A 69,730-nucleotide genomic window follows, 5' to 3' on the forward strand; every position below is an offset into this window, starting at 1 on the left:
AACTAGTCAGGTTGAATGCTTGAATATCCGTCGTTAGAAAAGAAAAAAAAAATGTTATTAAAGAAGTTGTTCGAGATCATCAAGTGATTCTAAAATATATTAGCACTCTCCCCCACATTGCACAATATCAGATTGGGTATTGGTTTTCTTAATGAATGGGTATTGGTTTTCTTAATGAATGATACGATATTGATACAACAATGGCACAGATCGAATGGGAAATGCCTTAGATGTTATTTGGTGCAAGATTGATCTTGTTCTATGACATGGATCCTCATGGGTCTAATTTAGTGGGGACTCCTTACAAAGTAAAGGGTCAAGGCCGAAGGGATTCCATGCAATAATCGAATGAATCGAACGAAACAAACCAAATGGAACCAAACCCAACCAAATCCTCTAGTGTGTATCAAGCATGTAATCGTTGTGGTTAATAACTAATCCATGAATTATGATTGTAGAAAAAGTCTAAATTACAGGTTGGATTGATGCAACAGATAAGTAAACTATGGAACAGAAAGCAATGAAGCAATAATGGGAGTTTCTTTAGGCTATAATGGATTGACTTAGAGTAAAGGAAAACAACTTTTTTAGTAAAGGAGGGGTGGCATCACTCATTATCATAACAGTGCTCATACATAGTGATGATTTTGAAACAGCCCATTGTCTTGGGTGGGGTTCATATGCCAACTTTACCTAATTCCCTTAATTATTATAATAACTTTTTTTCCCATAATCGTATGGATCGGGTCATACCGGGGTTGAATGGGAACCATTCAACTTTCACTGAAAGCAGTGAATAGCACTAAACACCCTGTGTGAGTGGCCCAAGGTGTGCCTAGTAGGAGTCGAACTTAGGACGTTTAAGTTTACGGCTCGTACCAAGTTTGTTGCTCACCAACTGCGCTACCCCCTTGTGTTAATTATTATAATAACTTATAACCTTAGTATACATCAAAATTTGACCATGTGCTAATTAAACTCCCTAATAAATATAGAAATAACTCCAACTAATAATTTTATTTAGTCTCTAATACATCATATATAGGGAAACTTGATAATTAAAATTGGGCTTAGGCTTTGTGGGGATAAATTAAAAGGCCTTGGGGATATTGATGTTGAAGTTAATTCTATATTTGTGGTGGCTCACCCTTCTAGTTTGTACGCCTATATTTTTTTAGATGCAGGATCCTGTTCTAGAATATGGATCCTCTTAGGCCTAACACTGCCTACAATGTGACCACTCATTTAACTTGATGAAATGGAAAGATGTCAGCCATCGAGCATTATTGTTAATGGGTTTGGTCGCTGTCAACTGTAATGTGGTAGACTATGGTGGGCTGGAACGATGGTGAAGATTTTTCAAGTTTTAGCCTAAATGTGCATGTCACTATGGTGGAGTCTTGGTGTTCATCCTTTACCAATTAGCCTGTGTGTGTGTGTGGGGTTAATCAAGGTGTTTGGATAGTTTACACTACTTCGATTAATTCTCAGGGAGACTAGCATAGTAACCCACTACACGGTTTCACTTAAATAGTAAATGCACAGATAAAGAATTGAATCTGAAACCATGCGCCTATCCATGTAATTCCCAATTCTCCCTAGCCATCTGGGTAGGCCAAGAAGAGAGAACACTAAAGATATATTTTTTTTTTCCAATAGAAAGCTGAGTTCAATCCAATGACAGGTAGAAGTCATTCCCATCAGTGAAGTGAAGTAGAGATCATTTGCATCATGGATCCCATTATCTATGAACTGTGCATAATTTACAGCATTTAATTAATTTTGTTTTAAATTTATTTATGATTCACTGAACACAGTCAAGATCCATCTCAGTTGGATTTTTTTAATTTCACATGTAGCTAAGAGGAAGGCAAAACCTATCCCCAATATGCATAAAATCAATCTACCAATGATTGATGTATGGCATAAAACCAAGTCAAAGTTAGGATCAAGTTAACCCTTCACCTCTTAATGGGATTTGGGATTCTTAGTAATGGTAACTCCCAATAAGGACAAACATTTTCTTTAATAACTCTCTAATCTATTGCTCTTTTGACTCCTAATTCGTATTATTATTGTTGTCCGAGTTTCTAACTCAGGCATCGGAAGTTCCCTTAACAGTTTGCTCTCGATCCTCTTTCTTACCCAGTTCTTGATTTTTGGTGTGCATGTCACCCGCTGGGTGTGACAATTCAGATTCAAGTGGTGACATATACAAATCTAATGAATAGAGATAACTCATTGTAAGATGGAATTACTAAAAAATCGAACACATTTTATATTCTGGTTCAGTAAATTAGAGGGACTGAATTAAGCATTGTAATAAATAAATAAATAAACAGTGGGAATGGGAGAGAGGGTTAGGATTGAATTGCTATTTTGGAGAGAGAGAGAGAGATAGCGTTGCTTAGTAAAAAAAATTAAGGAAAAATGACTATACGGGAATGTAGGGGTTGTGTTACTGTTAGAATTTCAAATGTAACTGCAAGCGTACGGATCAATATAGTTACGGGTCGAACATAGGGAGAACAGCTACTTTATTTTTTGCTTCTTTTAATAATGCGAAAGTGAATTAATTAATGGTTGTAATCTAATTCTAACTACCGTCCTAAACATATGTATCTAAAATAATGTCTTAACCATTCGTCATCTATGAATTTAAATACACAATCCAAGCAATTAAAAATAAATAAATAAATAAGTGAAAACAAACAACCCACGAAATTAAAAAGCAATGAAAGAAAAAAAAAATGCTGAAATTTAAAATAAAAACAATAAAATGATGATTCTATGGCTAGGACAGACAAAGCCACACATACACTAGTCATGAATCTTGGGGAAAAGGGAAAACAATAATGTAATGACTGAAATTAAAATCCTAAATTCAAAAAGAAATGATAGTCAGAAGAGGAAATGAGAGGGGGGAGAGAAGACTATTAAAGAAGCCTACCTACCTGAATCAGTGCTTGAACTTGAAAGCTTGGGAATTTGAGATACTGTCAACCCTAAAACTAGATCTGGAATTAACCAAATCTGAAATTTTTAGGCCTGGAGAAAACAAATCTTGAAAAAAAAAAACTGAACTTGAAAAAAAGAGATGTTCCACGGCCCGTGATCTTGTCACCTAGATCTAAGCCTAAAACTATAACTTTAAAAATTACAACTCAATTGTAGAAATCATAAACATAAAAGGCTGAATAAAAATAAAAGAGTGCTTGCATTAATTGAAATAAAAAGCTATTACAAAAGTGATTAAAACAAAATAAAGAAGAACTAAAACTAAAGAGAGTGAGAGAGGGAGAGAGAGAAGAGAACTAAGCATAAATTAGAAAATAAGCTAAGGGGAATAATAATTCTAGGAGAGGGGAGGAATGGGCTTTTATAAGGCTTTGGTCTTGCCTCCTTCATTCTATAAGTCTTCTTTAAGAAAAGAAAGAAAATTAAATTAAATTAAATCTTAGTAAAAATCCTCATTCTCTGAGATATTGTGTGAGGAAAGTAGAATCTGTTTCTAAAATTAGCAAATTCTATTCCTTCCCTGTAATATTAACCAATATCTTGCAATCTTGACTAAATTAGAAAGGAATCTCTACATGGCATCTTCAAGATTTTGTGAGGTGGCAAGGAGAAAGAATAATCTTCAGGATTTTGTAGGAGAGAGGATGTGGTACCAATGAGTGGGTCCCACATTTGGACAAGTTAGTTCAAACTTAGACTAGTTCTTGATTCATTTTAAGCATTTTCTCTTGTAGACTTGGAAACTAAAAAAAAAAAAAAAAAATAAGAAAAATAGATGTACTACTATCCAAAGTGGGGCAAAGTGTACATTTATATCCCTAAGATTTCACACATAATTGTGCTCATTAGTTACCTCTCATGAAATGTGGAAATACTCCCCTACTGATGCCTCCCGTTGTGCTCCCATTGGCCCTTGTGTTGATACAAGAGTTACACTCCCGATCAAGAACTCTTCTCCATTTTTTCATTTTGAATTGATATATTTTAACAAATAAGTAAATAAACACTCAATGGATATTGGTGTTAAAAATAGTAAACAAGACTCGAGATAAATTGGAAGAAGTTCCCTAGATAGGGTATAATGAAATGATGTATGTATTATGTATGTAATTAGGTAATTTTCTTTTGTTTCTGTCGATCACGTACAAAATTACTGATGAATTAATTAAGAAAGAAAAACACCAAAAAGCAGATAAAGAAAGTTTGGCGAGTGGGGACACACACCTCACATTATTAAATCTAAGTTGACTTTATAAAGCATTATTATATTCTGGCCTTATGTCTCAGATTCCCTGTTCTTTTTGGTTCTATAAAAACCAACCTCCACCCACCACCCACCACCCAGCGTTATAAAATGATGATCAAATTGCAGAACCGAGCAAACCTTTGATTTGATTTGATTAATTTCATGGAGCATAGGGCTTTGCTTCGATTTCTTATACTCTTTCTGGGCTTCTCCTATGTTGTTTCCTCCTTACCAATTCCTCAATCTTCAGGTAAGATCAATATATTACTAATTCCATGGATTTCTGTTGCTACCTGTAGAGTTTCTTCTCTCTGTTCTATTGATATTCCTTTTCCATCTTCATATGACTAAATATCTAGAATGATTTATATATGGTTTCACAGCTTTCCTCAAGTCAGGTTATGAAGAGTACACACCAATCCAAGAATTTATGGAGCAGGTATTCCCCCCACACACCCCCCCCCCCAAAAAAAAAAAAAGAAAAGAAAAAAACCCCACCCTTGTCCTTCCTTTTTCTCTTGATCTTTGTGTCCGTACAGATGTGGATGGTTTTGTAGTAAAGTTGTTTATAATATGATGCAGGGTTTAATGGATGAGAGGAACTATGGTGGAAAAGGGTTAGAGTTGGATGAGGCAATTATAAGAGGTAGAATGGATATTGAAACCAATGACTACCCAGGAACTGGAGCAAACAACAACCATGATCCTAGGTCTCCTGGAAGAAGTTGAATTTGAATTTTTTTATACATGGGTCAACATAAGCAAGCAGAGATGTAATCTTAGTTGCTAGTATAGGGTTTGGCTTGTTAGAGTGCTCTCTCTCTCTCTCTCTCTCTCTCTCTTCTCTTCTCTGTAACATAAACTCTGATCCTTTTGTATATTAAACATGGTTTCTTATTCTTCCCAGTCTAAATCTTCCCACCCACATGGTTTTACTACAGATAAATAATCAGTAGGATGTGGGTTTTGTAGTTTCATGAGTTGCTGATAATTTCACAGTGCATTTACACTGAACTTGATATGAAACCTAATTCTGGGGATTAGGGAAGAGTGGAAGGAGAATCACTTCTTACAGTAGTGAGACCCAGTCCAGATGCACTTGGAAAGGGTTGGGCTAGGGTCTGGACTGGACTGGGTTAAAATATTATATAGTACGGTCTAGCCAATGGGTCAAACAACTCAAACTAGGTCAACCTTTTGTCATGTAACCAACAAACCTTGGGTCTTGATCACCCAGATCCTCTCAAGCACAGTGCGGTGCAGTGAACATTTTACGATTAGGAATCTCTTGGGGTGCGTGTTTGAATGTCCCCAACTAGATGCTTGATCTCACCTCACCCCATCCCATGCTGGAGAGGATCAGGATCCCACTCTTGATTTTCTGGATAAATTCATATTTTTAGAAATTACTTGGACTCTTAAGGGAAACAAAAAATTTCTAGGTTGCTTGGAAGTAAAATGGTGAGAAAAAAATGAAGTTCTGATTTTTCTTTCCTATTAACTATTTTCTTACTTTACTAAAAGGACCCAGTTTTATGCACAATAGTGCTTTTCAACCGTTGAATAAGGATGGGGTTAAAAGTGTAATAATACATACCCCTTTAGGATGTATGAGATTGGGTTCTTAATATAATTCTGAATTATTTTCTCCCAAAGATGCAATCCTTCTTCCAAGGGATCAAAGAACATTCTCTAGCTCATGCATCAGACACAGCCCCCTTGAAATGACCACTCTATCCCCTACAAAATGAAAAATCCAGCCCTTATGCCCCTATGTGCACTCTCATTGACCCCACTTTGGTGCATGCCCATGCAGCCTGGTAGTTATCTTATATATAGTCTTCACCTAACATTTATATATAGTTCTCTTAAGGTTGTCTATCACTCTATTAGGTGGGTACTATCTTTAGACTTGACCTTATTTTCCAACCACTTAACCAATGGGAATTGGGAACTGACCGAAAATACAATTTAAAAAAAAAAAAAAAGAATAAGAAGCTTAAATCTTGGTAAATCACATATAAAACCCCATATTATTAAATTAAACTTCATTGGTTTAAGACTTAAAGGGTCACTTTATTGCTAATTAAGCAATCCTGTTGGATGTAAACCGTACACCTAAAAAAGAATATTAAAATCAATGAGGAAGATCTGATTCTTGGCCAATCACATATCGATGAATTGATATAGGTAAAAAGTAAAACAGTAAAATGGTGTTTTCTTAAGGGTATTTCTGTCTGATCCAGGTCGATCCAATCTTATTTCTCGAACCATGCTTGTGGGTGGTTGTTGCAAGCTTAGCCGGGTTGGTTTTCCACCATTATGTCAAGGACTCAAGGGTTGATTTGGCCATTCCAATAGTGAGATCCAGTGGACCCACTGCTGGTTTAACCAGATTAAAATTTTACTGCCAATTGACCCTACCACCTAATGGGAATCTAACCCTTAGATTTGGTTCCTATTTGGAGGAGATATTCTCCCTCTTAGATAGGTGATTCAGCCAAAGTTTGTCCTACATCAGTGCCATTGATCTGCTGATATCATGGTTCCCAAATTTTTGGGACTCTTCCTAATTCTGAATCATTACACAGTTCACAATCTGACTATTGGATCATCCTCAAATTTTGGGATTATATGATACTGTAAAAAGGCCCTACTGAACCTGAATTTCATCTACATCAGTTGGTTAATCTTTCTGAAAAAAGAAAGAACAGGTATATTAAAGATTAACATATTTACATCAACACTAATAGTGTTCCTTTGTCTCTGAGTTCTAACCATCTGTGCCAACCTATGAGCTATGGAAATATAATGTCTCTCCTAATATAGAACAACTAAAAAATAAAGGGTATCAATGATAAGAGTATAAAACACCAATCCCTAACACTTTTTCAATCTAATGCAATCAAATAAATTATTCAAATGAATTTTCAACAAATTGTGAAACATCCTTTCATCAATCACCTATAAAGTAAAAGAAATGCAAAAATGCAAGGAACATTGGAACATGATAGGTACAAGGAACAACTTTTATGGTACCTGCATCACAGCTGGTAAGAGTAAAAGCCAGGGTGCTAGTTGAAATGAGCCTCCAGTCAAATCAAGATATAAACATACAAGGAGTTGGGTTCCACATCAATAATCATCATATCCGTGATTATTATCATAACCATACCCATCCTCCTCATTTCCATAATAGTCATCACCATAAGCCGAAACATCATTGTCCACCGCATCTGACTCAAGTTCTTTCTCACCTGATTCTCTGCCAATTTTCTGCTGATAGACATAGACATCACTGTCTGGATCCGATCCAACGCGTTTTTTCTTGGTGACCTCCGGAGCCGCCTACCATGGATCCATGTTAACTCAAATGAGATATAAAATATAATCAAAATATAAAATAGAAACTCAAACAGAAAATTGTGCCTGTGATATACGGAATCTCCACCAAATCCCAGCAGCAGAAGCAAAGCAGAACTTCTGATGAAACAAACAATTGGCAAACTAGTTACAAATACCATTCGCTAGCTTCCAGAACTCCTTCCCCTCACTGCCTTTCTTCTGGGAATATGATACAGATTCCTTCATGCATGACATCAATATGTTCCATGTGTCTCAGCACACTTCTTCCTAATACAGGCCAATGGCTCTGTGGGTAACCACTTGGATTGCTAGAATCCAAGGTGACACTCCAGAAGCAGTATCCATATTATTTTAAGCGTCCTAGCAGTGCTGATACCGCAGTTTGCAGGCTTGCACAAATTATTTAACAGTCCAAAATAAGCTTTTGTAATGATCATCCGGTATCAAAGGGAAGTACCATATCCAAGTTGGGTCCATCCTGGAAGGCAATTTGTTGAACACTTCCTCTTTCTAAATGTCCCATGTGTCCACATGTATAAAGACAGAAACTCATTCCGACACTGTGTATTATGGGTATAAGTTTAGCTCAACATGTTCCTACTCGGACATTTCATTTTTATCCTAAATTTCCCATTGAAATTTAAATGGATTCAAATTAGTGTGGGTGAAAGCTACGACAATGAAGTGTTCCGGCCTAAAGTGCAAACTCTGATTAGAGAATAATCTTAGATGGAAAAGAAAATAAAAAAGGCTCTAATTCCAGAGTTCTGGCATTACCCGTAGAGAACCTACTATGTGAAAAATCTTTCCACGAATATGGCAGATTTCATTCCATTATGGAGGATATGTGGTTTGACTGGTCATCTGCTTTTCATGTTCTTTCTCGTTTTATTCCATTTTTGTCCAGACATTTAAACCATGACTCTTTTCCTACAGGAGAGGGGGCTTTCCTTGTGGTGGCTGATGTGGCCCAATGATGGGTGTTACTCATCAACAGAGTTGCAGGAAGTCCCTGATGCAGAAGTATTATCATGGCTGGACCGACATGAGCCGACCTAGAAACATAGACCTAGATAAACCAGAACCCAACCAGGCTTTTGGTCTGATAATGGTTTGTAGGGGATTTAATTAGTTATTTGGGGTTAATTCTGTAATTTGACTTATGAATAGCTAGCTAATGTAGGAAATTGTAAAATTACCAATCATTCTCATGTTTGGGAATTCTTCATCTGAGTGGGCCCATAGAGACCCAAAAGCAAGGTTTCATGACCCGGAGTTGCATTAGTCCCTTAAGGGTTACTTTATCTTTTAAAGCTAATTAAATGGCCTTGTTCTCACATGTACAGAAATAGAGTATATGCTAATCTAACCAAGACAAGTATATATGTTTTTATGCAGACAGATACATACATATGAATGTACACATGCATGCATGCATGTATATGACATGTTAGAGAGAGAGATAGTGGGGCACTATAAAACTAAAAGGTGAAGATGAACATACAGAATCAGCAAACAACTTCTCCAGCGCGTCATAGTTGATTTTTGAACTTAGTCTCTGTCAAAGAACAAATTGATCTCAGTAAAGGAGATCAGTGTTCAGCATGCAGAAACAAGATATAAAGCATTCAAAATCATTAACAATAGAAAAGGCAAACAACTGGCAGAATATTGGAGTATGAGCCATGTGAATGCCACAACCCTCCTCACTATAAATCATTTCTATAAAAGAAATCTACATCACATTTAGAACTGACTTTTCTCCAGCATACCTTCTTACTTAGCATTTCACGGTTGGCTTCAGCAGCAGTTTGAGTTGGAGTTCCATTCTTGGCATTTGCTGCATGTTTTTGTTTCCTCACCTGCAAGAAGCAATTAAAACAAAAATATGTGAAGGGTGAGACAGCATAAAGTATAATAAGCCCAAAAAAAAAGGTGATGGTAGATCAAACAGGTGGCAGAGCAGGACAGAAATTTAAGATCTGTCAGAAAAAACCCAGAAATATGCAATGGAAAAATGTCAACATTATCCATTTAATAATAACAGATGTTGAAAAATTGACATACAGGCAAAACATCCTGGCAGCAGGGGTGGAACCAGAATTTTCTTTTCTCTTCTTTCCAAAAGGGGGGGGGGGGGGGGGGGGGGGAGGATAGTAGTCATCCAACCATGTTGCCATACACCACATGAAATCTTCCAACTAATTCCTATCAAAAATAATTTTTTCAAGTTAAAGACATGCATCCCTTACAGAACTGCACAACTACCAGCCCATTCATGCAGATAACTAATGGTTTAGAATATCACTCGATGCTTGTAAAATCAAATGTCCACTTCTTATCAGGTGACAACATTTTAAAACAAATTTTGGGATTCACTATAACTGAAATACAAACTACAGCAGTATAATCATACAGCAATAATACATAAGCCTGATCAACTACCTTTCTTGATTTTGCCACAGCTGCAGTAGTCGCAGCAGCAAGTTCCTGTGCATTGAAGAAGTCTTCTGAACAATTCTGTAAAACAGCGGATCAAAGAACAGGCTTTACTTTATCCCTTATGGATAGTCAGGGGTAAATATACAACAGAAAAGAAGAGCAATGATAGGACGGCAGGGCCCCCAATTGCGTTTCACCACATTTTATGGTTTTCCAAAGAACTTCTCATTACACAATGCCCATATAATTGGGGTTCCTTTAGGTGGCTGATCCTGTGTTCCCCATTACACTTGTCTAAAAGAAATTGACTGAGAAAACAGTTACCATCCAACATTTGGTAGATTTTGAAATCTCGGTACCTACACAACTCATCAGTTGGTAGCTCACATTTATGACATAGAGCCACTATCTTACAACCACCCTTCTTGCCATTGGATAACTACAACGGTGGTTACTCACCCAATAACATTGGATGTTAAGAGACTTGGAGATAGGATCATCATCATTAAACTGGTGCTTGGGGATGAGATTGTTAGCATAGTTTGCGCTTACGCACCCCAAGTAGGGCTTGATGACAGGGTTAAAGTACAATTCTGGGAACACATGGATGAAATGATGCAGAGTCTCGGTCCGAGGGAGAAAGTTATTATTGGTGGGGATCTTAATGGCCATGTGGGTAAGGAGCGTAGAGGATACGAAGAGGTGCATGGAAGATACGGAGTCGGGGAGAGGAACATAGAGGGGACCTCAGTGTTGGACTTTGCAATGGCATATGACCTCTGCATTACAAATACTTTCTTCGAGAAAAAAGAAGCACACTTAGTTACTTATAAGAGTGGATTGCACACAAGCCAGATTGATTTCTTTATGACTAAAAGACCCGACATAATGCTTTGTAAAGATTGTAAGGTTATTCCGGGAGAGTGTTACCGCAAGTTGACAAAATCGAAGTTAAGAGAGGCCATGCGAAGGATGAATATAGTGCGAACGACGGGTCCCGATGAAATTCCAATCAAAGTTTGGAAGAGCTTGGGAGGACGTGGGGTGGCTTGGTTGACTAAGCTGTTCAACATGATCTTGAGTACAAAGTCTATGCCGAATGAGTGGAGGAGAAGCATTGTGGTTCCGATTTATAAGAACAAAGGGGACGTCCAAAACTGTAATAACTATAGGGGCACAAAGCTTATGAGCCACACCATGAAGCTATGGGAAAAGGTTATTGAAACCCACCTAAGAAAGAAAACCAAAGAATCGGAGAACCAATTCGGTTTCATGCCAGGGAGATCAACAACAGAAGCCATTTACCTTCTAAGGAGGTTTATGGAAGTCTTTAGAGCCCACACAAAGGATCTACATATGGTCTTTATTGATCTAGAGAAAGCATATGATAGAGTCCCGAGAGAACTAATTTGGCATATCCTTCAGAAGAGGGGTCAAACTAACTATGTGGATATAATTAAGGACATGTACGAGGGAGCGGTGACGAGTGTGAAAATGAGAGACGGGCAATGTAACGAATTCCCGATCACTATTGGGTTACATCAAGGACTCTAAGCCCCTATCTGTTTGCACTCATTATGGATGACCTAACCAGGCACATCCAAGACTCAGTCCCGTGGTGTATGCTATTTGTGGATGATATTGTGCTGATAGATGAAACTATGAATGAAATTAATACTAAACTGGAGCTATAGAGATCAAACTTTGAATCAAGAGGTTTTAGGTTAAGTAGAACGAAAACAGAATATATGATGTGCCCCTTCAGTCAATTTAGAAGAGGGGAGTGGTGAAGCTTGGGGAACAGGAACTACCTCGGAGGGACTGTTTTAAATACTTGGGGTCTATCATTGACAAACAGAGGGACATAGATGATGATATTGCTCATAGGATTAAAGTGGGGTGGATGAAGTGGAGAAGCGTGTTGGGAGTATTATATGACAAAAGAATACCCATTAAACTCAAGGGAAAATTTTACCGGACAGTTATACGACCGACTATGATGTATGGAGCAGAATGTTGAGCAGCTAAGAAGAGTAATGTGAACAAACTGAGCATAGCTGAAATGAGAATGTTGAGAGGTATGTGTGGGAAGACCAGGATAGATAAGGTAAGGAATGAGAATATTAGATATGATGTGAGGGTTGCACCGATCCAGGACAAATTCCGCGAGAGCCGATTGAGGTGGTATGGCCATGTCCAACGGAGACTAATGGAGGCTCCAATACGGAAGAGTGACCAGATTTATTGGGAAGGCACTAGAAAAAAGTAAGGGTAGACCTAAGATGACTATTAACGAGGTAGTACGAAAAGATACGAAAAGATATGCAACTTGTAGGGCTCAATTCTAGTATGACTTCGGAAAGAGTTTTGTGGAGGACAAGGACCCGTGTTGCTGACCCCCTTTAAGGGATGTGTCCCTGATGTGTATCTATATTCTACGTTACCCTCTAAACTTATTCCCCATATTTTTCTCCTTTTAACCTATCTTCTATGAATAATTTAGCTTCATTACTTTCTACTATTTTACAACATTGGATCCATGTAGCCGACCCCATTCAGTTGGGATAAGGTTATGTTTGTTGTTGTAGAGAGAGAGAAACAACAAACTCAGCCTTATCCCAACTTAATGGGTCAGCTACAAGGATACATGCAAAACAAAGTAGGGGAAACTGAGGTCCAAATACAAAAGGAGAAATGAAGAAAATAAGAAAAGGAAAAGATAAAGATCATGGCATAGAGATGAAAGATGGACAATGAAAGTAAGAGGAAAGAGGCACAAATGACCCAAAATGGTGCCTACGTGGATCAAACCTCGCCAAGGCAACCAAGGCCAAAAATCCAACATAGATGAGTTGTTCACAACCAAGGCGAGGGCTGAGTTGTAAAAAAAACTAGGTGACTGCAGGCCTTGGGACCTAGGCAAGGCCTTAACTACGTGGGACACAGCATTTTAGTTGGGCTTCGACCCATATATATTGTAGTCGTAATTTACGTCAAGGACTAGATTCTTATCAGTCATAGACTCATCCATCTATTTACAATCTATTCATTTCCCCTTTTCTCAATACAATATTTGTTATTTGTCAAGACCGGGGAGAGGGGCAATAAAAGAAGAATGAATCATATACCTCAAGATACTCGCTGTTCATTTTTTCCCAGATGATCTTTTTATAGCGTTTCTCCTCCTCATTGTGAAGGTAACCACCAACCTATGCAGCATTAAAAAAAATAAGGGTATAAACCCACCAAATTAAACAGAAACAGAAGGGTTGGGGAGGAGACATAATATGAAAAACATGCATGGAAGTACAGAGACAATGAAAAAATGGATATAAAAACACAAGAGCATCCATGGATGCAACTTTTAGATCAGAAACCTTCTCATTGAGGAAAGCTACACCTAGGATTTGGAATAATTAAATGAGCAGAGCTAGCTTCATTATGCTGTTGATATTTTCAGGGGAAAAAAGGACAACAATAAAATGACTACATCTCACAGGATGACTAGACCAATGAATCCTAAGGACGGAAAAAACGTATCTAGGATACCCCTGAATACCTTTTTCACTATTTGATTTGATCAGGTAAGCTACCCACGATGTAATCACTCCTTGGATAAAAAAAATTTACTAAGAGGAAATATGGGAGATTGTGGGAATTGAACACTAAAAACAATATCCCAAGGCCATTGTGATTATTGAAGATTGTATTGATAATTGGATTTTTCCGCCAAAGATAAACATAGACATGCAGCAAATAGCCATACCTCAATATCATCAATATCAGATAAGCTTTCGGATTCATCACCTACTACATTATCCATATTCTCATTTCCATGTGATTGACAAGAACCACCCTGATCAACAAAGTGATACTCAGCAGCAGCCCCTGAAACAAGACATCTTCCCGAATAAGTTTTCGGCATCCATACAATATAACAATGAAAGATTAGAAATTATGTCATGACATATTTTTTTTACTTAGGAAAAGACTTGCACACTCACCATAGTCGATCCTGTCATTTTCAATCATATCTGATATTCTTCTCTTACAGGTTCCTCTCCTTTCTCAAACTGATAAAATGGAAAATAAGAAAATGGCAAATACAATAAAAAAACAACCAGATAAACAAAAGGAAAGCATAATAGCAAGTAACAAAACCAGTGATGTATCTTTAAGAACCTTAAATCAATGAGTACATACATTTTATCCATGCTCCTCTTACATGCAGGATGATGTGTGGCATGAAGCAGGGAAGTTCTTCAGGAAAGGAAAGCTCCCTAAGGAGATAACCCCTATCAACATTACATTTGGTTCTTAAAGGTGAACGCACAAATCCAATCCGTGAGTTTCAGCCTATTTCAGTTTGTAGCATTTTCTATTAGGCTTATTCTACGGTTATCGCAAACCAGTTGAAGGTGGTAATCCCAGCCTTGTCAATGAAGAACAGGACGATTTTATCAAGGACAGAAGAATCCAAGAACATATGTTGTTGCACCATTACCTTCTCCTCCATTAGATCACCTGGATCAGGGGATTGTGGTGATGGCTATCTAAGAAGATGACCATGTGAACAAAGCCCTGAGGGGGTTAGATTATCATGCATTTTGTGGGTCGGATGCAGCATTGCCTCCTGAATCCAGTGTTTTCAGTGATGATCAATGTGAAAGCCAAAAGGGTATTTTGAAGGTAAAAATGGCTTATAAAACGGAAACCCAATGTCATTTGTCCTCAATCTCGTGAACTAAACTCGAACACATGGTGGGCACCGGGCATATTGGATTAATTGAAGACATGGCACATGAAAATAAAGTAACTTTTCCATACCTACATGGGTTGATGACAACTGACTTGACTAATTAGCTATCTAGATCAGCTGAAAGCCAAATCAGCAATAAACTACCAAACCCAGATCTTGCATTGCCAAATAATTACCTTGGGAGTAAAAGGTGTTGGCCACAAGCTTGCCTAACGGGAAGAATAGCTTTCTTGAAGATCAGGAAGATTTGGCACTTACATTTAATAATCTGCAGCTAAAAAGTTTGCTCCTGGTGAAATGAATGCTATTCATCCGGTGAATAAGAGGAAACAGGAGCACATATTCTATTGAATTGTATTATTGGTGGAAAGTGTGGGACTATTACTAGGGTATGTCTAGGGTTTGCTGAACATGGCCGAGGGAAGTGAAGCACGAATGTATGTACTCCGGTGTGGATCAAGTCCTCGTGTGAGAATCATACCCGTATCGTGTTTGATCCACAGTTGGATTCCATTGAAAATAAAAACTAATTAAAAAAAGAGAGAGATTAAGTGAAGTCTTAAGTGTCGATCAAATACGGTAAGAGAATGATTCTTATACGAGTACCTGATTCGGACTCGTATGTACTCATCGATTGTAGAATGCCAAATCGTCTTGTCCATGTGGCAAAAAAGGTAGTGGACCTATGAGAATGGGTTCCAAGTTCCACCAATCAGTGTGTAGAAAAAATGGATAATTTTGCTGTTGTGCCTAACATGTGTCATTCTCTCCCCTCTCCCTTCGGAAAGAACTCCCTTGTCATTTTGTGTTCAACCTTTGTGATTGATATATGCTTGTAACTTATCGAAAGTTGGGCATGATGCCAACTTTCTCCCCATAAATAATATAGGAATAATTGTGAAAGAGAAAAAATGCAATCCGCTTGCATTACCCCACGCTCAAACACAGCAGGGCACCGAAATGACCTTGCTTACCCCTGCCCTACCATGTGCTAAAAATGCTCTTACACTCCCTCTATTGGTTAACAAGTTGGCGTGTGCATGCACCAAGCATATTTTTTTTTTTTTCTTTTCTCAACTTGTAAATAGGCCAAAGTTGTTTTAGATGGACCACGTGATAAGCTTATCAGAGTGACTTATCAATTTTATACATGTGGTGGGATGATATGGCTAAAATTTTTATTCCTATTAGGATCACTATCTAGCTAGATAGTCACATGGCCATTGTGCCTTGCATGCCAATGCAGGAATCAACAACTAGGGATGGCTCACAAGCATCCAATTAGAGGGAAAAGATAGTCTTCTTCACCACCCCTATATCTGAAGGCACACGGTCAGTTAGGAATCATTTTCTAATAAATAATAAACAAACTCTCACTGTTTTTTTTTTTTTGGTGTAAAAAGTGGAGATTCAATTTGAATCATTAGCCTTTGAAGGACCTAGTCTTTTATTTCCTTCAACAGTTGGATAAGGAGAAAAGATGTGTAATTACATTTCTACCCCTAACTCTCATCCAACGACTGAAAATCACAATATAAAACCTTTTGCCTTTCTTTAACATTCATTTTGAAAACATTTTTTTACTCTGTATTAAATAATTTTTGAAAACTAAACAAAAAATGGTAATTAGAATCAGACACAAAGAAACATACATAAATCACATGGAGTAACTGGAGGTATCAGATATTATTATCATTTTTTTAGCAAGGAGCTATCATTATTCTATTGACATTTTTGTGAGAGTCATGTAAATGGCATTAAATCTACTCATTAAGGCTGTACCATAACCAATGTAAAGTTAAACTTTCCATTATCTTTTCAGTTTTTTTCTTTAATCTTTACATCTTATTACTAACTTTCTGAAAAGCTTCAAGGTAGCTCAACAACAAAACAACCCAACGTTCATTTTGTGCAGAGATTCAGACAAGCAAGTGGCCATTTATTTGTCTGCCTTATGCCAATGCCTACAAGAAGCCAAATCCCAACACTATTTATTTTGGAACATCTTAGATTCTTAATCCATCGAAAGGAGATTACAAAGTTACCCTATTATTAGAGATTTTGAGTCGTTTAATCTACTCTATGGTCCACCCAAGTCATAGCTGATTCCGAATCAAATTCACATATGAGAACAATCTTGTATATCTCTGGTCCGTAGATTTAAAATCCATTCTCTCTTCACTTAATGGATTTAAAATTTACGGATCAAGAACATACGAGATTGCCACATCTAGGGTTGGCATTTGGCAATGGGTTGAATCGGGTTTGACCCATTTGTTAATCCATTGGTGGTGTTTGATGTAGCCATATATGGAGGAAATTCTTGAACAGATCGGCCAGCCCAAACTAAAAAATGGTTTGGGTTTGGACCGGTTTTTGGCTTATCCATGAGAACCAGAGTTATTCCTTCCTACCCACCTCCCTGCTCTAAGGTGGTCCAAATCTAACGGTCAAAATAAGTAAAATGACAAAGCATATCTAGCTGGCATGTAAGACGTGGTCAGCGCACAATTTATTGATCCAATACGTTAACGGACGGTTACTTTCTTATACACGTAGGATACAGGGGTACTTTCGTAAATAACCAACTCTTTATATTTTTCAATCCTGGACCCAAACTCTCACAGTAGTCAGCACCAGGCACGCTGCTCAGTGAAGCGAACGAACCCACACGAAGATGCTCTTAGCCCTTGGCTTAGCTCAATCCGTCCAGAATTAGCTCGTCCACCGAGGCTTCGCCACATGGTACGACAGCATAACTTACGTGTCAATCATGACGTGGCACTTCGCTCCCCCGACCTTTTTAAGCTTCATGTCCCTCTCCCAGAGCTGAGATTTTCATTTTAAAGCATCAGTCAAACAGTAAAGTCGAGTTTGAATTTGAGTTTTGAGTTGCAGTTTCAAAAAAAGAAATCCTGTTCTTTCGGAGTTTGAGACTCGGGAATTCGTTTCAAAACCAGAAAGATTGGTTCTTCGGCTTGCAAAAATGGCAGATAATTGCAGTCGGAAGCTCATCGTTGAAGTCTGCAATGCGAGAAATCTAATGCCCAAGGACGGGCAAGGAACCGCCAGTGCTTATGTGATCGTTGATTTCGATGGCCAGAGGCGACGGACGAAGACGAAGTTCAGAGATCTGAATCCACAGTGGGATGAGAAGCTCGAGTTTCTAGTTAATGATCCGGAGTCCATGGCCGCTGAAATCCTTGAGCTTAACATCTACAACGATAAGAAGACGGTGAGGCGGAGTAATTTCCTCGGTAAAGTCAAGATCTCCGGTAGTGGTTTTGTGAAATTGGGATCTGAAACGTTAGTTTATTACCCTCTGGAGAAAAGGAGCGTCTTTTCGCAGATCAAAGGAGAAATGGGCTTGAAGGTGTATTATGTCGACGAAGATGTTCCAGCTTCCGACAAGGCCGCGGAGGAGAAATCAGAAGCTCCAGCAGCGGCTGATGCGGCACCATCGGCGGAGAAAGAAGAGGAAAAGAAGGAAGAGAAGAAAGATGAAGAGAAAAAGGAGGAGGAAAAACCAGCGGCGGCAACAGAAGAAAAACCATCGGAGGATGCAAAACCTGCGGAGACTCCAGCAGCGGCGACGCCTCCGCCTCCGCCTCAGGCTGTGGAAAATCTTCCCCTCGCTCAGACTGATAATCAAAAGCAGCAGAAGGAGAAAACGCTAGCGAGGAAGCGGCAGGATTCCGGCGTAAACGACTTGGATATCCGTCCACTCAGCAAAGATCGCAGCCGTAGCTCCTATGATCTAGTCGATCGAATGCCTTTTCTCTACGTACGCGTACTCAAGGCCAAACGCACAGATGCGGAGGCTGGTTCCTCCATACACGCCAAACTTGTGATCGGGACCCATGTCATCCATACGAAGAGAGTGACTAATAAGGACTGGGATCAAGTCTTCGCTTTCGACAAAGAAGGCCTCAACTCTGCGGCCTTGGAGGTATCAGTCTGGGTAGAGAAGAAAGACGCAGAGACGAATACTTCTACGGATACTTCTCTAGGTACGGTTTCTTTTGATCTACAGGAAGTACCGAACAGAGTACCACCAGACAGTCCTCTCGCTCCACAGTGGTATACTCTCGAAGGTCCGCCGGAAGACACTACCGGAACTGACATAATGTTGGCGGTTTGGATCGGAACTCAGGAGGATGAAGCTTTTCAGGAAGCGTGGCAATCGGATTCCGGTGGGTTGATACCGGAAACCCGAGCCAAGGTGTATCTCTCCCCGAAGCTGTGGTACCTAAGGCTAACGGTCATCCAAACCCAAGATTTGCAGCTAGCTTCGGCTACCGAGCCTAAGGCTCGTGGCCCCGAACTTTACGTGAGGGCTCAGCTCGGCGCCCAACTTTTCAAGACGAGTAGGAGCTCCATTAGCTCCATCAGCTCATCCAGCTCGGCTAACCCAACTTGGAACGAAGATCTTATTTTCATCGCAGCAGAGCCATTTGAGCCGTTTTTGGTGATAACAGTGGAAGATGTATCGAGTGGACAGTCGGTGGGCCATGCCAAGGTACACGTGCCCAGTATCGATCGGCGGACGGATGATCAAACGGAGTTACGTTCTCGATGGTTTAATCTGGTGGGTGATGAGAGTAGACCGTACACCGGGCGCATACACGTTAGAGTCTGTTTAGAAGGTGGTTATCACGTGCTAGACGAAGCCGCGCACGTGACGAGTGATGTCCGAGCCGCAGCCAAACAGCTATCCAAGCCGCCGATCGGTTTACTTGAGGTGGGAATCCGTGGGGCCACCAATTTATTGCCTGTTAAAACGAAGGACGGGACTCGTGGGACCACCGATGCTTATGTGGTTGCCAAGTATGGGCCCAAGTGGTTCCGCACCCGTACGATCCTTGATAGGTTCAATCCACGGTGGAATGAGCAGTACACGTGGGACGTCTACGATCCATGCACCGTTCTCACCATTGGAGTATTCGACAACGGACGGTACAAACATGACGAAGCAGGGAAGCATGGGAGGGATGCTCGTATTGGGAAGCTGCGCATAAGGCTATCTAACCTTGATACCAATCGTGCGTACCTGAATTCATATTCACTAGTGGTTCTACAACCCGGTGGGGCCAAGAAGATGGGAGAGATTGAGCTGGCCGTACGGTTCTCGTGTTCATCATGGGTGAGCCTCCTTCAGGCATACACTAGTCCGATGCTCCCGCGGATGCATTACGTAAGGCCTCTGGGTCCCGGCCGACAAGACATCTTACGGCACACAGCGATGAGGATAGTGACGGCACGTCTCGCACGGTCTGAACCGCCCATGGGTCAAGAAGTGGTCCAGTACATGTTAGACTCGGATATCCATGTGTGGAGTATGAGGCGGAGTAAGGCCAATTGGTTCCGGGTCGTGGGATGCCTGACCCGAGCCGCAGCCCTAGCGCGATGGTTGGATGGGATCAGGACTTGGGTGTACCCATCGACGACCATACTAGTCCACGTATTACTCGTGGCAATCGTGTTATGCCCTCACCTTATACTTCCTACCATATTCATGTATGCCTTCTTCATCGTGACCTTGCGGTTTCGGAGCCGGCAGAGAACTCCATCTAGCATGGATCCGAGACTATCTTATGTTGATGCAGTGGGTCTTGATGAGCTTGATGAGGAATTTGATGGATTCCCAACCACACGATCAGCCGATCAGATACGCACAAGGTATGAGCGGTTACGAGCATTAGCTGGGCGTGCGCAGTCGTTGCTAGGGGACTTAGCAGCTCAAGGTGAGCGTGTGGATGCCTTGCTCAATTGGAGGGACCCACGTGCAACGGGGATATTTGTGGTATTTTGCCTCTTCGCTTCATTGGTATTTTATATGGTGCCATTCAAGGCGTTCGTGTTGGTGTCGGGATTCTATTACTTACGCCACCCAAGGTTTCGCGACGACATGCCATCCGTACCAGTCAATTTTTTCCGGCGACTCCCATCACTCTCCGATCAAATCCTCTAAGAATTTTCCGGCGACTCTAATGCACTTTCCATGCAGGTAATAGAGGATAAGTGCCTTCTGAATGCTTAAATTAAATTGAAATTAATTCAATTATTACTGTATTTTTTTTGGCCTTTTGGAAGAATAAGTTATTAAAGTGGGGGAGGGTAACCGTTAGTGTTCGTGGGCCATTGATGAATTTAATCTTCTTTAAATGCATTTGGCATTCTGGGGTTGGGGTTTGTCGAAGTTTGAATATTGTTCGGACCCCACCCCCCCAAAAAAAAAAAGTTGAGTTATAGGCAGGTGACCGTTATAATAGCTTTCATTTAATAGAGAATCGGCTTGTGTAAAAGGTGCTGGATTTCTGGGTGCGTGTTTTTTAGTAATTCGAGAATAATTTTATTACGTGATTAGACGAATACAAATTAAGTAGGGTAGGAGCCTCCTAGAGAGGGTACATTGGTCAACATTTTGGTCAACTTCTAAAAAAAAAAGAAAAAAAGAAAAAGAAAAAAGAGGTTAACTTCTATTCTACTGATTGTGTAGATCTCTTTTTAGGTCAACCCAATCAATATTCAATATAGAGCATGGAAGGAGGACCTTTGTTTGTCTAGCATTCTCTTGCGTGCACATACATAGCTCCTATTTTGAAGGGGTAAGAGCAGTTTTTTCACAATCTTCTAAAAATAGGGGTTGTGTGTATGTGTGGATGTGAAAATACTGGACAGAGTTCTTTCTCCCATAAATCATTTAGGAAAAAAGAATACTAATAAGTATTGATCCCTATGCCCTCTTATAGGTGTTGTGAAATGACTCACTGCCCCCTTGTGTGCTCTCTGATGGATACATCCTTCATTGGAGGGTGTAGACACAAATTAGTGTTCTCTTGCCCAATTAGTGTGGTTTGAGTAGGAATTCTTAGTGAAATCACTAGAGAGAAATGGATAATTTTTTTACTAAGTTTGAAATAAAAAAATCTACATTGTTCTCTATCTCAGAATGTGATATTTATTGTTTGTATGTAGAGCTTTTTGCATAGAGGCGGTATATAGAAAATCTTAAAAATCCTGAATCCGCGCACGATTACAATTTTACCCCTTGTACATGTAATAGATCTGAAATCCGACCTAAACATATGTCACCCAATAATAACCTAACTTGAAACAAGCCACTTAACTTGGATTCTACAAGCCATCTTGAAGAACATTGTTAATGTTGATTCTGCAAGCTTTGCATTGTCTCTATATAACAACCACACCCAAGTTCATTTCAAATGATGTGATGTCATACCACTTCTCCTATCAACCATGTAAATCCATTTGGTCCCAATAATGGTAATATATAAACTTCATTTCATTCTCTTCTATTTCCAACGTGGCACCAAAGTTTTTTACATATAAATACATTGATTAAAAAACAACTTTGGAGAGGTGATGTGTTCAAACTTTGTGGGAGACGTAGCAACCAAAACTTTTCTTCAAAATGGAAAAGAGAGGCATTTTAAAACTTCATTTATTTAAACACATTTAAAACCAATAGAAAATAAACCCCAAACCCCCGAAGACAAGACATAATGAATCTTTCTTCCAAAGATCCCTTCCTTACAATATTAACCCCACTCTACTTTGTTTCATAAGTAAACATTTTCTACTACTTTGCTTCTAAAAAAAGGAAAATTTACAGTGCCACCCCTTAGAGAATGCCACTATTAGAGAGACCCCCTTGCATAATTCTAAATTATGCTCACACCCTCTACCGTCAGTCTCTATCAAGCAAGCATTTGAAACGATGATTTTACCTTTTTAACTAAAAACATGATCAAATCATATTTTACCCAAGTCCCTCAATACCCCTAACCTTCACTCACCTTCATTACAAGGATATAGTATATATCTAAAGACATGGGACGATGGGAAAGGAGCTCCTATCTAAATAATGCTCATAAAGGAAGCCAAATCCCCTACACAAATGAGCAATAACTACTTGGTGCTTCGAAAACCTACTTCACAAACACAAAGATAGTTGAATTGCATTAATAGATATAATAAGCCAACATAGCCAGGACAAAAGATAAAATGTGATGGGATTTCTCTCCATAGAGCCCAGGGACCAATGAGTGATCCTAGAGCTGGGGTGACCTAAGGAAGTGTGCTCGGGTCCTCCCAGCCTTGAGATCACTCTCTGGTCCCTAGAGTCTATGGAGAGGAGCCAGATCCTATAAAATGACTCAAAAGAAGACCTATTCATCTAAGCACAATAGATTCAAATCCATTCAATGCAATAAATCAACTTTAACCTGTACTGCATTCATTTACATAGCTTTTCTGGGTCACTCAAAAGAACTCTTAATCTCAATAATGAGAGTGTTGGGAGTTTAGTCCCACATCTTATTATTATCAAATGAATTAAGATAATAAAATTCATTATTTACAAGAAAGAGAGAAGAAAAATATGCTGTCATAAGCCAATTCAGTGTTATCCACTCCCAATTCTTCAAAAAAATTGTCAGATTTATTTATAAGAATGCCATGCTTGGTGGTCCTCCTAATCTTGTCTGAAAAATTTCATCTACATTGCCTTCTCTTGAAATTTCTCATTGAAAGCATCTTAGTTAGCAAAGCTTTCAATCTTCTGGAACCAGGTCCAGGCTTTAGAACACCAAATCTCTCACTCTTCCAACCTGAACATGTATTGTGTCTTCCCACTTTTTCTGAACACCAACCCCCAAATGTGAATTGTCCATGGTGTCGCCTGAGAAGCTCTCGATCGATCTTGTCTAGCACAGGATCATTTTGCTTGAACTTTCTCGAAAATACAGCATTGCTAAAAATCATTCTTCTGTAATCTTTCAATCCAAGGGATCTTGGATGCTGTTTTGGTGGTATATCCCATTTAATGTAATGAAGATCATGATTCACTGTTGTGTTCATGTAATCCTCAGAGTTGCATATCACTGTCTGGAAATATCCCTCTGGTGATGAGACAAAATTTGTGTAGTATAGAAGGAGAGTTCTTGGTAGGTTCTCCCAACCCACTACACAGTACTCAGCGAAGGATCTAGATAAAACTGTCCAAGCAGAACCTAGAAGAAGGACAAACAAGGAATGAGAAAGCTCATTAATTTTATCCATGTTAATGCTTCCCAGTTGGATATATGAATGTGGTATTCCTTGGATTGCATTATTTTCATAAACAATGTAATGATCTTTGATGGTATTGTTCTCTACCAAGCATTTTGATTTTTTTATCTTAATAGACATTAGTCACACAATGAACTCCAAATGATAGGGTTTATATACTTTTCTGATACTCTTTTTTTTTTTTTTTTTTGGGTGTATGGTCATGATCACATCTGAAAAAAGTTGCAGGTACCCTTTTGTGTATGTGTGTGTGTGTGTGTGGCTATAATGAAGCATAAAATTGAAGAAAATAGTGAAAGGATTAAGGACAAAATGAAGAACCTGTATATAGCTTGAAAGCAGTTGGGAGAGCCCTCTGTTTTATAACCCACCAGATCTCTGATTTGTTGAGGCTATAGAGACCAGGGTCAATGATGATAGGTTTCCCCCTCTTATTCCTACAAAGTTTAAAGCAAGTTAATTAACTTTTTCCACTAACTTCACAAACTAAACAAGCAAAAAAGCATTGGCAGGGTATGGATTTGAATTACTGTAAAGAGAAACAACAAAAACAGATAAAAATTGCAGAAAAGTTTCTCACATTTTCCAACCCAAATGGCTGCTGTGTTGTATGAAATTTAGATCTTTAGGAAGGTCAGAGAAGGCATAGATCAGATCTGTGAAAAGGGTCACAAATTATGCAATCAGAACGAAACCCAGAACAAGAAAAAAAAGGGGAGAAATAAAACAGGGGCACTCACCTTACCATCTTGAGTGATTAAGGGATAATCAGAGGCACTGAGGTTAATAAACCAATCCCAATTGCAGGTCCTCAGAAGCATTGCCATGGCATGGAGAGTGGTGGCAAGCATAGTGGGTCCTCTATAGGTGACCATATTCGATTTCTGCACCACCCAAACATTACCCACTTGTGCAAAAACTGGATCCTTGGCGACGAATTGGGTTAGCTCCAGATGCTCTGTCACCGTCGCATCGTGGTCCATGTGGAGGAGGTAGTAATTCCCTGGGTGGTAGAGTGCTTGCAGAGCCCGTTTTAGCTTTGGAAGATCTCCTTTTGAAGCAGAGATCAGGTAGGCAAATCTTACAGGGTAAGAATTTTCGGATTTGGGAAGATGAATTGTGGTTACTGGCCGGAAGCTGGTAGCTGTTCTGGTTAGTATTGTGGGTATGAAGAGGAGTGTGAAGAGGACTAATGTTAGGAGGAAGGAGATCATGAATTCTTTGATGCCCATTGAAGACAGGTTGCAGAGATTGCAGAGAGCATCTGTTTAGAAGAAGAAGAAGAAGAAGAAGAAGAAAGGCGGTTGATGGTAGTTAACTTGTTAATTTTGGAAGGATTAAAAGCAGAAGGAAGAGTGTAGATGAAATCATAGAAGATGGTTCCTTCCTTGGAAGCGAGGCCTCCAGGTGTCACTCAAGGAGGCATTCAATATTGAAAGGGATTCCTACCAAAAAATATATATATATATATTGAAAGGGATTCTTTAACCAAAAAATATATATATATATTGAAAGGGATTATGGGCAATTGGGCATTGAAAGTGACCCTTTATACTTGCAAACAAGTAAGAATTACGAAAATGGAACTCATCTTCCCCAAGAAAAAGGACTGGAGCACCAAAAGAGGTTTCGAAGGAATCAGCTTGTTAGACCAAAATGCCTTCCATACCCTCAAACCCATTTTTCTAATCAAGTATGCTAGCACTTATTATGTCTATCTCTCTCTTCTTTTTTTTTAAAATGACCCTCATGTCCTTTCTGAATGATACTCCATCATGTGTTCCTATTGGTGCTATCCGCTAGCATACTTGATATCGATGGCATATCTATCCCTCAAGGGGAAACGTCCGTAAGGTGTGCTGGCACATCTGTATCTATCTCCTTTTTCTTCACATAAAATGATTTCGTTGCCTTTCAATGTAGGATATTATTTTAGTATACTTTGTCGTTGTGCTCCTCTATGTCATCTATTTAGATAATTATATCTCTCAATTCAATCACTAAAATAAGAGGGGAATGAGTTTGTAACTCAATGGACGTTGTAAAAGGTCCTGTGTTCGAACCTCCATTTGTCAATTGTCCCCTGTTTATGGGTCCCCAGCATAGTTAGTAAATTCACGTATAGTACACAACTCTTCTCTTTTATTTTCTTATACCTTTAACTTCATTTCAAGCTTATCTTAAATTTATTAATCAAGAACCTTATGTGTCCACCCTCTTGTTCCTATCCATTAACTTATTAGGTCTACTTAATATAATTTTGTCACCCAATTTAAAATCTTACATTAATTACGAATATACAGTTAGTTATTATGATTGAATTATTGAATATCTAAATGGACCTATACGCGATCTGATTCCAGTTTTAGAATACGGATCCGCATCAGTAGGGATTGCTGTGGATTTTTTTGTTTAATAAGATAATATCAATGATGATATTTTAATTTGTTAGATGATTATCCACATGCTATTATTAGTATTATCTTGACAAATATATGATATTATTTACTATGATAGAAAGTGACTGATGGGTCACCTATCAACATTGGCTATGATAAACATGATTAAACTTAATAAATATTAAATGTAAAAAAAAAAAAAATGATCCCCAATTGAAAAGCTAGATTGAATTTAGATGTTCATGAGAGCATGGGATATTAGAATTTAGTCGTAAACAATAAGTTTTAGTTCATTCTTAATACCAAAATAAATCTGTATTTTGGCTCCCGGATTTTTACAAAACAATCATGCACAGAATTTCTAAAAAGTATTATTTTTGTATGACCTATTTAATTGTTGTACATATTATTTCTTGTATTATTACCATTCTCAAACTTACTAACAATGATCCCTGGGGCGTGAGATTGTCATGTAACTTGGAAGGTTTCCATATAACCAGATGATATCAAAACTACAAAATCTTCTCTTTATCGTTAAAGTAAGAGAGTTATTATGCTTGGAGACAAAGCCCATTTTTGTCATTTTACTTTTAGGGTGGGCCTATATATTATCTTGCTTAAACGTATAAGAGGAAAGCCCACATTCATGTTTACTCTTTACTTTATGAGGTGAGGTGGGGGGTCTCATTGGACCAGAAATGGATGGCACTTCACAACGACTGGTTGATATGGAGCTGCCTTTTCATCCTTGTAAATGGAATAACGGATATCTACAAAGGAAAACATCATCATGTGCATTAAGAGTACAAACAACTGGAACATAAAAAATGGGGTAGAAATAGGGTTCGTGAGCAAGTAGAATAGAGGAACACGCCATTGAGATGCGACAAAATTTCATTGTACGTTAGAAGGCAACGAAGTTATTTCACATGAGGAGGAGAAAGATAGATAAAGAGGTGCTGAGCTGACCCTACCAGCGCAGAGCTTGGTTTTGGGAGAGAGATAAACCCAATCTCGAACAACAAAATCTTCAAAGTGTTTCCTAAACTAAATTGGATTTTAGGCCTTTTATACACACATTTACCTATAATTCTTAACAATTGACTTATATAAATATATCTGCATAAGGCCTGTCTGAGATGACCAAGTAAGCTCACAATTAAGTTTGGGTCAGCCAATAGAGCTCGACCTTAATTTGGGCCCTCTCTTGGACCAAGTATTTTCAAGCAAGGTGTGTTGGGTTTTTTGTTTTTGTTTTTGTATTGTTTTTTTTTTTGGTAAAACCCTAATAATGAGTGGGATTGTGTATCTGTGATAGTGTTACGAGAACCACGGAAGTGAAACCCCCACTCCACCCTAACCCAAAAAAGAAAAATTTGGATCCTCTCCAAAGCGGTGTGTTGGAGAGGGACCTGTGAGGAGAGAGAAAGTTACACCCACATGACACATTCATCCATGGGTTGATTGGTGCACGGTCTCAGGTTTGATTCTCTATCTTTGCATATGTGATTTAAGTGGAGATCATGGTGGTGAATTGCTACGAGTGCGTGTAAGCTAGTTTGGACACCTTGATTAACCAAAAAAAAAAGACACACAACTCTCACCGGTACCTCTCCGACATGATTTTAATCTCTTCATCTTGGGGGTATATTGGGCATGGTACGGCCCAGCCCAAGGGTTCATGGGGACATGGCTTCACAGCACAGTATAGTCCATCAGGTGACTTCCTAGGAGTGGAAGGAAAAAAGATCCCCAATTTCTCAGAGTATATCCACCGGGAAGAAGAATGGTACCACGGGAGATGGGTGTTAGGCGAGACCGTTGCCCTACTTTTATTTACTAAATCACACCGCCATTAATTTGCTTGGCCACGAGAGTCATCCCTAAAAAATATCTTTACTTTATCTTTCCCTAACGGCCCAACCATGCTTTCCCACCTTTTTGATGCTTAAAACATGAGGATCTCATATGACTCTCATGTATGCTCTCTCTCCCATGATCAGGTTTTGTTATTTAAATTCCATTCATATCAATCCTTATAAGAAACGGAAAGTAAATAGGTATTTAGGATTATCTTGACGTAGTTTTTTACACAACGATACAGATAGGATTACAGTAAACGTCAAATCACATGAACAACAACGAACGAAGGATTGTGACGATCTTGCTAGGTAATATTTCACTCTCTAAATCCAAAGACACACACTCAAATGGGACATACAAAAGAGAATAGAGAGTCAATGCTAAGAATACCACCAGAGGAAATTAGGAAATCCCAAAGCAACTCGGTAAATGAACCGGAATGAATCGATAAAAAACCGGAAAAAAAACCCATAAAAACCTGCTTTTTTCCATTATATATGGTATCCAAAAATGAATTAGTACCAACCTATAACAAACCGATGAGTGCCCGGTTAAGCCACCCAAGTGTGTTAGTGGCACGAGGCATCACACCCACACCGTGGAAGAGGAGAAAGAAACAAAATCAGTTAAGCAGTTGAACCGAACCAAAGTACCAAACAGGGAACCTTATCAGAAAAAAGGAAAAAATGATGTTTTAAATATAACGCATTTCGCGGGAACTTCCAACTGCCCTGAAGGAAGCGAAAGAGGAGAGGGGGTTAGAACTTAGAACAAGAAGAAGCTTACGCCAGCACGTCACCATAGAGCTACATCACCATGGCTGACCCGAACCTTACTCTGTTTTCCACGTCAAAGTCGTCAAGTCGGCAATTGGCTTAGCTAAAATAATCCATACCCAGCAACCCACGCAAGAAGACTAGTGAAGAATTTGAAAGAGAAAGAAGTCGACTGGGTACTCAGTAAAGCGTCTCTTGATTTGTTTAATAATAACCCTGAAGGCCTGAAACCTCTATTTCATATTTTTCTGAGAAAGAGATGGAAATTGGAAAGAGATTCAGTCTAAAAGGTTAGTGAATCGTAGGCGCCAAGAAACACACAGAGAGAGAGAGCTCAGAATTTAAATTTAGACTAGAGAAGAAAAACCAGCCAGTGTATCATCAGATGGCAAGAATCAGTCACTCTTCCTCACGCATCAACATTCACATACAAGAAGAACCTGATCAGTTCATCAATATTAATTCTTCGTCCACAAAGCCTTCAACCAACATCAACAGCATCACCAAAGAGAAGAAGAAGAAGATCGGTATCATCGCTAATCAGGTGCATTCCTCTCTCTCTCTCTCTGCTAATCTTTTTTTCCAATTCACTCTCCTTTCTTTCCCCTGTTGCATCCCTTTTTTCTTCATCTTTCCTCACAAAAACCCATATGATTCCTGTCAATCTTGAGCTATTCTTGAATCCACCATGTTTGGACTAATTCAACTTGCGGGTTTTTTCAATTAACTTTCCTAATTGTTCTAAAATTATTGTTTTTTTCGAAAAATGTGCAGGCGGGGGAATCCATGAACCACCGAAAAACAACGGCTGGACAGATCACCAGCAAGTTGTTCTTCATCTTCTTCTTCCTTCAACTCGTCCTCACCACAGTCTTGATCTCCTTCCTCACCATCCGCAGTTTCGTCTCCCATTCAAGTTCAAACCACTTATTCCACCCTCTTCATTGGTACCTTCCACTCCTCACTTCCATCGCATGCTCTGCTATTGCTGCATTCTCATGGCCGCTCTCCATCCGCTATAACCCATCAAGAACCATAAAGACCGCATTTTGGCTCAGCCCATCATTGACATGCGCAGCAGGAATTCTCCTAATCGCCGTTGGCACGGCCGGTAGCCTTGCAGTCGGTGCAGTTGCAATCATTTTTTCCCTCATCCAGTCCCTCTACGCTTGCTGGGTAGTCCCCCGGATTGATCACACAAGCAAGATCTCATCTTTCTCCCACGCCGTACCCACTTCAGGGACGACCAAGTTTATCGTTTTATCGATTCTTGTCGGCGTCACTTGCTCCACTTTGGCCGTCTCTGGCCTTGGCGGTTCCACCAATGGAACTGGGTCTCACTCCCTCTCTGACGCTCTCTTCGTCTTGGCCATTCTGCTCAGCCTGGCATGGACAATGCAAGTAATTAGGAACATATCTCATGTCTCAATCTCGCGAGTTGGGTACCTCTACTTCGCTCACGGGATTGAATTCAACACATTTGGGGCTTATCATGACACGATTAAACACTGCATGGGTAATGTTTGTTTGGGTTCGGCCATTGTCCCTGTTCTTGGGATCATACGGGGCTCGGCCAGGGCAATCAGCATAGTTGCAGGAGACACGGACGAGTTCCTCTTCTCTTGTGCGAATTGCTACGCAGGTATCGCTGCAAGGCTCGTGGCGTATGGGAATCGATGGGGGTTCGTTCATGTCGGCGTGTATAATAAAGGGTTCGTTCAGGCATCGATGGATACATGGGAGATGATTGGACGAGCAGGGCTAGAATCGGTGATTGACTCGGACCTCACTGGCTCCTTCTGCTTCCTCTGTGGAGTTGCAGTGGGAGCAGCTTGTACGCTCGTGAGTGGGTCATGGACACTCGCCGTGGAAAGAAGCTATGCTACCGAAACCTCAATTTATGCCTTCTTGATCGGTTATTTCATGGTAAGCTATCAAGTTTGAACTAGAAAGACCAATATAATTGACTTCTCTGAATCTTCAATGTTGTGAATTCTCTCTAATTTGTTTAAGTTTTAATGGGTGAGTTGCAGTGTCGGATTGGCATGGCATGGCCACAAGCATGCGTGTCAGCATTCTATGTGGCATACTCTGAGAGCCCACAGAGCCTTCGGTTCGACTCAACCATCTCAGATCACATCACAGAGCTGCAGCGTTCTAGAGCTTAAAATGAATTCGGTAAGGGTTCTAGACTGGGTCCTTCTTGTGCAATCCACAATTCAATATACAGTTGTGTTCTGTGGGTTAGAGAAACAGAGGAAGTCAGATGCGGATTCATCCAGCCCCAGACATCCAGATGCCCAGAAAACAACTGCCTAGTGTAATTTGTGAGGTGGTGGTGTAATAAACTCACATTCACTGGCATAAAAATCCTCTGCAGGGGGACAGTGAATATCCAACCGGATCCTCACATTCACTAGTTCTCAAGTTCTGGTCTCCTGATTGTTACCTCCCCCTCCCCCTCCCCCTCCCCCTCTAATAGTGTATCCATCAATGAGAAAAACTTGTTATCCCTATTCTACATTTGCCCCTCTACTGGTGTTAGTGTATCTTGGGGAATGTAAACGGGCAGGGCTCAGGCTGGGTATGGTGGGCCCATCCCAGTCCACATTTAGATATGTTGGGCACGAGTGGAGTTCAGGCTAGCCCGCCTTGCTACAATATATATTTACATGCAGGTCAGATTTTCCTTATAAAATAAGTGGACACACCGGGATCAATCTGGTTAGTGGTGGCACTTAATGTCAACTACCACATGAGCAAAGCCAACATGGATAGATATTGATGCTCAATTTAAAATGGCTAAATCAATTTCAAGACTGCCTTTACAAATTTATCTGAGATTGGAACAGAATACAAATTAAGCTGCAAAAATATATGAATACCTTAAAATCAGAGGTTTGCATCTACTACACAAAATTGCTCAAGCTAGATTTTTTTTTTTTTTTTTTTTTTTTTTTGGGTGGGGAGAATGATAACCAATAAAGTCATTTAGCTCCAAGATGACCCCGACCACCACATTCTGAACACATGATATTGCCTGTGCCTCCACAACCTATATAAAAGAAGGAAAAAGGTAGTCAGAATGGGTGATCTCAGTGACAGTGATACTGCTGTTGGAAACCCAAATTGTTAATGATCTTATGCTTATTGACTCTAGCTAGGCTCCAATATAGTGGACTTTGTTTTCCCCAATAAAACTTGAGAGGGGGAGATGCTAGTAACTCTCGTGGTAAAATGATACTTCTTCAGGTGTTTGATCAATCAGATACATGAGTAAGTCTATGCTGTCTTTCCATCCTAAGTCTGATTACCTTTTCAGGTGTTTGATCATTTCAGCATTTTAAGGATCCAAAATTATTTTTGTACAAACAAAAGAAAAGAATCACAGCTAATATTCATAAAAGGTATCAGGGGGTCTGCCTGTCTGAAAACAAGATTATTACCTAGGCATCGGACTTTGACAATGATTCCTTGACTTTCCAATATAGAGTCAACATACAACCCTGAACCAGAGCAGGTGCTGCAAAGAATTGCTCCTTTGGTTTGACAATCAGGGCAACGGAAATTTTCCCCAATACTTCTTTCAGCCAATGACAAACCAATTGGCTTCTCAATTATCTCCTCAGGTATAGGCTTATCATAGCAAAACCGAGATTCAAGACTACTGCTTTTTTTATGCACATCTGCTACTGAATTTGACCTAACCTGAACACAGTGAAAACAAAAGATATAAGATTTATAAGAAATTATACATTACTAACATGGTCACAGCCAGCAAACCTGTGCTGACCCACAAAAGAGAATCATAACACCTCAAAAACCTTGAACCTTAGATTGTTACAATATTTACCCAAAATATATATATTTTATGCACTATATTCTCAAAATCTACCATCTAGTATGTATCGAGAGGACCCGACCACCACATTCTGAACACAGATATTGCCTGTGCCTCCACAACCTATATAAAAGAAGGAAAAAGGTAGTCAGAATGGGTGATCTCAGTGACAGTGATACTGCTGTTGGAAACCCAAATTGTTAATGATCTTATGCTTATTGACTCTAGCTAGGCTCCAATATAGTGGACTTTGTTTTCCCCAATAAAACTTGAGAGGGGGAGATGCTAGTAACTCTCGTGGTAAAATGATACTTCTTCAGGTGTTTGATCAATCAGATACATGAGTAAGTCTATGCTGTCTTTCCATCCTAAGTCTGATTACCTTTTCAGGTGTTTGATCATTTCAGCATTTTAAGGATCCAAAATTATTTTTGTACAAACAAAAGAAAAAAAATAACAGCTTATTCTAAAAGGTATCAGGGGGTCTGCCTATCTGAAAACAAGATTATTACCTAGGCATCGGACTTTGACAATGATTCCTTGACTTTCCAATATAAGTCAACATACACCCTGAACCAGAGCAGGTGCTGCAAAGAATGCTCTTTGTTCTACGGTCCTCAATACTTATGTTACCAAACCATGGAAAAGACAGCCAAGCATTTCAGGTAAAGACGTATAGAGCAAAACCGAATACAGACGAATAAATTATATGCACATCTGCTATGAATTTGACCTAACCTAACACAGTGAAAACAAAAGATATGAGATTCATAAGAAACAATACATTACTAACATGGTCACAGCCAGCAAACCTGTGCTGACCCACAAAAGAGAATCATAACACCTCAAAACCTTGAACCTTAGATTGTTACAATATTTACCCAAAATATATATTTTTTTTTTACAATAAGAATAGTTATAGCTAATCACAAAAGCAGTACTTATATAGAATAGAAGGATGTGTAGAAGTATCAGCAGATCTACTAAGAAATTAGATGCAGTAAGCCATTCATGTTCCCCAGTTATATTTTAGTTCATTAACTAGGGAAAACTGTCCGCCTTCTACTTGAATAAAAAAGAAAAATTGGGTGAAACTAGTTTTTAAGCTAGAGGCCTTCTGAATTTTCAAATATTCTTTGCTTCCATAATAGTTGGATGTGAGATAAACTTCCTAATTGTATGCACTGACTAAAACTACACAAAAAAGAAGCTGCAATGGAAACTCCTGCAATGTTGGGCATTTAGGAGCTCTTGATCCAGCTCAAAAGGGGAGGATTCAAAATAAACTAGAAAATAAAGAAAAGTACAAGACAATAAGGGTCAGATCCTCGTAACTCTGGATCTCTTGAAGCACCACTAGAGGACCTCAAATTCACAATGGGGCTCACCATGGCATACCCACAAGTTCCAAAAAATATAAATTATGAACTCTACCTTCTACAAGCCAAAAGATACACACCACCTTGTTTCCAGGGGGGCAAGGGCGTCTTTTCACTGCGTTTAAGCGTAGAGAACATAGAGGAGTAGCATTCTTTCTGCCTATATAGGGAAAGCCGTTGAAATAAAGCAGTTGGAAAATAGTTGTTGACATAGATACGTTGGAAAGAGTCACTGGAAGAGAGGGAGAAAATGGAGTGGGCATTAAATGCCTGTGAGGCTGTGATATCATGGGAACATTAGTGGCTAGTGACATCATGGCTGCATCACTAGTCTATGTAGATTCAAATTAAAAGTCCTAGAGGACCAGAACTCAACAGTTCAGGTAAGCTCACCATGATCAGTAATGAATTGTGTGCCTACACAGCCAGCCATGTATAGGGTATTCCCAGCCATTAGGTGAACCACAATTAGCACAACCCAAGACGTACACTTTAACAGTCTCATCAACCAAAATAATATCATTAGCAAAAAGCATACACTAAGGAACCTGATCTTGAATGTGTCTGGTTAAATTGATTTCTAGGATCAATGGATATATCTTGCTATGTCTATGTCTTGACGGTAGTAACTGCATCTTTTGTTGAAAATCGTCAAAGGAAGGGCAATACTCAACCTCGAATTGTATTACCTCCCTCTATATTTTATTTTATAAGCTACCACATTCGCTTACTTACAGTCATCCTTAATTGCTTCACTTTTTCTATAAAGTCTTCTCTTTAAACATTAGTTACAAGTACAACTGTGCGCCACCTGTCTAGATCTAATCATATTAATGTTCTTGCAATCAATAAAAGGAAAATCCAATTTTCTATCCGTAGTCAATCCCCAAAGCAGCCTCCTATCTCTTCTCTTTCTTCTCTTCTTTATTATCTCTTTCTTTCCCCATGCAGGCTGCTAGAATGTCAAAACCAGTAAGCTATCCTTGATTCAACAGAAAATCTCCTAAGAACTAGGCCTGTGTCATGCCATTCATAGCCTAATTTCTAAATAGAGATCTAGGGTGGTTTGTTTGGCCTCATCACAACCAACAGCCCTACAAAGACTAGCTCACTGGGTAAGAAACAAAAAAAATTCTCAGCCTGTTGAGCTTAAAATCTTTGAGAAGGGGTAATGTTTCAGGATGCCACCGGATTTTGAGTTCAAATGAATGGATAGAGAGGCATGAAGCTCTCTGAGGCATGGGTCAAATTTGAAAAGCAAAATCATTTAAACCACCAAACATAATAGATAAAACAAGTACCCAAATCCGCAGCAAATTTCATAAACAATTTTGTGAATAAATTTACAAACCACTAAATGGAAGTCTAAAAATCTCATAATCCATACTATATTTGCACGTTGCAGTAAAGTGGATGGGACTGAGGCTCTTTCTGTAACCCCCAGAGTCCAAACAGCTGGTCATTCTATGGTTTTACTTTGGATCCGGTGGAGGTAAACAACATCATGGGAATCACTTGCTTTCATCCTGTAGATCAAACTCCCACAATAAGTAGGAGTTCAGACATGCATCTAAGTTTGTGGAGTTTCAGCTCAAGCAAGCGAAAGAATTACCTATCATACCTTTTCAGAAAAGAGGTTACCTACGGCTCCGTTTGTTTGCAAGGGAAATTAAAATGAAGGTATGTGAAAATTTCAAACCTAAAAGGGAAAAATTTGTAATCATCATCCAACATGATTACATAAACTACTTAAATTTCTCATCATATTTAGTAATGATGAAGACGAAACACAACAAAAGAGGGAGGGCAAAGAAGACAAGAGAGTAAGAGTTTCTATGGTTACATTTAACTCTGAAAAAATATTTCACACCCATTGATTCCATATTAAATATCCATGGCTATGGTCGAGTCTTAGTCATAACTATAAAGATTTTCTGACTCATTATTCTTATTCACTTTTTATATGTAATTTTTATTTTTATTTTCAAATCCATGGAATTTAGATGTAAAGTAAACAGAAATTTAATAACCAAATATGGAATGATTTAGTGTTAGTAACATAAACATGTGGGGTAATGATTACAAAAGTTTCTTTATTAGGTTTGAAAATTTCACTTCCTTTCATTTCAATTTCCCTTGCAACCAAAAGGAGCCTATCGGAAATAAATCAAGGGGTTACCTACCATATCTTTGTAGAAAAGGAATACCCATCATAGATGGGATACAACCAGCAGGAAAAGAAAATTTTCAACTAAATAATTATTTGTCAGCACACATCTGAAAGTAGTTTCAACTCTGGCCATCCAGATAGACTCTAAATATAAATCGAGAAATTATTCTGCTTGGATATAAGTACTTAATGAGGCAAATTCATGGAGAAGCAGCAGATCTATGAAGATAAAAAGAGGGAGGAAAATAAAAGAAGAAAGTAACTCCTCATCCAATCACCACCCACACCAGTACACAGTACACACAGAGAAACAAAGATAGAAAACACTGATAAATTTACAATATTGATAAAGAATAGCACAAATTCCCTTTTAATGATTTCATATGGAACCATTGGCACTATGGTCCGACAGAAAAGATAAATTAATTAATAAATAATTGGACATGTTACAACCTTCCTGGGGATTCTATCATTTAAACTGCCTTCTCACGAAAGTTCTGATGGATGCTAATGCGATCTGTTGCAATGAAAATGCTAATATGATTTACATTTGGGCGTCTTCCCCACTTCCTTTGCGTGGAGAAGCTCAAAAAGGAAAGTCCAGCATCGCAGTCTAAGCTAAAAAGTACCCAACGAAATTTAAATTCAAAGCCAACTACACTTCACATGAAGATTGCCAAAAACCCCACAACTTGCCCAAAAGCTATAATCTCTTAAATACCCACAGTTTTCCAAAACCCTAAAATCTCTTAACTATCTGGGCAGCAAATTTTAATAAATGTTAGAAGATGAAGAAAAGCTGAAAATGAGAGTTATGAGCACGCAACAAGTGGAACAACCGACTAAACAGCTCAAATTTTGCAACAATTATCCTTGTCTGGAAAGATACTATATCGTTACAACAGAATTACGAAGGAAAAAGCCAGAAGGAAAAAACAAACCGACGACTTATGGGAGCTTTCAACTTTGAAGGTATCGCCGTATCGTTAGCTGCCCCTCTCGTCGCCAAGGAGACCGACAAAGGATACGTGGTTGTGGCCGCGTAAAAGGGAAAGCGTTCGGGTGGGTCAGGTAGTGCGGTCCAATCCGGTTGGACAGGAAATGGTCTAACTGGGCCGTGAAAGGATTCTCGCGTAAGGTAAAGCTAGCGGAGGGGACAAAAGTGGGTAGAAAATGAGAAATTGTGCGAGAGTCTTTTCAGCGCACAAGGCAAGGGGCAATATAGTCTTTTTCCTTTCCTTTCATTTTCACCTTCTAATGCAGCAGCTCGGTAGGCTACGTTCAATTTCAAAGCAACAGCTGAGGGTGGGTTTCATCTTCTAAAGTCAAGTCCAGTCCTATTGCCCTCCTCAACCCCACATGAAGAAGGCATTTGAAATTATTTATTGTTAGTAAGTCAAGTCTAGTCCTATTGTCCTCCTCAACCCCACATGAAGAAGGCACTTGAAATTATTTATTGTTAGTAAGTCAAGTCTAGTCCTATTGTCCTCCTCAACCCCACATGAAGAAGGCACTTGAAATTATTTATTGTTGGGAAGTGACAATCATTCTATACTTTGGATATATTGGTTTAAAGCTAAACCTGTAGCTTCTTCATTATTGGGCTAGAAAGGGTGTTTATAAACTATTGTTTGTACTAGGGTATTAAAAATCGGATCATAATCCGTGGAATTGGCTGGTTCAACTCAGAATTAACTAGGGTGGAGTGGATTAACCCTAATTTTCTATATTTACTGACTTCCACTAAGTTGGGTTGAGCCCTCCCGATTCCAACTGATTCTAGGATGATTTGACAAATTGAACAGGACCGATCAAGTACCCGATTCCAAGTTTTTAAGCCTAGGTTTGTATGAGTATCATTTAATAGATTTCTAAAAAAAAAGTTGGACGCATGTATATCATTATATACAGGGTAACCAGTTGTGTGTCCCTATGCCAAATGCAAGGGAGACAGAATGATCACCTTCCCCCTGGTTGGATGCATGTACAATTTCTATGATTGATCCCATAAATAGTACAATGGTCACACGAGTAAACAATTAAAAAATCTATACATTTATTATAGGGGATTTAGAGAAAGTTGCTTAGACAATCAAGGGAATCCTATAAGAAATCCCTTTCAATCTTGAAAAATTTGGAATAAAATAACTAAAATGATATAATTAATGACATCGACATGAGAAGATATTATGGTGTGGAAATAAAGAAGCTAGATAATCCTCAATACAAGGTCTTTGGATCTTGAAATATTTAGAGGTTTGGGATCTTAAATCCAAGTGTTCATGTCGTGGTGATGAATCTCTGTGAAAAGTTCATGTTTATTATGATCTTAAATCATCTATACATCATGAATATAAAACTTTCTATGTTTAAATTATAAATATCTCTCTCTATCTGTTTAAGAATTTATCGATATATTAATTTATTTTAATGAAAAATAAGAATCATGAATCATATTAAACATATTAATTTATGTTTATTGAATAAATAAACATAAATTTAAACTATACGAAAGACAAAGATTGAAGAAAACATTATATTCATAACTACGATGAAGATAAAGATCGTTACTTCGTCGGTGATTCCGGAATTTACTTTATCCGGAAATTAATCTTTATTTAATTCAGAATCAACTACTTTATTATTCACGAAGACGCGTATATCAAGAACCTCATCCTTCACTTTTTTGCTGGCTAGAACACCCTCTCGGCACCTACTTCAGGAATTGCAAGTGCAATGGCTTCCCAATCCCAATTCCCAAGTCATTCTGCGTTAAGGCTGGACAAATTAGGAACGAAGCCAAAGGGGCCCGATCAGAATCTTCCAAACTCATAGCCAAAAGGTTAGATTTCTTCACCCTGTAATATGTTACTTCAATTCTCTTCAAATTTTTTTTAGCTTTTCTGTATCAAAAGAAAGAAAAACTCTTCTTTTCAGATACCCACTTCTTTTCTTCTCTCTGGATGATTTTCTGTCCCTAAATTTTCTAATCTGAGGTTTTGATTGAAGGTTTTTTTAATGGCAACTCTGGTTTGTAAGCCTCATCCCAAGGATCGTTTCATCTTCCTAATCATCTCCTTTCTGTCAATCTCTTTTTTCTGCATCAAAGCACAAGGGTCTGTTCTTTCTATTGATTCTCAGTCCATTAATGGCAGCAGAGACCCTGTTTGTGAAGGTTTGCATAAACTAGAAGACTACAAATCCAAGTGTTCATTCCTTATATCCAATAAACCTTGTGTCTCTCAAGGCTTTCTTAACTATCTTTATCTCTTCTATTGCATTTGTGGGCGATGGCCTCTTTTAGGCTGTTCCCTTCTGTCCCTTTGGCTTGTTGTGCTGTTTTATCTTCTGGGAAACACAGCTTCAGAGTACTTCTGCTCTTCACTTGAGAGCTTGTCAAGGGTTCTGAAGCTCTCTCCTGCCATAGCTGGGGTAACACTTCTTTCTCTGGGCAACGGTGCACCAGACGGGTTTTCTAGCCTAGTTTCCTTCACAGGAACTGGGGCACGCCGTGTGGGTCTCAACAGTGTTGTTGGGGGTACTTTCTTTGTCTCATGTGTTGTGGTTGGACTCATAAGCAGATTCATGGTGCCTCATCCGATTTCCATAGATAAATCTGACTTTGTAAGAGATATTTGCTTCTTGCTTTTAGGAGTTCTATCATTGACTTTTATTATGATTATTGGAGCAATCAATGTTTGGGGAGCAATGGTTTTTGTTTCTCTGTATTTCTTGTATGTAATTGTTGTCTACCTCACTCATTTACATCGGAGGAAGGATACAGTGGACTTTGGGATGGATCTCAACGGTGAATTGGGCATACCCATCTTAAGAGACTATGGAGAAGATGTAATTTGTGAAGACAGGGATGATGATCTTGAAGGTGATTGTCATAAGGATGCTGGTTGCAATTTTTTCTGCTTTAAACCATCAGTTTCTTTTGGTAGGTTCTTGTACATTGTAGGGCTACCCCTGTACCTACCAAGGAGATTGACAATCCCTGTGGTTTGTGGAGAGAGATGGTCCAAGCCCTTTGCAGTTGCTTCAGTCACATTAGCACCAGTTCTCTTGGCAGCCCTTTGGAACTCTCAGAATGGAAGAATGGGTTCCAAAGCAGACCTTTTGGTACATATAATTGGTGGGTTGTTAGGGATTACTTTTGGGATACTTGCATTTCTGACATCAGAGAAAGCCAGTCCTCCAAAGAAATACATCTTCCTATGGCTTGCAGGAGGATTCTTGATGGGTGTCACTTGGAGTTATATCATAGCTCAGGAATTGATTGGCTTGCTAATCTCATTTGGGTATATAATTGGAGTGAGCCCTTCCATTCTAGGGCTTACTGTACTTGCTTGGGGAGACTCACTTGGGGATTTGATAACCAATTGTACAATGGCTGTGAATGGTGGGTCTGATGGAGTGCAAGTGGCGATTTCAGGGTGTTATGCAGGACCCATCTTCAACATATTTGTGGGGTTAGGTATGTCTCTTGTTTTCTGTTCTTGGAGTGCATATCCATCTAGTGTTTTGATACCTAAAGATCCATTTCTTTTGGAGACAGTAGCTATGTTGGTGGCTGGGCTTCTTTGGGCTCTTGTTATTGTGCCAAAGAGAAACATGAAGATTGATGGGTTTTTGGGAGTAGGGCTTTTAGCAATGTATATGTCATCTATTTCTTGGAGAGTTATTCAAGCACTTGGATCTTCCTAGTTTCATCATTTTTTAACAGAATATGGGAAATCAATGTATCAATGTTAGTCTTATTTTTTTCCCTTAAAAATTATCAATTTTAGTTGATAGTTAGGATTATGTACAATTTGATCTGCTCATAGGCTATCCTCTTATGCTTTTGGTCAGTTGGGTTGGATTTTTGTTGGGCTTCAAGCTTGAACACCTTTGCTTGATTGATGCTCATCCATAGCTTTAGTATTTTACTGCCTTGTTTGATAAGGCTCCCTTTCTAAGAGGGAAAAGAAAAATGTTTTAGTTTTTTTCTGTTAAAATAGTCGAGTATTCTACCCCAATACTTCAATAAGCCAGTAGGTTGCTTGAATATTAGGTGTTCAATCCTTTCTGTCTCTTTTTAAAGTTGGTCATATTCCTATTCCGAGGGGTGCAAATATGGTGGCCGCCTTGAATGGTTAAATGGGTGGCATCTATAAAAAAAAAAACAGTTAAATCGGTGGCGACTCCTGTTTTTAGGGACTACGTGGAGGGTTCTTCTGTACATGAGTTGTAAAATCCAACTTTGATAACCCAAAAAAGGAAAGTTAAGGGCAATCATTAAAGTCAAGATTCACGAGTCGTTAATAGTGTGAAAAGTCTGCTATGGTGAGTCAAGAATGAGCATTCAATGGTTGGGATACATTTCAGGGCTCTCTCAATTGTTGGGTCCTCACTATTGTTCATCACTCACCGCAAATGGTCCGAACTTGTCAATAGTCCGTTACTTAAGAAAAAAAAAAAGGAGAAATGAATGTTACCCGTTCGTGAGTTTCTATGCTCAGACTTTTATTTATGAACCCTACTTTTATTTATGAACCCTTACCAAAAAAATTTTTTTTTATTTGTGAACACGAGAGTGTAAAATCCCACAAGTCAGTGTATAGAAGAGAAGAAATACAAAAAAGTGGGGAAATATCCCACCGAAAAGACGATTGAAGGCACACGCCCCTTGGTGGATGTTTGGGTGCATATGACAAGGCAATGTTCTCTATCAAAATTGGGAATATGAATACTTCTTAGTCGCACAAGCCAGACAAAGAGGGCAATGAAATGATTTTTCCACACCTATGAAACCCAAAAAACATACCCTTGTCAATGTCCGTGTGTGCTCCCTCATTGGCTCCGTGATAATGTAGAGGTCGTGCACATGGGGGCAAAATGACCAGAAGAGTCATTTTCTTATCTAGTCAATTTTAACCTCTTATCAACAAAATTTGAGTAAGGGTATTTTTATAGTTTCCCGCTTCTCCCTCTCCCTCTTCTCCGTGGCCGGCTCCAGCTCCGGCTCCTCCCCTGCCCTCCGACACTCCCTTATTGACTCCCTTCCATCTCTTCAACTGACACCTCGCACTAGAAGGTATCATAACAAGAATGGATTAATAGCCCAGAAGTCCTTTCCCACAAGCACAACAATTCCGAACTGTCAGATTTGGGCCTTTTTCCTCCACGAACTTGTTCTTCTTTTCATGATAAGAGCCAAAAAATACAAAATTTATCAGTGAAATTAACGAGACACGCAGGCATTGGAACATCATCAAGTCTATGATCTATACATGATGTGTCTATTAACAAGATATTGAAGTGGACAGGTGGTGGATGAATTCTTAAAACAAATGAAGCAGAGTACGTAATCTGCTGGACTCTTCTTAAGAAAATGACCAGAGGGAGCCGGAGCCGGCGAGGGGGAGGTTAGACTATATTGCAAAATTACCACATTACACTTTGTAACATAATGCCACGTCATCATATGATGGGGTAGAAAAGTCTTGTTACAAAACTTTCAAATTTGAATTTTCCTAACGTTCTAAGTAGTGAAATCGGAATGGATCCGAATGCAACCACACCTTAACTCACTCATTGTTGGAGTTCCACACGAAAGCAGTTATCCGATATCGGATTGATGCAAGTAGCCTAATGTGAAGACTCATTAAGACTTGCTCAACTTCTCCTTAATAGCTAACTTTTAAGGATAAGTTCGTCTCAGTGACAACTGGATGTGGATACTAGGTCTGTCAATTGTTGAACATCAGTCATTAAGGAGAAGAGATGAAGACAGATTTGCTGAGTGAAACATAATGGCATATAGATAGGACACAAGCATGCACATAGCCACATAGTAGTTAGTTAATACCTTCCTAAGGTAAGCTTTGTCTGAAAAACTCCATGAGACATGGAATGGATCTAGAATGCAACTACCTTCATTCACTAAAAAGCCACGAGGAATTTAAGGTGGCTACGTTTCTAACAAGTGTTGATGATGACTAAAAACCGATAAGGGATGGGGGGACCCAAATATCAGTGATTGAGGTCTAGTAGTTAAGCCATTGTTTATGAGCTGAGTTCATTCCATGCTACTTCCTTTGGTGGGTTCTCTAGATTTTTGGTGCCAGTGAAGCTGGATGTGCAGACATTTTTGTTTAATTTAATAATGGCTGCCAGTACTCATCTATCAATTGGTGAACATCATCCATTTTAGGAAGAGAAGAAGACAGATTTGCTGAAGGGTAGATCATATGGCAAATGGATAGGGATAAATCTCTATACTAGTTAATTAGTATCTGTCTAATCTAAGCTTTGTCTAAAGAACAGAGAGATTAACCAAGAATGGATGGTGATGGCTGTGGGCAGGACTGTCATGGGCATGAGATGGGTATTAATTAGGGTTTAATTTTGTTTCATTTTCTTGTGTGTTTTAGGCCATGGATCTGGATATGTGGGCCTTATGAATAGACCTACATGAATCTAATCTATGCTGGTGCAGCAAGATTGTTTTATGAGCTTTCAGCTCTGGATCTAAATCAGGGTAATAACTTGATGAGCTGAGTGAATTCTCAGCTCTGTATAAAACCCATCTTTACAGGTCTGGTTAATTTTGTTCTTCTGAGAAACATATTACAGAAACTATAACAGACATCCTTTCAAAAGTAGGTTACAAGAGAGTAAAAAAATAAAACCAAAAGATCCTGAATGTATAAGACTTACTGGCTACAAAAGAAAAATTACAGACACCACAAAAATATACAAAAAACAAATGATCCTGAATGTTTAAAACGTACTGGCTACAAAAGAAAATTACAGACTCCACAAAAATATACATATGTACATGTATATGTATATGATATTCTCAACTCTCTAGGGACCCAAGGAGAAAGCAGAGGCATGAAGTTGGAGGAGCCCAGTTGCCCTGGCCAACCTAAGAGATAAAAAGCAAATGTATATGGCCAACAGCCCTGCACCCAAAGTCCTATCAATTCTCATATTTTTCTTTGGAAGGATTACTAAGGCCCAGAGTAAACCACTTATGAGAAACCCAACAGTCTCATACAGAGAAGAGTCTTTAGGGATGACAAAGGAAGATGGATATGAAAACCAGGCTGAGAAAGTAAGTGACAAGCCCAAACCCATTAATGTGTTGAAGATGGGCCCTGCATAACAGCCTGATATAGCAACCTGGACCCCATCTGGACCACCATTCACTGTCATTGCAACATTGGCAATTAAATCCCCCAGTGAGTTACCCCAAGCAAGCACAGTTAAACCTAGACTGGAAGGGTTTATCCCAAATACATGGCCAAGTGAAACTAACAAAGCAACCAGTTCCTCAGCTATGATATAAGTCCAAATGATACTCATTAAAAATCCTCCTGCAAGCCAAGGAAGTAAGTATTTCCTTGGTGGGTTAGAATCCTCAGTAGTCAAAAATGCAAGAACACCGAAAGTAATTCCTGCCAACCCACCAATAACATAGATCACTAGGCCTCTTTTGGAACCCATGTCTCTCCTTTGGGAGTTCCAAAGGGCTGCCAATAGGAATGGTGCCAATGTAACAGAAATCACTGCCAATGGCTTAGACCATCTTTCCTCAGAAACAACAGGAATTGTCAATCTCCTAGGTAAGTAAAGAGGCAGCTCCAGAATTAACAGAGATCTGTGAAAGTAGTAACAAGTTGGTGAACCAAGATTAAACCACCTTGTTCTTTGCTTCTGATCACCATCCTCAAGTCTACCTTCTTCATTTGAATTGATCTTTTCATCATCAATATAAGCCAGTAAAGGGTAGCCCAATTCTTCAGATCCCTCAGTTTCATGTTCAAATAAGTTCCTAGAAATGGGCAGTATAGGAGGTCTGGGAAACAAATTCATCTTTCTTTCTTCCTTCCTGCACCAATGTGTGGTTGAGACAACTAACACATACACTATGTATAATGAAGCAAAAGTTATTGCACCCCACACATCAATCTTTCCAGCGAGCAGGATCAGGAGGAGGGAGGAAAGAACTAGAAGGAAGAAAACAACATCTCTTATAAAGCTAGACTTATCAATGGATATCTGATGAGGACCAACTGAAATGCTTATGATACCAACAACAATGGTAGATATGAAGAAAGCCCCACCCAAGACACTGTTGAGGCCAACTTCTCCAGCTCCAGCTCCGGTTCCCATAAAAGAGACAATACTAGCAAATACATCCGGGGCACCATTGCCTAGAGAAAGCAGAGTAACACCAGCTATCGTTGGAGAAAGCTTCAAGAGTGTTGATAATTGCTCTAGTGAGGAACAGAAGTAATTGGCAGCTGTGTTACCCAACAAGTAGAACAGAACCAAGAGCCAGAGGACAAGGACAGTGTAACCAAAAACTGGGTATCTGCCACAAGTGCAATAGAAGAGCTGGAGATAGTCTATGTACCCTTCAGGTCTGCATCCCTTATCAGATCTCAAGTACAGGCACTTGGCTTTGTAATCATGGTACCTATGGAGGCTGCTGCAACCATCATCATGATATGATTCATTCAGGAACATAAACGAGGAAATGTTGCTACTAGATCGTTTGGACTGATCAAGGAAATGAGGATTGGAGATCAGGTAGAAAGAAAGGAGGAGGAGAAAGGATATGTTGATGAAGAGATAGAACTCTTTTCCTTGGATTAGAGAGACCAAACTTGCCATTCACGGATGATGTTGGAGAAGTAAGTCCTAGAAATGTTGAGGTCTAGAAAGCTTAGTCCATGGCTTTCAACACATTTGGGGGGGAATGAGACGAATAATTGTAGTCTTTTGATTGTTAATGAGAGGATTTATATGAAGGATAATAATATGATTTAATAATAAGAGAACTGAGGAATTACGTGTGTTATAAATGATCATACTATGAGCTAATAATAAGACAAACAAGGAACATGTGTGTGTGTGTATGAGAGAGAGAGAGAGAGAGATGGGTCCCTAGGATCAGATAATGTTCAGCATATAAGGGACCTTACAAACTGGGGACTTTCTTCGACTCTTCTTGAATGAGATAAATGCAAATTACAGATGGAGGGAGTAAATAGGAAAATAAATGGGGGTACCACTTGTATCTCATAAATGTAGTAATAATGTACAAGGTATCAAGTTCAATGACAAGGTGCAAAGGGAAGGGCATCTTCTTCTGTGTGAGGATGTCTTGAAATCATTGAAGGAAGGAAAGCACTCTTCAGAGACAGCTTTCTATTCCAGTACTGCTTTTTAGCCAGAGCTGGGATTAAATGCTATTGATTAACCAGAGTTACAAAACACAAGACTGAAAGGGAAAGGAGAGCCTGACCACATTTATAGGAAAGGAAATTTTCTTGCTCACCATAGTTCAAACCATGTAAATCTTAGCAGCTTAAGAAGAGAAATATACCTTCTTCTCTTAAGTAGCATAGCCCTGCTTCCTCTTAGTAATCCAGCTGTGTGTGTGTGTGTGTGTGTGTGTGAGAGAGAGAGAGAGAGAGAGAGAGAGAGAGAGAGAGAGAGAGAGAGAATCAGTTCAGAGAAATACAATATGTAGATATTAATTAATCACATTCAGTAAGAGAGAAGCAGGCAATTGCCTTATGAGTGACAGAAGAGAAACAACTAAAGGAATAGCCCAAAAGGCAGACAAAGAGGACATTAAAATCACATGGAATCTGAACACTGTACTGATAGTTTTACATTAATTCTATTAGATGTCCAAATTTAGTCTTTAGTTTTAAAGGTTAAAGACCCTCCTATCAGTCAGATTTTCTATCTGGGCCTCACCCTTTGAAGTGTTCAATCCATTAAGTGATCAAATTTGAAGAACTGAAACTAAAATATAGTTGAGAGACTGCAAAATGATATGAAGAAAGGTTACTAACAAGCTGGCATCTTTGAATGAAGTATAAACCCATGTTATGTTTGTTGTCAAGAAATTAAAAAGTGGGTAAATCAGGATTTAATCCAGGATAACCTCATCATTTTCACCAGAAAACCTTGAAATAATAAATAATCCAAACACTTGGTGACATTATTTTTTGGTTTTCGTTTCCTTTTCTCCTTTTGTTTGTGTGGTCACAACTGTAAATAGGCCGTATAGACCATGTGGGTAGCCCACCAGGCAAGTCACAATCGAGATACCATTTTACATTTGTCCTCTTCCCTTTCAACTCCATGATATCCTCCACAACTTCCTTTCTTATTAAGGTAAGTTGTGCCTAAAACAGAGAGAGACATTTACTTGAAGTGAACGGTTTCTGCATTCAAGGAATCTATTACAAAAATGATTATTGTAGCATTATAATCAAAGTATTTACATAAGTAATGGAAGTAAGAACTCCTTTTCCCAGCCTTCAATATCCTTCAATGAAATTGATGGCTCACATAAAATGCCAAAACACCCATTCATTTTGTCAAGCAAACCCTTCATTATTATGGATTGGCCTTATTTGAAGGTGGGCAAAGCTAAATTTTACTAAATTGTCAATAATACAGATAAAGACTGATACTTGAAGAAAAATCCAATTGGCTTTAACCTTTTTTTGTATGGAAAATATTGGTTAGCCAACAAGATATAAAGTACTTTAGCATTCATCCACTTAATTACAACCTGATAGCCAACCAGACTCATAAGTCCAGTGAACAGAGGCAGTGATATCAAGAGTTAGGCAGACTTGAGGTCTGCAGTACCTTGTTTTCTCTCTCTTGTTATCACTTTTAGTTCACAAATGACCTCAATGCTGTATATGGATAATGAAGTGAAGAAGGCTTACAGCTTAATTAACATAATAATAGATGATTCTCTGAGATCGATGGGAAAAGGGTCACAACCAAAATTTAAGGAGATGAACTAATACACGAGTATCCATGAAAACGAAACTGGATTTTATGGGCAATCTCTCGTTATATCTCACTGAGGTGCAGTTTTGGGCTATGGGAGCAAGAATTTGAATTAACCCAAATACTTCCAAGGGGGAGTTTGGCTTTATACACTTTCGGTGGGTCTCTTGTTTTGGAGCCTACCTCATGGGTTTGATAATATTTCCTTTTCATACTCATTTGGAGGTCTCTAACCGTCACCACTGAAGACAAAAACAATCCAGTCACAATTTGAAGATTAATGAAGTAAAAGACATTTAGCTTTGAGGAAAGGCACTCTCTCACGCAAGTCTCCTTGCTATTGAATGAAATCAGTATCCACCATTCAGAGTCCTTACCAAAGTATTAACTTATTTAGGCTTTGATTCCACAGCTCACCCCAACCCAAAGGGAAGGGAAATTAGTCTGACCATCCGAAGACTAATCAGTAATCACCCAATGCCAGAGACCCGATTAGATTTCATTGTAACAATCCAATTGATTAGACTGTGGGTTAGTTACTGAAGAACAGAACAGCAAACCAATTGCAACCAATGATCTGTCTCTCTCATCCCTTGCGCACTAAACCATAGTACGCTTGCCTTCTATCTAGTTGAGAAATTAAAATTTCGAAAATAAAAAATCACCAATGTTAAAAGTACAGTTTCTTTGTCATGTGGGGCTCTCTATTATTTTCTCTCCTACTCTCTGGCCATGTAGGCCTATGGGCCTTTTGTGGATGATACCATTCCCCGCACCACCATTAATGTAGTGTGTACAGTGTATAGAGACAGATTTATCCAGACTAGTGATTGGCCCGTAAGGCTGCCTCATTAGAGATAGAATTCACTGTCCGTATGATCACCTGGTTGTACATGTCAGCGACCAACACCTGTCCCATTTTCTGTCATTACAAGGATAAAGAGGGGTATATCTCAAAAAAAAAAAAGGATATGCGTTGGTCGCTGACTCGTACGACCAGGTGATCGTACAAGCAGCAGATCCGTTCTCACCTCATTAGTCTCAAGAGTCAGGACCATTATCCTCACATTGAGGTTGGTTCCATCATAGATCCTGAACATACATAGAATGTGATATAAATAAATAAAAATTAAATGACTTTCGATTCTGAGACAAACATCTTTTTCAACTGAAAATTTTAAGAATCTTCAATGACAGTCCAATCAGAAAGGGTTTAAAATCGTCTGCAGTGAACATTGGGTGGCTGGGAGCCCCTTGAGACGCATATTCAGATGCTCCCAACCATCCAATGTTTATCAGTCATCGCACCTCACCACTTGGTGCAGTGGATATGAACTTGTCAGAGAGACGAAAGCAAACCCGGTGCTTCTGTTTTGTCCAGCAAGTTTGGTAGTCCTAATCACTCCCAACTCCCAATGCAAGACAAAGAAAGTGACAAAGATATCCCCACGTTAGACTAAACTAGAGAGATCAGAGTTACACATCCAATAATTGCACCGAGAAGCAGCGATTGAAAACCCCACAAACCTCAACTAGGTAAAGAATTGACTACTGAAGAAGGTTATGGATTTATAGCAAGAAGTGTCCTTAGTGTTTGATGGGCTACCCATTTCGATACCGATTGATAGCTGCTGGTGGCCTTTTCAGTAGGACATGGCTGCTACTTTTTCAATCCAGCGATAGATAGTTTCTGGGTTTCCGTGACAACTTAGGTCATTGAAAAGTTGGAAGCTTCAATGACTGATTATAACAGGCATTGAATCTGTAATTTAGCATAATCAGTCTCCATGGATTTCAATTCCGGCTGGCCGCAAATCGACCTGAACCCTAAAAATCAAATATGAGTTGGCTGATTCGGCTGGAATCGGACCTTAAACCAGGATTAGAACTGAAAAATGAAGTCACAAAGCCAAGGGAAAGGCAGTTAGTTCAACAAACAAAGCCCTCAGACAAACAAATGCCCTGAAGGCCAAACAGAATGGGCTAACCACAAAATAACCACAAATTCATCAGAAAGAGCAGCAAACCAAAACACTGCATTCCAATTCTCAGGAAAAATTAATTTAAAGGCCCTTTTAGGTAAAAGATTCTCTTTTCATCCATTCATAGTGAGGTTCGTCTCCAATGACCATGGATTGGGGTTTCATGGAATTCAACGCCCAATCTTCCAAATTTTATGAATTTTTTATGCTCCATCTGATTGCAAGGGAAATAAAAGGAAGGTAAGAATAGAAATTTTAGCAATCACTAACTAATATAATTATATTACTAACTTTACTAATCCCAAATCCAGTTATTAAATTTTAATTTACTTTGCAACCACATTCCTTTGATTTGCCTAGTCAGATAAATATCTCTGAAAAGTATAATTACCAAATAAGAGATTTTAAGTAGGTTAACGGTAATGGTTACAGAAGTATCCCTTCTGTTTTTCCATTTTTAAACCAATTTCACCTTCCATCGCTTTACTTGTAACTAGATGGAACCTTTTTCCCTGATTAAAGGCTTCAGGTTACATGGAGTTTCAGTAAACATTCCAGTTCCCTACTTTCTGGGTTTTAGACTTGAAGGAGATTTCCTGGTGATCTTGCACGAAAAAGCAAACAGTGTCAGTGTATAGACCGTAGAAGCACCGGTCAAGAAACTCTACCCAAGGCACCTAGAGGAGCCACTTCCAAGAAAAAGCAGCACATTCTCATCTTCCGCCCTTCATAATTAGCATGCCAAGTTGGCTCCTGGTCCAGCGAAGCCAAGCTCCAGGATTGGCCCATCAAATAGAAATGCTACCAAAATTTTATTTGATAAAATAAACGAAATTGGCAAATGACTTCTCCAGACCAGCTGAACAAGGTATTTTTCTGTGTTTGGTCGAGTTTAGACCAGGAGAACAATGACTTGGCAGCCAATTTGTACTTCATGAGGGACAGAATGCATTATAAATCCTCAACGCCTAGACCAGAAGGGTCGTAAATTGCAGTGAAAAACAACAAAAGACAACCATGATCAGTGAACCTAGTGAATTACCAGTGTCCCCACCTTTTTTTGGTTGGGGTGGAGTGGTAGGGGGAATGGCCATGGGGTAAAGAAAAATCTATTATCTCACCTGATTGAGCTACCTTATTCTCTCCCCGAGGGCCTATGAGATGGAAGTCTAAAGCAAATTGCAGATACAACGCAAGCTTGAGAACCCACATGTCACCCACATGCAAAGGGGAGCAACTTGCCTCGAGGAAAGTACTTAAAACCCACAGCAATCACTATCATCAGTCAGCAGAAGAGAACAAAAGACAAGGAGAAATAAAGATAGTGGCAAGACCAAGTAACCTTATATGTTGATGCATCAGAGGTCTGTACCAATGAGACTTACACAGCTGCCGGAAGCAAATTACTTTGTTACCTAAGTCATATCTACATCACCTTGCAACCACTGAAAATAGATGCGTCATTAAGGGGACACTTCATCATCCTGCACATCAAGGCAAGGAACACCCGCTCTGTCAGTGTGTTCCATACCAAAGCCCTCATTATAGTAATTGTTCAGCCTATCAACCTGCCCATAGAAGGCATGATGTGCCAATGCTCTTTGTCCATTCCTCTGAAGCTCCTTGTGGGAGTACCGATGCCGTGACCGATCAGGAGAATCCTCTGGGAACTAAAACATTTTATCATTCTATTTACATGGCTTAAATAACGAAATACAACTCCCAATGGGAGAATAAAAATGACAAAGTGGAACATCACTCACCACCATCTGACACATCAGCAAGTTTATCAAGTGCTTCAAGAATGGCTCTTTCATGCTCCTATTTCCAAAACCGTAAGTACACATCATGGAAAACCAGATTAATTTCAAAATTCAAGTGAAGGCCACACTTAGCATATAATCAGTTAAGCAACAAGTGTAAGAAAGCAGGTTCGAAAATGAAAAAAAAAAATATACTTTGAGGATTAATTTAGCCTTCTCCACTTGACGTGGGTCAGTTTCTCCACCTCCACAGATCACTCTCTCAACCTGCCAAGCAGATGGGACTCAATATAAATTTGCAGAACTGGAAAGGATGGAAAGTGTTTTTTACAAGAAAAAACTTAAGATGCTTTAGAGTTTTAAAAGAAGAAGAGCAGCCTCACTATCAGAGGGGGGAAGGTATAAATATTTTATGAATTATAACTCCAGAAAGGCAACACAAAGATTGTAAGACATCCAATTTACTGATACCAAGGCATGTTTGCCAACATAGTGAAACCTTTAACGGAAGGGTTCCCTAAAAATTATAAATGGATGCAACTAGTTGCTACAAAGAAAGGGTGGGGTCATTGTGGATTGGGTAAAAGTACACCCAATAATACCCAATACCCCCCACCCAAAAAAAAAAATAAATAAATAAAACAAAAAAAAAACAAGAAAGAAAGTGAGAATGGATCAATCAAAATCTGTAGATTATGGGTAGGAACAACATCAACCACAGAAACTCCTTCCATAACTTAAATGCAAGTCAACAAGAGACTACCCAAATCTCTCTCCAGGATCAGATTGTCAAAAACCAATCCTGATCTCATTCTGAGCCAACTTCCCCGAGTTTTTGCAAGGAATGACCGAGTTACGGAATACCAGCTAAACAGGGAAATATTGCATTCTAAATTGCTCTCAAACTTGGATTGCTCCTGTGCAATCCCAAGTTCACTCAACCAATACGCTCACTCTGCGTGCGTGTTGCACTTTTTTCTCCAGTTGGAGTGGAGTGGAGGGTTTTTTTTTTTTTTTTTTTTTGGAGGAGGGTGATTGGGGGGAGAGAGATGGTTAGGTTAACCATTGAGGAGGATAAGAACCAGATTTAGCAATCAAATGCTCAGAAAATACCTATACATAAAAAACTAGCAACATAAAGCAATCAATGCCATGGAAACCATCCCCTTGGGGATAAAATAATGCTTCACAAATTAATGACATAAATTAAAATACTGTTGGGAGAGTCAAAGGACAGAATACAGACATTAGATGAGTTTAAAGATTTAATTAATACAATGTCTAGGTTTCCAAGGCATACCATCGATTAGCATATACATACCAAGAGAACAGTTCGATGACAAACACAACAGAAATAGATAAATACTCCTAGTACACCCAAGTAATCATAAAGTTTGAAGCTTTCCTGGACAGCACGTCCACATTGGAATCAATCGGCAGTCCACTTAGTTACACCAAATGGAAGAGTGATATGGGCCTTTCCAACCATTGGATATCTAGGGAATGGTTTAGATTGGTCACATGTCAAATTTCACAAAACAAATTCAACCATATTTTCTCCCGTGCGTTGGCATTTTCCCCTTGTATTTTCAGTGCCCATTTCTTTTCAGTAAGTTTCATTTTCTTAACATTTCAAAGTTTTATTTTGCTAATTGGCCCAACTCTATTCAGGCTGAACCTCAACACATAAGCAGTCGACCTTGTGGTCTACCTGTCATAAGTTTTATTATGACTAGATCTGCCACATGGCAGACATTTGTGCCATACATATATTCCATAATGGACATTATGTTCAGAAAGTATACTCCTTATAAGTTATAAATTTACCTTCTTGGAATTTAGATCAATAAACACTGCAGCCAAGAGCATGGGAAAAAGACTAAGACTAGTTTTTTCATTAATTTGATGCATCTGAATGAAGTCTTCCTGTTTCTCATGCCTTGAAATTGCTGAAGAGTTAGAAGAAAAAATAAGATTTACGTACTTGTATCCGCTCAATCTGGATTTTATCAACGGCTGAGACATGATAGGTTGATACAGCAATCTGCCAACTTAACCCAGGATCAGCCAATACACCATCTCCATTCATGTATCAGGCAAAAAAACAAGATCAATATCGTCCAATCCCAACACGTATCAGCCAATATGACTTGATCCCAAAGCTTGAAACCATTTGTCTCTATTGCATACAATTGTGGAAATGGCTAATCCTTTTGTCTTTTTTAAAGAATATCGCCATCCAATCCTTTTTCATGGGTACCATCACATAAGGACTTCCCCATCTACTAACCATCCAATAGAATCCCGTTCATTCTTTAAGTCTTACGAAATTACTCTTAGAAATTTCTCACCATTCTTCATACCATAATCTTTGCTAAACCAAGGGCCAGCAACTCCTGATACAGGACCGCCACCCCCTAATACAGGTTTTGGGTTGGATTTTTTTTAAATCCAATTTAATAAGCATTTTCTTAGTTCCCGTTAGATTAAGACCCAAAATTGACTACAGACCCCACCAAGCAGACCAGAAACCAACCTATAAAAACAGCACTTGCGTTACTACTCGATCTATCTAATTAATAGATGGGCCAGATTCAGGTTGGACATCTACCTATGAACCTATGGTTAACCCATCCCATTTTCACCTACCAAAACCCCACGTGCATAGGGTCAGCTTCAGGTTAGACATCTACCTATGACCCTACGGTTCCCATTGCTACCAATCAAAACCCACTCGTAAAGGGTCATCACCATTGTGATTCATAAAAACACTCCACATACAATTTTTCCATCTTTTGGGAAACGTGCTGAACAAGTAGAGTGACTATTGTTAGAGAAAACATATAAATCACACTAATGTTAGTCATGCTATCCTCCTAGGAGCGAAGAAGCCAGTCTGTCGAGGCAGGAGCACCAATGTTCAAAATTAAAATGGAGAAGTGTATGTGCTTTTATTGGAATCAATCAACTTGAGAGTAGAGATAATCCAGCAACTCAGCTGATCACTGATGAACATCAACAGGGAAGAGAAAGAGGTGGAAGAATACAGATAGCATAATGTGGTTAAAAAGTATAAATTACTGAGTCTAAAGTGGCTCAAAGTGGTGAGAAATTTGATGATATTAAGTAAGCATTCATAGCTGTTGAACAGAATGCGAATAGATTCTCAAGAAAAAAGGAAAGATATTTGAGGACCAGGGGAGTGAAAGTTAAGAATGATACCATATCCAAGATAGATAATTCCATTTCCAATACTTTTGGTGGGACTTCATTAAACCACGAACACCAACTTTTTGTAGCAAAACAGAGTAAGCAGGACAAGGTTTGGGCAGAAATTATAAGAGGTTTGGTCCTTCTTCAAAACTCTGGCATTTTGAACTCCTGCTGGAAATGGAACTTGGGTGGTTTGGGTTGAAATGAAACACAAATTGTGTTTCTGGATGGTGACATTTGAGGCTGCATGATTGACAGATTCTCCCTTGATTTCCTTTATGGCTTTTGTTTGAAGCAGGGCCTGATGAGGTTATTCGCTAAATAGGGAGGTTGCATACTCAGTTTCCATCTGTCATCTGCAGGTTGACTGCATTGTGCAGGGTGGTGTATCTGCCAGGTTTTAGGTCCACAGGCACTGACATTTGGACATTTCATCTTCACCTATTCTTTCTATTAAAAGGCCATAGATACCTATCACAGAAAAAGGGGAAATATCTATTACATAACAATTTTTTTAACGAAGGTGTGGGACACCACAAGCCGTTTCCACTTTGAAGAGGGTAGAAGCCCCAAATAAGAAACAAGGGTGGTGCCAAGGGATTCGAACCCAGGTAAGAAGCTTCCTGAGGAGCTTTACCCACTACGAATCACCAATGGACCAACCCCCCTTGAGGTTATTACATGACATTCAATTAGGAAGCCACACATTAAAAAAATAAAAATAAAATAAAATTGAACTTGCAGATGGTGTCCCTCTCAATTACTCTCCAAAGCAAGAGCTTCCCCAGCCCTTGAAAGCACTTGTATGTAAACAAACATAAATTATCCAACATTCAAATTTCAAGACGGGTTGCAAAAAATTTAAAAGCTGAGAGCAACCATCACCAAACCTCATGAATAAGTTTATCTGTTGGACGAATCTCAATTGTATCCGATCTTTTCTTGAAATCTGTTGCATGGATTATTGGAATCTTTCCTTTGCCTGCACTTGGTGCTTGTCTGCCATGGGAAGCAGATTTCATGGACTGCCCAACATTTCCTTGAGCAGAGAAGACATCTGTTTCACCAACCCATTGACTGTCCCTGTAATGTGTCTGAGCAGGATAGTGTCAGCTTCATTACGCCATAAATATGGAATCCAAATACTATAAAATTCTAACATAGTAATTTAATATAAAATTAAAAGGGATAAAGTACCCACAGTAAACGAAAATTTCATGAGAAAAATATGTTTTCAAATCATGGAAAGCTAAGCATCCTTTCTACCAGGGTTTGAGACTGAGTACATGGATCAGGTATCAAGGAGCCAAATCCATCCTAAAATTTAGGATACCGGGATATGTGTCTGAAAACAGTTACAAATACAGGGATTCAGTGGATCCATGGTAAAACTATAATTGGATTAAGTTTAAATAAAAATACCCTAAACTATAAAGACTTAATGTAAAAATATCAAGTTTTTATGTTTTTAACAAAAACAACCACCCCGGCCCATCCCTCTCCCTCGCCCCAACCTAACCCTGGGTTTGATTGCTTTGTAAGGGTCTTTTCTTTTTTTTCCCGTTTAGTGTGTTGTGGCTTGTTGGGCTTTTTCCCTCCTCGATTTGTTTTTGCTGGGCCTTGTTGGCACTGGCATTGGCATTTGTTCTTGCCCCCCCCCCTTTCTTTCCTTTGGTAATGAATTATTTATTCACCCCAAAAAAAAATAAAGGCTTAAATGCAACTCATAACCGCCCACGGATTAAATGTACATCATTAGCCTCAAGAAACTGTAATTGTAAATCATAAGTATCTACGGCTTTCCAAAAAAAATTATATACAGGTATTAAGCCCCAGGATCTGGAGCCAGTCTCCACAACTCGACGCCAACAGGGAGGATGTTGGTGATGATGAAGTCCAGCTACTCTATCCTCCTCATTCCCCCTTTTATCCTCCCTTCTATTTACAGTTCATCTGCTGCTGCTGCTCATTAAATTTTTCTTGCTTCTTTTTCCCCCCTTTTTTTCTTTTTGCTGCTGCTACAATGGGACTGTTGCTTCTCATTGTCTGTCTACTGCCACTCTTTCTTTTACATTTTATAATAAGAAGAAAAAAATAGACACATCCACTCAATGTGAGGAGGCTCCTGCAACGTATCCCTATGCTGCACTCAGGGTGAGAAGGACCCAGGTATCACATCTTTTTGATGAAAATTCCTAGAGGCCTAACAAATACTCAATACATTCTGCAAACTCATCAGAGCGAAACCAAAAGGATTGCGTTATATACCCAACTCCTGTTAAGATTTAATCATGCACTAGACTTAAAACTCTGTCCAGGTTGTTCATGTTCCACTCAAAGGCTAAGGATGGAGTTCAGATCCATCAGTTGGTCAGCAGATTTATAATGTATATTAGGAAATCAAACCACTACCAAGGATGCCATGATAGGCATCAGCTCCCTTTAATTGAAATAACAGACCATGCATAAATTTGACCAGTAAAATCCTACACAGTATTTGTCAAAAGACTTAAGTAAGCCCAACGTAAAAGCCATATTCAGACAGACGATCAAACCTGAAGGAGCAGATAAAAAAATGGTGGCAGAAGGATCAATGAAGATTTTAATTTTTTTTTTTTTACTATTCTCAATTTTGGTTGTTAAGGTTTCTTCTTGTAGCTCTGTTTTGTGTAATTCCCTAGAGTTGAGATCCTTTTTTCAAGGCAAGTAACAGGTACATGGTTTAATTAGGCCTTTTAATTCTTGTTTAGGAACCATTCCAGTTATGTGAGTACACACTTCTAGATTTTTTCCTGTTTGCCATTTTTTTTTTCAAAATTTTTGGTTAAGACTCCTCTCAATTGTTAAAAAGTTGCTAGACAACTAGAGACCTTCAATAAATGGTAATCCTTCATTTCCGCATTTGAAATTCTGTTTTATCCATTGAAGCTCCAAAAACTACCAATCTGCCAATGGGGAGGTGGGATCTCCACTCTCTCACCTGAAGCTTAAACTCCAGCTATCTTAAATGCCATCAATTAAAACCCTAATTCTATTTCAGCTAGTGAGAAATTAGTACTCTCTTATTTTCATAGAACAGTAGTATAAAGTGCAGAGTAAGAGTGTGAGGCCAACTAAGATGCAATGGTGTCTCTCTATTATACCTACAATGCTACATCCTTCATTTTACTAAAAATACCAGCGTCAAACATGACAAGAGTTGAGCATGGGTATGGCATATGTGTTGGATCCTCCAAATCAGAGAGGATTGTTTTTTTATTTTTTTGGATGGGATGTACCCATTACTTGCAAATGCACACAGCCTAAACCATGAGCTTATATTATTGCAAGTTCATGCCCTTTCAACTATATATGTACACAGGTTGCAGATTTTCAGTACAATGTTACGCTCTGAGTTCTTAATGTCATACTTCAAAGGTCAAAGTTGCATACTTCTGTTACTAAATCTTCATTTTTGGATACAAGTAATGAATCATCTACATTATTTGACTTGGTTGCACACTTGAATATAATGGGGGAACAAACCCAAAACTGAACCCAAACCCAGTACAAGCAATTAAAACTAATTACATCCTCACAAAGGAATAGATTTCCATACCATTAAATGTTATGTTTAATGCATCCACATACACTCACCATCCCTATGCTTGAAAATTTTATTGATAGACGGATCTGACTCTAAGACAAAGAACCACAACATAGGGTGGTTGTCTTGGTGCAAAAAATAGAAAGTCTGATGTAGAAATTGGAGCAAGAGTTAAATTTGCAAATAGAAAAGGGGAATCATGAATTAGGGTCTCAGATGAAAAAGAGAATAGAGTAGAAATCAAATTACAGAACAGAAGTAAAAGAAACAATCACTGAGAATAACAAGAACAATTAGGAGTGCTAATGATGTAGAACCCAGGTCACAGTACCCTATTTGAGTTCGCTTATGGGCCCACTCGGATACTCGATAATTCAATTGCAAGAATAGTTTCGTAATTAAAACAAAGTGGCAGACCGTAAATAATATGGGCAGTATAAGGTCTCGTTGACATAAGAATCAGAACATGAATCAATCGCAATAACCACTCATGCATTGGGGTATTTCTGGGATTACATGGAACTAATAGAAATAGGTGGAAAGTGAGGGTTTATGGTAAATAAAACAGAAGAAAGGGATTATCGAGAAGGGGGGGGGGCAAAGAAGACTAGATGATCTCCTACCTTGGGCTATCGAACCAGCAGTGGACAATCTTGACTTCGACAGGGAAGGATCGGCCATGCAACATAACCAAACATTCTGAGGAAAGGAACTCAATTCCGACTACCATCTTCCAGACTCAGGTATGTACTTACTAGATTCTACCCCATGAACAGAATCGAGGGCCTGATTATATCATTGGCAGGACCTTAGGGATGCACTCCCTCAAACTCCCAGTAGAAAAAGGGGCACTAGGGCTTGAAGCTCTGTATACAGATTTGACCCTCAAGTGCGATTCAATGTCCAAACTCAGGGCCAATCAGTTGGGTTAAAGGGTGGGCAGCAAGGATTTCTTTTAATTTGGTTTTATCGCCCAATGGTGATGACACCATTGACAGATACAGGGGAACAAGTAAGAAGAGATGGGAAAGAGGAAGGAGGAGAAAAGGAGAGAGATAGCACAGAAGAAGAGGAGGGGGGAGTTTGCATACGCACACAATCAGCATCACAGGCTTTAACCAAAACTCACAATTTCATTCTTTTTAATCTGCCCAATGAATTGGGTTACAAGCATATTTATAAAAACAGAAATTAAAGTTTCCTAGTTGAAGTCTAAAACTGAAATAGAAACAAACTATCCTAATTATTTAACCCAAGTATATGGAACCAAACTCTAAAATTAAAAACAGAATGAAACTCTAGCCAAACTGAAATATTACAAGATAAATCTGAAAAATAAATAAATAAACTACTAATATTCTACTAGACCAAAGACCCAAATTTTCACCCGATTCACAATCTGGGTTTCCAAACGGGTTCGGGTCGATCCATGGAAGCGCTCCTGCATCAGCTAAAGGAAGAACACTTGAGTAACTTACGTTTCACGTGCTCCAAAAACAAAACATCCATTGATAATCACGTATGTTTTTGTGTCTTAAATCCTATGCATAATTGAAGAACCTAACTTCAACTAAAATTAGAAAATCAAAACACAATAAATCACCCAACTTGATTGCTCCAATAAATAACCAACACAATCACACCAGAGAAGGAAACCTGAAACCCTCAGACATGTCAAAAACAAAGAAGGAAAACCTCACATGGTAAAATAGTAAATTCAGACTTACTATAAATGAAAATTTTGAGGCTAATTATCACAGTTGTCAAGGCTTCTCGACTAGGCATCCAGTTGTCTTGGTCACCTAGGCGGTGCCTTGTTTGTATTTCCTTGCATCCAGGTCCCCTCCAACACCTTGGGTTGCCTAGACCCATGACAAGTTGGCAACTATGCTAATTATAAAGCTACAAGCATATAGAAATTACACCCTGTTGCTTCCAGCGTGCACATGTATCATTTAGACATACCAGTCAAGTTGACACATCCATAAGACCTAAAAACGCCATGAGAACAAAATAATGCAGTTTGAAAATCCATTTTTTACAGATGTTTAATACTTACTGCCGCTGAAGAAGGAATAGCTGCTGGTGAAGGTTGAGAATGATGTATGTATTTTGGGGGTGAAGATATAGTAACATGTGAAGTCTTCAACCTTTTGCGGGGAGCATGACACACTGAATTAGGGTTCGATCCAGAGGAATTCATTTTGTAACAGAGTGACCCTTTTTCACCAGCAATGCCCTTACGCCTTTCCCTGTATCACATATAATAAAAGGTCATTAAGACTAGTCGACACATTCATCAACAATAGGAGGGGTAAAAAGATGAAGAGGGGGGGGATTGTTTAGATGCTGGATTCACCATCTATATGATCATCTGATTGGACACAAGATAAAAGGGTAAATAAAGATTATTGAAACAATAAATAGAGAAATGAACACCTTATCATCCTGACCGAATCATCTGAATCAACTTTCACAAGGAGTTCTCTGTGTTCCAGGTCTGAAACATTAAGTTGCTTCCTCAGATCAGTAATAAGCCCTTCTTTAAACTGCAAAGGAAATGTATATAATTATTGGGCAGTTGAGATTACATCCAAGACATGATGAAAGTCTTACTAGACAAATTTGTATATATTAACTGAAGAGGATACAAAGAGACACAGACATATAAAAGAAAAGACAATTGCAAATTCCTCAAAAAGATACAAAAAAGAGTTGAATACTATGGTAGACTCAGTACAGCTAGGAAATCAACATAGCTAGTTAGTTGCTCAGGAACAGCCAACAAAGCTGGGACTTACCCAGGAAAGGACATCAGATTGAGCAATGAAAGCCCTTAGTATAGCGCTATACGCTTCGGTCTCTATACAATGAATTTCATATTTAATGTCAGTCGTATCCATCCCTCGAGAAACTGCTCCAGAGGGAACCCTCCCAGTCATAGAAAAGCGTACACCTGGAATATTTCTGCTGATATTTTGTGTGGGAAGATCTTCATCAGTTCCTGTGGAATGTATCAATAGAAATGTTAGCCTATCAGTCAGTTTTACAGAAATTCTTCAAGAAACTGAATGGTATCAACCAGTTGGGAAAATCCTTAGTTGAGTTGAGACTGAATGGCATTGACAACCAATCCAAAATATAAGAACGAATCCCTTAGAAAAGGAGAAAACAGTAGTCGTGCAACAACATTACAGATCGAGCATAAGCAAGAGATGCGATTATATAGCTCGATCGAGTTACATCCTCCAAAAGGGAAAAAAAAAAAAAAAAAAACCCAGGATCGGTTGCATCAAAGTGAAGTACTGACTGAGTGCCCACTGACCAGTGTCTGGGTGTAAGAGTGTTACAAAGAGAGAAGAGAGAGAAAGAGAGAGATCTCAATGTGAGCATTAATGTCTAGTTAAAGCTTCATGACAAACTTTTCCAAGATTTCAACATGAACCATAACGAATCCCTAGTAACGACCAGCAGACAAACTCCAGAAGGGAGCATAATAACATCTCTTTGGGTTCAATTCCTCTCCCTCGAAGTCCCAAAAACCCGTAAACGCTTCGACTGAGCCTACAGTTATTCATACCCTAAAACCCAAAGAACATAAATAACAAGCCCTAAATCATATCGTCCCAAAACAGAAACCCAAACTCACAAACCAGTGGAAAAGATGGCTAAAGTCATAAAAATGGCATAGGAATTGTTGAGAAGTGAAAGAATGGAAAGGAGGAGGAGGAGGAGAAAGAACGACTGACCGCTGCTATCTTGCTTCATATAGTCCATAGATGAAACAGCACCGGAAGATGGAACGAAAGGCAATCATGGAAGAAGCATGACGTCGTACAGCATTCAAAAATCACAACCAGCTTGCAGCAAAACCGAGAAGATGGCGTTCACCGGCGAGAAACCGGTGACTTTTGACCGGCAAAATATGGCGGGAACGGGATATTAGTAGAGAATAGAAATATGGAGCTCCAGAAGTTGCCCCCTGGATATTCTCTCGTGTTTCTCTCTTCGCATTTCGGAGTGCGCAGGCACTCGAGGAAGGGCGAAATGACGGAAATGGATCCTCTGGAGAGGGACCAGTGAGGAAGAGAGAGAGACGGGACAGAGTGTACATTCTGCAGCGAGCCATCGGGTGCGATAAATATCGGACAGCCGAAAGTATTTGGACACGCACCTTATGGGACTTTCAGCCACCTAATGCTTATTGTACCGACGCAGCGGTTGCAAACAATTTTCATGTCCCCAATTAGCATCTCTCCTGGTCTGGCTGGAGAGGATCTGAAACCCAAGATGATTAGTTGAAAAGAATTAAAATCAAACCATTTATTACCTTATTAGTAGCTTTCAATTTCCTAAATCTATTTACCAAAAACAAAATTTCCTAAATCATAATCGATTCCATTATTCCATTTAATCATTTTTATTTAATTTAACGATTTGGCCGTTTTATTTGGTTTGAATCCGGTTTAATGGTTTATCAGCTTTAATAACTTCCTAAACCATTTTGATCTGACCAGAATCAATTTATTGATTCGAAACCAAAATGATCAAAACATAACAAAATAAAAAAGAATTTACCAATTCCAATTTAAATGGTTTCTCGATTTGATTTTCAATAGGTATGGGCGCAGGGGCACACTCCCGGACAGGCAAGTTAACATATATCATAGACCACCTTTGGGAGGTGGCAGCGTATACCGATGGCCTCGAGCACCTTAAGATATTGCATGTGTGTTGGGGTCCATGTTCGAGTGCTCCAAACTTTCAGATGTGCACTGCCACCCCTGCCGCGCCGGAGACGCTGCTAACAAACAGTTATGGTGAAAATATCCAAAACCAAAATCAAGTTAATCCCAAACTTTTCAATTTATTAGTAACGCGACAAGGTGGACATTCTCCACGCAAGCCGACCTGAATATTACATCTTTTAAACTTCCAAGGTATTTACATCTTTCTACATAAAATTGAAATACATCCTTTCCTCTTGCTGTCCAGAATATTACTGTACATGTAGACTGATAAGAGCATGGTTTTAGAACTCAGTCCGGAAACAGTCGAGCTGATTCTGGCTGAGCCCGACCGATTCCAGGGTGAGTCGAATCGAAATCAATGGAGGTCGATCCTGTCCAGATTAACTAAAGACTGATGTCTCTGTCTAAGCCAGATCATCTGTTGAGCTGCCGTAGATTTTCTCAACATGGGCTGCCGGAACATAAATTGCATCCAATAGTGAGCTGTGGCTCCGCCCATAGAACAGATACACAAGCACTCCAATGATCATCCATCCAGATACACGCATCCATGTGCCAGCCCTGAGTTCAATGAAATGTATTGCATTAGAGAACATCAAAAAAGAGCCCCATGCCCTGACGGCTATTAGCATGAATATAAACATTGCAACTAGTTAAACTAGAAAATACCCGTAAGGAAAGCTGAGGGTAAGTCGAGCCATATAAACACGAAGGGAAAGGAGTAATGGTGTACTCACCCAAGATTTATCAGTAAGTACACATTTACGAGGATGCAGGAAATGGGTAGGAGAGGAATGAATGGACAAATAAAACCTGCAGAGGTTCAAACAGTTCAACGCCATCAATTTTAGCTGGATCTGAATTCATCTCCATTCACATCACTTAAGTGGCAGAGATACCCAAAAAAAGAGGCTTGTATCTATGTCTGAAAAAAAGAAAAGATATCATGTGCCTTGTATAATAGAGCATACCCCCTGTGTGTCCAAAGCTGTGCCTTGCATCATCTTGATCAATCCAGGAAAGCACAATCAGGCCGCACAACATAAGTGCACCACCAACTCCACACATGGTGAAGCGAGGAATACTGAGAAAAGAAACTCAATCAGGAGTGGGGCCTTCATATCACCTACCAAATCAGAATCATTCAACTCAATCCTAAAGCTATGTAATTCAACCTTCCACTACGTCATCCTTCTAAATTTAAAATTTAGTACACCCATCAGCCAAAGCTACATTCATGGGCTGCATCATATGCATAGCACTTGCATTTTGGGGATAAGCTGGTTCTTAGCATTTAAGGAACTTTGTGCTAGTCATATGAGCAGGACTAAGTAGAGATTACAGCCTCAACATAGCCACAATCAGTGGCCATGTGTGTTTTATTTAGGGATGAAGTTTGAATGTACTCAACACCAAGAATATAACCACATCAAACATGGAAGAAATGCATTCAATGACCTTAAGAACCATTAACTAACCTGGGATACATAAGAAACTATCAACCAGAGCTCTTAAAACCTTCCAAGCATAAATTACCTGGGAACATATTCGGCTGATGCTGCTGATGTAAGGATAAGCACTCCAATACATACAAATGCTATGTTCCACGCAGCAATTTTCCGCCTCTTTTGTTCATCCAATTTATCTGAATAAACCAAAAGCATAGTAAGACTTTAGCAAACCCTGGAAGCTAGAAGCTGGAGAGACACTAAATGCTACAAGTTTTCATGAGGAAACAAATATATGAGGAAGATATAAAAGATGGTGTACTTACAACAATGCAAGATAATATATGGGAAAAATGCAGCATGCATCCTGAACTAGAAAGCAGTCTGATTGTCCCCACCAAGCAGATAACCCAAGCCCCATATTAACCAATTAATTTGATAAAATTGACTTTTTTAGACCCATTCTATTACACTTTTGACCATTCAAAAAGAATGTGAGAAATTGCACAAGATCTAATATGAACAGTATAAAGTGCAACAGATCATCCAAATCTGACCCACTGAATAGTCGACTGCAAACCAGTCCCATTCCCATCATGCATGCAACAATAGCGACTGCATTGCTCATATTTGGGATAGAGGGCATATGAATGAATCAAGGCCCATATAGCATTCCCCCTATCTCAACTTTGGAACATAAGGCCCACCACTAAGGGTCTACCTCAGAGCATTCCCAATGATCAAAAGAAAGAATTTCTACTATACTTCCAAGACAGTGAAAAGTTCTCTTATAGATCCAAAGAAGAACAAAGACCAAATGGCTACAATTCATCTGATCATGCTAATTTCTGGCAAATGCAACCTCTTTTAAGTGAAAAATTCAGTCTCATCCTGGTCCTGTCCCCAGATCATCTTCAAATCATATGGCCCTAGGACCAAGACCCTCTAGCAAATATAATAAATGGGCAATCCAACTTATCTTACCCTGACCACTTTTCACAAGAAGGGGGTATTCGATGGATACTTCTGACTTGCCCTGAGAGTCACCAGCTCGTTCCTTTGGGTTCCCCCCATCAATCTCCTGAGTAATACTACTGTACTGCAACGATACTGAGTTAATGGAATCCTGCAGTGATGACGGAAGTGGCACCTCGTTTGGTGGGACATATCTAAGAATCAAGATAGAAATTGCAACAACGGTGAATGCAAGAAGAGTCCCCACACTGACCTGCAAAAAGAAAAAAAAGTAACCACTCAGCTTTCTATGATATTGACAAGACGTGTGGCAAAGTGGAAACAGGTTGGGCCGGGTCAGGTGAGATTGAATTTGGTCGTGCTAGAAAGAAATTCAACCAAACCGCTGACAATTCATCCCCCCTGCCCCAGGGAAAAAACCCCTTAGGATAGACGGTAAAAGACAAAGAATTAGGGGGGGGGGGGGGGAAGGTTCAGATGTATCATCACGTGAGGTCAAGGGTTTCCATACCTAGCTTAACACTGGCATTCACTTTATTTTAATAGAAAAAAAAAAAAGGCCGGATTTTTCCTTTAGTGGTTAGCAGCAATATCCATCCAGAAAAGTTTGTTACCCATTTTAGCCAAATTTGGTCTAGTCTGACTATTTTGTTCAAATTTCCAATTCATGTTTGGTCTGTTAGTGCTAGTTACAGTATCTGCCACATTGTAACTAGCAGCAACATACTTTGTTTAGATAGATTTGTGCCTGCACCCAGTGTTTTCATACTTTTAGGTATTTACTCCCCTTTATTATAGTTCATTAAAGTTTATCTCCTGACGTAAAGAAGATGTGCATGTCATTTTTATTTTCAAATTAAATAATCTAGAAAATAGAGTCCAGAAGAAGGATTTAAAAAAATTAACTATTCAACCTACACTGTATGATTATTATTTTATTTTTTTGTAAAACATACTAGATCTTCAGAAAGTTTAATAGTTAAATTGTAATTATATATATATGCACACACACACACACACACACACATATATGGTTGGGCATGCCGCTAGCTTTCCTGGAGCTAGTGTCTCAACCAATTGGGAGCTGGGATCGGAGGGGCACTGGGGCCCAGGCTGGTTACCCAGCCATGTGCCCAGCCTTTTTCCTTATACATGTATAAATATATAAGAGCAAACCAGAGCACGAGACCCCCGGTAGCCATTACCCTATTTAATTTTTTTAATTTTAGAACTGCTAATTGACTTTTAGAGCGTCTACCAAGTTATCCATGTGGCATACATTCAAAGGATTTGATACAATATAAGATGGATCATACTAACTGTAATGTTAGATACCCATAACTACTTTCGGGTTTAAATTATCAGACATATATATGACTTGCAGCAGCTTTTAATCAAAATGGTTATGAGAATCCAATATTGCAATATTTGGTAGATCTCCTATGTTCCAATTGAGTCGTCATAGGCTCACAGGACCCAAACCATCCAGCAAGACCAAGATTAGGTGGAGGGCAAGAGATAATGTTAGCATACCATTCCTGCCAACTGTGAAACATCCAAAAAGAATGCCAGAATCGCAGCACAGATCCCAGTCGTTAACGTGCTGTTGATAGGAACTTGAGTGCTTTTATTAATGCATGAGAAAAATGCCGGCAGCAATCCATCTCTAGACATTGCCATCAAGATTCGAGGCTGAGAGGCAACCATGCAATCCAAATCCCATCAGTACTAAAGACTAAAGAGACAGTTCTAAAGCAAACAAGCAAACTAAAACCACAAATTACTCATTAAAGCAGCCTCAAATCAATAGATGACAATCAAAGTCTGACAAAAGAAAAGCACAGCCCATGAACCTGAATCTTAAGAAGTTTAAGACAAAGTTGGATTGAAGAAGATTATTTACTATGTCCACATATTATAATAAAAATATCATAACAACATCAATAGTATTTGCATATTTTTGGGTTTCTACTCTCTACTATCATAAACTAATATGTATTGCATAACATTCTTCATCACAATGATAGAAACTGATTTCAAGAAGAGGCATGAGACCTCACTACCTTAATAGACTTATCAAGCTCTATTTCATTCTGCATTATAAGTTTTAACAACATCCAAATCTTTATATTTGACCTGAATTAGATATATATGTCAAAAGTACGAGTAACAACCAATAAAAGTAGTAAGCATCTTCAACCAATATGTAGCAAGTGAAAAATACCACACAAATATTTGCATGTATCAACTTAAATGGGCCAGTACTCCCAGTAGCAACAGACTTTTCCATCATGTTTTAAGCAAAGCAATGCATTTTTTAAATTCGGTCATACAATATTAACATGATTACAAACAGAAGACAGATACGAAAATGATGAGGATTTCGACAACGTGATATCTTGTGTAGCATTAGTACAACATGGAATTCATACTAGTATGTGTATCACAACTTGTTGACCAGATACATTGAGCATGTCAACGTACTGACTGACCAGTTTTGAGATGATGAATTTCCAAGGTGCCATATTATGCCACTTAGACACTAAATATAAGTTGGGGAGGGGGGGGGGGGCACCAGTTATCAATTTATTGACTCCAAAGCATTGAACCAAAGACAAGCATTCAGCAGAATCAACTGAAAAACTATTGGCAATTGGAAACAACCAAAAAATTTCAAAAATTGTATTGAGATTGAAAACAAAAGAAAGTATTGTAATTAACCCCAAAAAAAAAAAAAAGAATGCTTTAGAAGAGAAGAAATTATGCTGCAGCAATTAAAATTTTACAGTCTTGACCAATAATTTACCTGAGGAAGCATTGAACCCATCAGCGTTGAGCAGAGTGCAGTAACTGCTCCAGCTGTGATTATGTACCTGCAATTATCAATATGGCAAAAAATGAAAAAAGAAACTAAATGTGCTTTATTTAAATGCCACAAACTAATGATGAAGGCAGAAATGACCAGATATTACAAGAGAAATTTTAACTCACACTGCCCACTGCATCCCATGGCTAGCAAATGCAGAGGAGATGGGAGTGTCCGGATCCAACGCATAGAATGGTACTAGGCCAACAATAACAACCGAAACCATCATATACAAGATGCAACAAATAGAAAGTGCAATCCCTATGCCCAGTGGTAAATCTCTCTGAGGATTCTTCACCTGCCATGGAGATCTAACAGTCTTAGAAAAGTAAAGCAAGCTTAGAATACTTTTAGACTACTAAGCATATCAGTGGTTCACTTGTCTATAGCATTAATTCAAGTTATCGGTAACATGCGGCCGAAAAGATGCATCAACTTAAGAGAGAGAGGAAAAAAAAAGAGGAGAAAAGAACCCTGCCCGCTTGAGTGGCTCTACGCCCAAACACAGGTGGACACGAAAAGACCAAGCTGCACCCCAGCCCAGCCCAGATGCCTCCATGTGGCCTCCCATTCGCCTGGGTGCTGGCACAGTGGCCACGCAAGTGGACATGGTTCTCTCACCCTAGAAAAATGATACTTATTATCCAATACAAAAAGGTCAAAGAATCACAGACAGACATAAAGAGAACTGGGGCAATACTGTTCTGAGTTCTCCCTACTGAGGTTGCCAGTCTTGAAATCACTATTTTAAAACTCAACAGTTCAACTCAGGAATCAGCAGAGTAACTCGTGATCACTGAAGTTCCTGGCAGGATCTGCCCTCTAACTCTTCCTCTTTAACTCAGTGTTCCATCTCAGTGACCAGGCGATCAAGATCAGAAAGATCAAACAATTCACTTGGAAATTGTAGAATAATGTTAATGTTGTGGAAATTGTTTTCCAGGGGTGATTTATAATTAATATTTTCCTAT

The 69,730-nt window shown here is 39.1% G+C and overlaps 10 protein-coding genes and 1 long non-coding RNA gene across 17 annotated transcripts in view; 4 read left to right on the top strand and 7 right to left on the bottom strand.

Moving 5' to 3' along the window:
- Positions 1-4,328: 4,328 nt before the first annotated feature.
- Positions 4,329-5,170, top strand: LOC122087611. The gene is made up of 3 exons (XM_042656806.1): positions 4,329-4,514; positions 4,648-4,703; positions 4,847-5,170. The coding sequence occupies exons 1-3, from the start codon at positions 4,427-4,429 to the stop codon at positions 4,991-4,993; spliced, it is 291 nt and encodes a 96-aa protein (XP_042512740.1). The 5' UTR covers positions 4,329-4,426; the 3' UTR covers positions 4,994-5,170.
- A 1,962-nt stretch (positions 5,171-7,132) lies between these two features.
- On the bottom strand, positions 7,133-15,327 carry LOC122085626 (transcription factor IIIB 90 kDa subunit-like). 4 transcript variants are annotated; one of them, XM_042654119.1, is made up of 8 exons: positions 15,090-15,327; positions 14,077-14,145; positions 13,839-13,960; positions 13,201-13,281; positions 10,076-10,150; positions 9,403-9,492; positions 9,135-9,188; positions 7,133-7,612 (listed from the first exon to the last, which is right to left on the bottom strand). In XM_042654119.1, the coding sequence occupies exons 2-8, from the start codon at positions 14,102-14,104 to the stop codon at positions 7,400-7,402; spliced, it is 663 nt and encodes a 220-aa protein (XP_042510053.1). In that variant the 5' UTR covers positions 14,105-14,145; positions 15,090-15,327; the 3' UTR covers positions 7,133-7,399. The 4 variants fall into 4 exon arrangements, with proteins under 4 accessions (XP_042510053.1, XP_042510052.1, XP_042510054.1 ...); XM_042654118.1 differs by having other exon boundaries at positions 15,008-15,327; XM_042654120.1 differs by lacking the exon at positions 15,090-15,327 and adding an exon at positions 14,577-14,896.
- Positions 15,328-17,655: 2,328 nt separating this feature from the next.
- Positions 17,656-21,136, top strand: LOC122087042 (FT-interacting protein 7). Its single transcript, XM_042656015.1, has one exon. It carries the CDS (start codon positions 17,818-17,820, stop codon positions 20,800-20,802), a length of 2,985 nt encoding a protein of 994 aa, XP_042511949.1. The 5' UTR covers positions 17,656-17,817; the 3' UTR covers positions 20,803-21,136.
- Positions 21,137-23,031: 1,895 nt separating this feature from the next.
- On the bottom strand, positions 23,032-25,349 carry LOC122086100 (beta-glucuronosyltransferase GlcAT14A). Its single transcript, XM_042654809.1, has 4 exons — positions 24,670-25,349; positions 24,505-24,580; positions 24,246-24,361; positions 23,032-23,866 (listed from the first exon to the last, which is right to left on the bottom strand). The coding sequence occupies exons 1-4, from the start codon at positions 25,154-25,156 to the stop codon at positions 23,349-23,351; spliced, it is 1,197 nt and encodes a 398-aa protein (XP_042510743.1). The 5' UTR covers positions 25,157-25,349; the 3' UTR covers positions 23,032-23,348.
- A 3,562-nt stretch (positions 25,350-28,911) lies between these two features.
- Positions 28,912-31,663, top strand: LOC122086007 (protein PNS1). Its single transcript, XM_042654666.1, has 3 exons — positions 28,912-29,506; positions 29,737-30,888; positions 30,996-31,663. The coding sequence occupies exons 1-3, from the start codon at positions 29,348-29,350 to the stop codon at positions 31,128-31,130; spliced, it is 1,446 nt and encodes a 481-aa protein (XP_042510600.1). The 5' UTR covers positions 28,912-29,347; the 3' UTR covers positions 31,131-31,663.
- A 91-nt stretch (positions 31,664-31,754) lies between these two features.
- On the bottom strand, positions 31,755-32,703 carry LOC122086724 (the record flags this gene model as incomplete). The annotated part of the gene is made up of 2 exons (XM_042655705.1): positions 31,755-32,017; positions 32,409-32,703. Coding segments are annotated over 2 exons (363 nt in total), but the record flags the coding sequence as incomplete, so codon positions are not given.
- Positions 32,704-33,938: 1,235 nt separating this feature from the next.
- LOC122086350 lies at positions 33,939-37,280 on the bottom strand. Its single transcript, XR_006142385.1, has 2 exons — positions 35,804-37,280; positions 33,939-35,708 (listed from the first exon to the last, which is right to left on the bottom strand). It is a non-coding gene; the product is annotated as an uncharacterized LOC122086350 (long non-coding RNA).
- Positions 37,281-38,994: 1,714 nt separating this feature from the next.
- On the top strand, positions 38,995-41,208 carry LOC122085786 (cation/calcium exchanger 2-like). The gene has a single exon (XM_042654365.1). It carries the CDS (start codon positions 39,371-39,373, stop codon positions 41,060-41,062), a length of 1,692 nt encoding a protein of 563 aa, XP_042510299.1. The 5' UTR covers positions 38,995-39,370; the 3' UTR covers positions 41,063-41,208.
- A 2,817-nt stretch (positions 41,209-44,025) lies between these two features.
- Positions 44,026-46,168, bottom strand: LOC122085938 (cation/calcium exchanger 1-like). Its single transcript, XM_042654565.1, has one exon. The coding sequence runs from the start codon at positions 46,022-46,024 to the stop codon at positions 44,210-44,212; it is 1,815 nt and encodes a 604-aa protein (XP_042510499.1). The 5' UTR covers positions 46,025-46,168; the 3' UTR covers positions 44,026-44,209.
- Positions 46,169-51,410: 5,242 nt separating this feature from the next.
- LOC122087110 (protein EMSY-LIKE 3-like) lies at positions 51,411-62,819 on the bottom strand. Of its 4 annotated transcripts, none has more exons than XR_006142661.1 (9): positions 62,469-62,819; positions 61,521-61,723; positions 61,159-61,268; positions 60,779-60,971; positions 56,024-56,227; positions 52,116-52,187; positions 51,921-51,978; positions 51,726-51,827; positions 51,411-51,641 (listed from the first exon to the last, which is right to left on the bottom strand). XR_006142661.1 is itself a non-coding variant. In XM_042656110.1 (9 exons), exons 1-9 carry the CDS (start codon positions 62,494-62,496, stop codon positions 51,621-51,623), a joined length of 984 nt encoding a protein of 327 aa, XP_042512044.1. In that variant the 5' UTR covers positions 62,497-62,819; the 3' UTR covers positions 51,411-51,620. The 4 variants fall into 4 exon arrangements, 3 of the variants coding, with proteins under 3 accessions (XP_042512044.1, XP_042512043.1, XP_042512045.1); XM_042656110.1 differs by having other exon boundaries at positions 51,726-51,820; XM_042656109.1 differs by having other exon boundaries at positions 51,411-51,820.
- Positions 62,820-63,566: 747 nt separating this feature from the next.
- The window catches only part of LOC122087279 (cationic amino acid transporter 2, vacuolar), a 14,857-nt gene continuing 8,693 nt past the window's right edge, over positions 63,567-69,730 (bottom strand). Inside the window, exons 8-15 of the mRNA XM_042656358.1 lie at positions 68,885-69,057; positions 68,700-68,766; positions 67,427-67,585; positions 65,903-66,146; positions 65,007-65,115; positions 64,442-64,554; positions 64,208-64,283; positions 63,567-64,031 (exon numbers count right to left, since the gene is read on the bottom strand). Of these exons, the coding sequence (XP_042512292.1) occupies positions 63,875-64,031; positions 64,208-64,283; positions 64,442-64,554; positions 65,007-65,115; positions 65,903-66,146; positions 67,427-67,585; positions 68,700-68,766; positions 68,885-69,057 (1,098 nt within the window). The 3' untranslated portion in view covers positions 63,567-63,874. The remainder of the gene's footprint in view (positions 64,032-64,207; positions 64,284-64,441; positions 64,555-65,006; positions 65,116-65,902; positions 66,147-67,426; positions 67,586-68,699; positions 68,767-68,884; positions 69,058-69,730) is intronic.

Source organism: Macadamia integrifolia, chromosome 8 (assembly GCF_013358625.1).
Source record: "Macadamia integrifolia cultivar HAES 741 chromosome 8, SCU_Mint_v3, whole genome shotgun sequence".
Classification (NCBI taxonomy): domain Eukaryota; kingdom Viridiplantae; phylum Streptophyta; class Magnoliopsida; order Proteales; family Proteaceae; genus Macadamia; species Macadamia integrifolia.

Coding starts and splice junctions, on each gene's coding strand:
- LOC122087042 (XM_042656015.1), top strand. CDS start 17,818: ATGGCAGATAATTGCAGTCGGAAGCTCATCGTTGAAGTCTGCAATGCG.
- LOC122087110 (XM_042656109.1), bottom strand. CDS start 62,496: ATGGACTATATGAAGCAAGATAGCAGCG. Junction 60,972..61,158: donor GATTCGGTCAGGATGATAAG/GTGTTCATTTCT, acceptor TATGTGATACAG/GGAAAGGCGTAAGGGCATTG. Junction 51,821..51,920: donor TGCTGATGTGTCAGATGGTG/GTGAGTGATGTT, acceptor TTTAGTTCCCAG/AGGATTCTCCTGATCGGTCA.
- LOC122086100 (XM_042654809.1), bottom strand. CDS start 25,156: ATGGGCATCAAAGAATTCATGATCTCCTTCCTCCTAACATTAGTCCTC. Junction 24,581..24,669: donor TCCCTTAATCACTCAAGATG/GTAAGGTGAGTG, acceptor CCCTTTTCACAG/ATCTGATCTATGCCTTCTCT. Junction 24,362..24,504: donor AGCCATTTGGGTTGGAAAAT/GTGAGAAACTTT, acceptor TAAACTTTGTAG/GAATAAGAGGGGGAAACCTA.
- LOC122086007 (XM_042654666.1), top strand. CDS start 29,348: ATGGCAAGAATCAGTCACTCTTCCTCACGCATCAACATTCACATACAA. Junction 29,507..29,736: donor TCGGTATCATCGCTAATCAG/GTGCATTCCTCT, acceptor AAAAATGTGCAG/GCGGGGGAATCCATGAACCA. Junction 30,889..30,995: donor TCTTGATCGGTTATTTCATG/GTAAGCTATCAA, acceptor GGTGAGTTGCAG/TGTCGGATTGGCATGGCATG.
- LOC122085786 (XM_042654365.1), top strand. CDS start 39,371: ATGGCAACTCTGGTTTGTAAGCCTCATCCCAAGGATCGTTTCATCTTC.
- LOC122085626 (XM_042654119.1), bottom strand. CDS start 14,104: ATGATTGAAAATGACAGGATCGACTATG. Junction 10,151..13,200: donor TGAACAGCGAGTATCTTGAG/GTATATGATTCA, acceptor GCTGTTTTACAG/AATTGTTCAGAAGACTTCTT. Junction 9,493..10,075: donor CTGTGGCAAAATCAAGAAAG/GTAGTTGATCAG, acceptor TGCTTCTTGCAG/GTGAGGAAACAAAAACATGC.
- LOC122085938 (XM_042654565.1), bottom strand. CDS start 46,024: ATGGCAAGTTTGGTCTCTCTAATCCAAGGAAAAGAGTTCTATCTCTTC.
- LOC122087611 (XM_042656806.1), top strand. CDS start 4,427: ATGGAGCATAGGGCTTTGCTTCGATTTCTTATACTCTTTCTGGGCTTC. Junction 4,515..4,647: donor ACCAATTCCTCAATCTTCAG/GTAAGATCAATA, acceptor ATGGTTTCACAG/CTTTCCTCAAGTCAGGTTAT. Junction 4,704..4,846: donor TCCAAGAATTTATGGAGCAG/GTATTCCCCCCA, acceptor AATATGATGCAG/GGTTTAATGGATGAGAGGAA.